The following is a 72,089-nucleotide window of genomic DNA, read 5'->3' as shown; positions in this document are numbered from 1 at the left end:
CCAATCTTGTTAGGTATACTAGGGCATTCGATACTTTAAAATTCTTCAATCTTTGAATTTCAAGTTTCGGTGTTACTATTCACCTCTATGGTTAACTAAAATGTTGACTTTTAGGTAGAAATTAGGTACATTAGTTTTGGCACTCCCAACATACCACATTTTGTGTTTAAAACTTGTTGGCATTGAGCGTTAATACCATTTCTAAGCATTAAACAAAAGGAGCAGATTTTTCAGATTTTGTACTATAACTTTACTATTCCATTTGGAACTGTTACAGTGGAAATTTAAAGAAATGGAAAACATGAAAGTTGTTCCTTATTTTTTCTAGTTGAATTTCCTTTTTTGAATCACTCCATTTGGAGTTTTGTAACTCCAGATATGGTCCAAAAACCACAGCTGGCTGGATTTCCATTCTGCAGAAATTACCATATCTACAGTAACATGAACAGTGACTGCCACTGCCATTTAGGTTAGGTTCTGGCCATAATTTGGGGTAGGTTTCTTCATGAAAGTTGTTTTTCTATGTCTTAACTTGTTGCTGTAAAAATTTCAGGTGAATTGACCAAATCTACAGTGAGTTATGTACAAATGAACAGTTACTGTTCATTTGGTCAATTCTGTAGGGGCTGTTGCAGTGTGTCCGGATTGGGGCCAAGTTTTGGTCCTCTTTCTTTGGTCTTTTGGGCATGGTTTCTTCAGAAAAAATGTGCCATTATAAGCCTAGTTTCATGTCCAATTGGCCAAAAATTAATTGGACCTACACAGCCAAAGTTATGGCTGTGCAAGTGGACTGAAATTTCAGTCACTCTGCTGCACTAAGAAGGCAGCCTACACATTCACTTGGCTATACTATTTTTCAGTCCAATTCATGGTCAACATACCTAAAATGGTCACTAATTGACCCTTATAATGTTCTTTCACAATTTCATAAGCTAAATCCAAGTTTCACTTCTCAAAACCCTAATGTCCCATTTAAATTACTCATAAACCTCAATTAGCACACTAATTCAACATCCATGCATATTCATACCTTAAACATCATTTCTATCCATTCTAAATTCATTAAAACAATCAACCACATCCTTCCTTAGGGCTGCCAAAAATTGAAGATGCCCTAACACATATAATTTACTTCAAATTCTTACAATTTCTTAACTTAAAATGATGCTCTAACAAGGATTAAAGGAGTGAGAGTGAAAGGATAGCACTAACCTCACTTTAACCTCTTGTAGGGCAGATTTCTTCAAGCTAAAACTTCACTTTCCTTCTTCTTCTTGGCTGCCAAAAGCTTCCCCAAGTGATATGGTCAAGGTTTGATGAAAGGGGTTAGGGTTTAGTGGTGTAACAAGGTAGGAATTTAAGCTTGCTTGATTGAACATCAATGGAGGGAGGAAGAAGAGAAACTCACGTTTTTGGCTGAAGAGAAGGCAGCTGGTTTTTGGTCTTCCTTGGTCTTTATTTAGCTCTTTTATTAGTTAGTCAAATGGTTACTTAATGGTGATTGGTTGGCAATTTTAAATGACATCATCAAGATGTCATAAATGAGCTTTTCTTTTATTTTTCTTTTCTTTTCATCACTACTCAATTTCAATTTAATTTCTAGTAATGTTTATTCATATTTTATGTTATATTAATTATTTACTCAACTGGACAAGTCGGCCAAAAATCACCTCTGAAGGCGAAATGACCAAAATGCCCTCCGTTTGGCTTAACGGGTCAAAATTGTCTGTACCGATTGAAAAATTTTTCTAGGTATTTTCTTGGCATTCTAATGCCATGGGAATCTCAATAACCCTTCTCTGGAGTCCCAAAAATTATTTTATAATTTTTCCCCCGGGTCTAGGGCTCCTCGTTGCGAGAACCGCAACTTCCCTCTGGTTACCCATCGCTAGGGCACCGGCTCGTTTAACTTGGTTGTCTTTTATTTCAAAAATTTTTACTAAATTTTTCTTATTAATATTTGAGTTAATTATGATTTCCGACTTTAGTTTAAATATTTTTCCGGACGTTCTAGCTGTCCGGACCGACACCGGTCACCGGAACAGTAGAATGTACGGAGTTGGTACAGGGAGGGTGTTACAATGTGTCCACAAAGCTTACTTCCATAATCTCTTATGGAAGGCTTGAATCCTTCCTTTTCTCAATGGATATAATCTTGGAGATCATATTAGTGAGAGTTCTTTCTCCTCCTTCAAAAACTCTATATAACAACACCACCAACCTTGCCTACCTGACGTGGTCTCACTAGGACCAATTAGTCTTCTGTTGGCTTTTTTCCTCCATACTTGACTTTATCTTACCTCAAATAGTTGGTCTCTCCACTGCCAAGCTGGAGTGGCTTAAACTTCAAACCATCTTTGGTCCAAGTTCTTGAACCTAGATATTATTATTGAGGAAACAACTTAAGCACCACAACAACGGTGCATATTCCATAAACACATATATGCAATGAGCCAAGGGTGTCTTTGAGTAGTTCTAGTGAACTATATCCTTAAAGGGCTGGGTGCAAATTATTGCCCTTTTATGAGAGATATTAAGGCTCAAAATGTCCCTGTCTCTTTTGATGACCTTTATGCATTATTATTAAGTGAAGAAACATAACAAAAATTTAATTCTTTGAATGTATACAATGTTGTTACACCCACAGCACAACTAATATCCCAAAATTCTTATTCTTTTAGAGGTCGTGGTGTTGTGCATGGTAGAGGTTGCTCTAGCAATAATTACTCTTATAGTTCTACCACTCAGAATCTCCCTACTCTTATTGCCATAATTGTTACTCTAACAGAGTACTAATGACACTAATTAGCATCCCATATCAAACTTTGCTTCATCCAACACCCCACCATCGCAATCATGGACATTAGATTTGGTGGTTGACTATCATTTCACATTCAATCCAAATAATGTGTCTCAATTATCATCTTACAAGGGCATTGACACCATTAACATCAGCAATGGTAAAAGCCTCCCTATATATCATATTGGTTAATCATTTATTTTTGTAAATAATATTCCTTTTATTCTTAATAATATCTTATGTTCTCCATTTGTACATTACAATTTACTTTGAGTGCATTCTTTTCTAAACAGAATAACATATCTATTGAGTTCTTTCCTGATATTTTTATTATTAAGGATATTCGCATGAGCCTTATTCTAAGATTGAGTGATAGTGTTCTCTACTCAATTCCTCTTCAACTTCATGCTTCAGTGTCTCCACAAGCTAATCTTGTTGAATTTTCCACCTAGCATGCTGGAGATGGTATTAAATTTTTCATTAAGGTTTAACCTCTAATAATCTTTTTGTTTGTATATAAAAAAATTAGTTGTAGATTTTTGTAATGCATATAGCATTAGCAAGATTCACAAACTGTCATTTTCATATCTAGTACTGATGTCTTTAAAACTTTGCAATTGATTTGTTCCAATGTCTAAAGCCCATCATCAATCCCTTTTCTTGATCTTTCAGATATTATGTTTTATTTTTTGACCATTTTAGCAAGTACACATGGACTTATTTCATCAAAAATAAGAATGATGTGTTGATTGTGTTCATTAAATTTAAACATCTTGTTGAGAAATATTTTGATTTACTAATAAAATGCTTTAAGGCAAATTGGGGAGGGGAGTTTCAAGCCTTAATTACATATCTTAGAGATAATTGTATTACCTAGCATAGTTTTTGCCCTCACACATCAGAATAGAATGGGTGTGTAGCGGAAACACCGATATATATTTGAAACTAGTAGTGCCTTATTACACCATGCTTCTATCGCTTTTCAATATTGGACATACACCTTTGACATGACAGTTTACACAATCAATCACCTACCATTAAATGACAAAGTCTTTATCACCTTATGAGATTTTGTTTAAAACTATACCTATTTATGCTAATTTGCATGTCTTTGGAACACTTTATTACCCTTAGCTACGTCCCTTTGCATCTAATAAATTGGGTCCTAGATAAACTAAGTGTGCTTTTCTTAGCTATAGTAAATTAAATAAAAGATATTACTTTTTGGATATTTCTACTAGTCAATCATATGTCTCATGGCATGTTAATTTTTATGAGCAGGTTTTCCACTTTCGTGGTGCAAGTGATATTGCCACTGAGTCTACATCTTCACTACATGGTATTATTGCCTTGGCACCAATTCCACCATCCAATGAAATTATAATACCCATGGAAAGCATCTGCAATTTCTTAATCCATCATGTCCACCTAGACCGAACTTGTCTCTGCCTACCTCATAAAGTGTGTCTCTAAACGACCTATGTACACCAAGAACTTTGTAATGTGTCACATCCTCAAGTCCATAGCCTACTCCACAAAGCCCAGCTCAACACAAAGTTAACCATAATCTTGCTTATCCTCCATTTTGATGGCTTGGATTAAACAATCAATCGCTTATCACTTATGGTGGATCTGTATGCAATTCTGCAACACCAACAAGCACCACAATGTGTATGTCCCATGATTACTCGTCCCAAATGGGTAATTTGAAACCCAAACTTTATGTCACTCTAGATATTTGATGCCTAGTTGTTACATAAAGGAAGTCTAACACCTTTAATGGACTGATGCAACGCATGCCGAGCTCAATGATCTTGTTGAAACAGGGGCAAAGAAATTAGTTTTAAGGGATGAAGTCATCTATAAATGGGTCTTTTAGGTTAAACATAAACTCGATGGTACAATAAGTTGTTACAAAGCTAGATTAGTAGCAAAGGGATTTCACTAACATCTTAGCATCAACTGCTATGACACGTGTTCACTAGTTGTGAAACTAGCCATAATTTGTGTCATTTTATCTATTTATGTATCAAATGGTAGGGATATTAAATAGTTTGAAGCCTCGAATGCTTTTTTGTATGGTGATTTAGATAAAACTATTAATACAGAGTAGCCTCTAAGATTTCTTGATTCTGACAAACCAAGTTATGTTTGCAAATTATGGCATTCTCTCTATGGGATAAAGTTTAATCTATGTCGATGACATAGTATTGATTGTCAATTATATATATATATATTATAATGGGTGATGAGATCTCTTCACATGTATTTATGTTAAAAGATCTTAGGCTATTGGACTATTTCCTAGGAATTGAAGTCCATTGTATGACAATGGGCCTCTATATTTCTTAGTCCAAATATATTTTTGAATTATTGGGGAAAGCTAACATGCACACTTATAACCCAATATCCATGCCAATTTCTTTAATGAAACAACTCGCCTTGCATGATGGCTTAGTTGCTAAAGATCTTTAGTTATATCACATTATTAGTTCCTGTCCCTTACTCACCCTGATGTCTCCTTTAATGTCTACCGAGTCTTATAGCTTGTTCACAATTTGCCCCAAGCTCACTAGATGGCAGTCAAAAGAATCCTTTGGAATCTTAAAGGTATCTCATGGCCTAATCATTTTGAAATCCTCTTCTTTTGTGCTATAACTATACACAAATATTGACTGGGCTACTTCCATTAATGATTGTAATTCGACGATGAGATTTTTTATATTTATGGGATCAAACCTCATTGCATGGACTGTGATGAAGCAAAATACAATTGCTTGATCTTCTGTAGAGGCTAAGTATCAAGCCTTAGCAGCCATAACCATTAATGCCATAGGGTTGCAATATCTTCGCTAAGATATCTTTATGCCAGCTACTGAACCTCCTACCATATGATGCAATAATATTGGGGTAGTCTAGCTCATTATTAATCTTGTGTTCTATAATTGAATGAAGCACATTGAGGTTGATTTTCATTTTGCGAGGGGCAAAGTTACCAAAAAAGAAGTCAAGGTTCGGTACATCTCCACATGAGATTAGATAGCTGATGTTTTCATCAAGCCACTGTCTCGAGCACATTATCTTCGTCTTCAAGATAAGCTTACAATTTAACCATCACATGGTTAGAATTATGGGGTGTGATAAGGATAACATATCTTTATGAAGCCATTATAACCAGTATTACTTATCTTAGAATACTGTTGTAACTAACTCAACCTCATCTCTTCTTAAATCATGTATGGTGTATAATAGCATTTGATGTCATCTAATATGATTAGACTTTATCCTCTTTATCAACATATAGGTCAACCAATTCTACCAAAAAAGGTCAAAAGAATTGCCTTTAAAATTTAAACTTTTCCTCCAATTAAAGAAAAATAAATTCATACAACCATGCCATAACCTTTAGCTAGATAATATTCTTAAAAAGAAAAAGAAATCTATAAGAATGGTTGAAGACTTTATTTGTTTCATTGATCAATATTACAATTTATGCAAAATAGAGTAGCTTAACTATATACAAAGGATGCTAAATTTTTTGCTATAATTGACCTAAATCATTGACTATTTAATTACAATTATTATTGCTAAATTTTTATAAAGATAGTTGACTAATTCTCTTCAATTTTGATTGTCACATGAGAAGAAAATCTTTTTCTAGGTGGGATACATTCAATGTACTACTTGGTTCATCCAGTGTGCCACTTTAGCTTCATCTGATGTGTCGCTTGGATCTTTACCATGTTGGTTCATTAAGTGTATCACTTGGATCTTTGGTTACCTTTAACTTGATGATGTGTGAGTTTGTGAAAAGGAGATGCTTATAATAAATATATGGGCTAAGATGGCAATTTTTTAATTCAAGTTGTGTTGTTGAAATTATGTGAATGTCCAATTTTCAAGGAGAGTCTACCAGATTTCCAGTAGACCAAGGAGAGTTTTTCTTTCAAATTTATTTTTTTAACATGTGTAATGATTTACAAATATGGCAACGAGTAGGCAAACTGCAGGTGATTTTCATAACATGAATACGGGAAATCCTTCAACATTTGATGATGTTGAGCCTTTGACACCACTGCAAATCCCTATTTTTGTGATCTTATGGACATGTTCATTGAGGCCATGAGTAATGCAATGAAGAAAATTTTGTATAATTGTGAGATATATTTAGAGTCATTAAAAATGGATAATCATATGTATAGCATGTTTATTGGAGAAAATAATTTTGAAGAGTAAAAATGTAACATCCTCCCGGTAGCAACTCCGTACATTCTACTATTCCGGTGACCGATGTCGGTCCGGACAGCTAGAACGTCCGGAAAAATATTTAAACTAAAGTCAGGAACCATAATTAACTCAAATATTAATAAGAAAAATTTAGTAAAAATTTTAGAAATAAAATACAACCAAGTCAAATGAGCCGGTGCCCAAGCGATGGGTAACCCAGAGGGAAGTTGCGGTTCTCGCAATGAGGAGCCCTAGACCTAGGGAAAAAATTATAAAATAATTTTTGGCACTCCAGAGAAGGGTCATTGAGGTTCCTATGGCATTAGAATGCCAAGAAAATATTTAGAAAAATTTTACAATCGGTACAGACAATTTTGACCCATTAAGCCAAACGGAGGGCATTTTGGTCATTTCGCCTTCAGAGATGATTTTTGGCCGACTTGTCCAGTCGAGTAAATAATTATTATGAACTAAAATATGAATTAATGTTGATGAAAAATTAATTTGAAGTTAGTAGAAGAGAAAAGAAAAGAAAATACAATAAAATGCCAATTATGACATATTATGAGGTCATTTAAAATTGTCCACCAATCACAATTAAGTAACCATCAAATTAACTAATAAAAAGAGTCAAAAGAGACTAAAGAATTAAAAAGAAAACAGCAGCCCTTCTTCTCCTTAGAAAAACGTTTTACACCCCCTCCCCTCTTCCTCCATTGAATCTCAACCAAAGCTCCATTTTCATCCTTATTTCACCACAAACTCTCCTAAGTCCCTTCACTAAAAACTTGTCTCTACCTCTTGGGAAGTGTTTGGCAGCCTAGAAAAGGAAGGAAAGTGAAGTTTTAGCTTGGAGAAATCTGCCCTACAAGAGGTTAAAGTGAGGTTAGTGCCTACTTATATATATACTTCTTTGATTCCACGTTAGAAGCTTGAAATAAGTGAGAAATTGTAAATTAAATGAATAAAAGTTAAGTGTATGCATCCCTTGAATTTTTGGCAGCCCTAGGAAGGAATGAGTTTGATTGTATTAATAGACTTAGAGTGAATTGGAGATTATGTTTAAAGTGTATACATATATATATACAAAGAATGAAAGAATTAACTAAAGAAATTGTGAAAACCATGACTTTGAGCTAGGGTTTAGGAGTGAAAATTTGACTTTGCTTATGAAATTGTTAAAGAACATTCTAATAGTCAATTAGTGACCATTTGAGGTAAGTTGACCATAATTAGGAGTGAATTATTGCATGGCAAAGTGGAATGGGCAGGCTGCCCCATGAGTGTAGCAGGGTGATTGAAATTTCAGTCCACTTGGACTGCCATATCTTGAGCTGTGTTGGTCCAATTGGTGTTTGGCCAATTGGACATGAAACTAGGCTTGTAATGGCACATTTTTGCTGAAGAAACCATGCCCAAAAGACCAAATCAAGAGGACCAAAAGTTGGCCCCATTCCGGATACCCTGCAACCAGCACCTGCAGAAATTACCAAATGAACAGTAACTGTTCATTTGGCCATAACTCACTGTAGATATGGTTAATTGATCTGAAATTTTTACAGAAACAAGATAGAATATAGACAAACAACTTTCATGAAGAACATTACCCCAAATTATGCCATTAACCCATTCAAATTATTGGGCAAAGTTGAGTTATCAAACCTGCAACTCTGCAGATTTTCATTTGAGCAGTAATGTTTGGAGGACTATAACTCTCTCTAGAAAACTCGGATTTAGGCGATTCTTGAACCGATGGAAACCTAAGGCATGGTAGAATATTTTATATGAAGAAAGTTAGACCAAATTATGAACTTAACTTGATCAAATTACTGACCAAAGTTGGATCAAAATCTGCCAGAACCCAAAATCTCAGCATAAACAGTGCACGTGAACAGTAAATTTATTTTGACCATAACTTGAGCTACAAAACTCCAAATGGAGTGATTCAAAAAAAGAAATTCAACTAGACAAAATAAGGAACAACTTTCATGTTTACCATTTCCTCAAATTTCCACTGTAACAGTCCCTAATGGAATAGTAAAGTTATGGTACAAATTCTGAAATTTCTGCCCCTTAGTGCTAAGCTTGGAAATGGATTTGGTGACTTATTCCAACAAGTTTTAAATGTAAAATGTGGTATGTTTGAAGTGCCAAAGTCGATGTACCTACTTTCTATGCAAAAGTCAACTTTTTTGTTGACCAATGAAATGAATAGTGACACCAAAAGTTGAAATTCAAAGATTGAAGAATTTTAAAGTATCAAATGCCCTAGTATACCTAACAAGATTGGTTTGGATAGTTTGGCATGCCAATAGGGTATTGTTTTAGCAGTACTGCGAAAGGAAAGGCTTTATGCCTGTATTCATGGCTTTATGCCCGTATTCATGGCTTTTATGCCCGTATTCATGGCTTTTATGCCGATTATGTGATATCATGGCTTTTTAGCCATACTGACTGCATACGTGGTTGACGTTCTGCGTCCCATGGTATGACGGCCCGAGGCACCGCGGTGTCCAGTGCCAATGACCGGTTATCCAGTCCAGTCGTCCAGTATAGGTTACTTGGGCAACCAAATGAATGGAAAAGTATAACTGTAATTGAACTAATTGTTAAAGAAAATACGAAAATTAAATATCAGGAATGATTATGATAGAATACAAAGAAACTCAAGATCATGAAGAAAATAATTAACAAAATGCATGAAGAAGTAAATATCATAAAACGTAATTAGCCCTCGACTAAACATTAAGTTGGTAATTATTCAGTTCTTATGAACACAATGGCTAAGAAATTATGATTTTTATTTGCATATTATATTTTCTTGTATTATTGGCACCACTAAGCTTTATGCTTAGCGTCGCTTTACCAACGCATAGGTGCGAAGATTTGGACAGAGGGCCCAGTAGACCACGCAGTTGGTAAGGCGGTTCACGATTCGCATAGTGTCCGTGTCACCTCACCTTCCACAGTGCATTGGTAGGACACTAGATTTCATTTTGATATTTTGTAACTAATTTCTATTTTCTCATATGTATTTGAACTTATGTAATAAATTACGATATTCATGTAAATAATGAAAATTGTATTTGTGAATGGAAGAGTGGATGTCTATTTATGACTTGTACATGATTAATAAATGAGATGAATGATTGAGAAACGAATGGTTGAAAAATATTGAGATTTTGATATGGGAGTTTGTGAATGGATGAATATGATTATTAGAAGTGTTTTTCACAGGTTCCGAAGAACTGTTTTCTCTATTTTTAGCCGGTACTCTACCGGATTTTCTATAAAATTCTTGGAACCTCAAATAAATTATAATTTCGATAAATGGCTTAAATAAATTATATTTCACAAGTTATATTCAAAAGGAAGAATAAAAAAATGAATTAAGATAAAATAGAGTGCTCGGCACACTGAGTGGCATAACTTGCTCGGCTACACTGTAGTCGGGTAAGGGGTGTCACAAAAAAAGTATTTAATTAAATTTAAATGAATTTTTTTTATTTAAATTTAATTTTGGCAATTTTTTTATTAAAAAACCTAATTGGACCTTATTGGGCTCTCCAAGGCCAATATGACCCATTAGGGAATTTTGATTAAATAAATAAAACCCCACAATTGTTTTTTATTTTTAAAGAAAAATAAAAATTAAATAGGAAGTTTCTCTCTTTAAAACTCCTTAAATCTTCTTATTTAGTTATTAAATTAACTTGCAACATAGATTTTTAATCTAAACCCTATAAATAACTCATAGAAAAGAAAAAAGTTGGAGAGAGGGAGGGGAGGAGAGAACAACACAACACAAGAAGAAAACTCTACTCCATTTCTCCAATTCAGTGAGTTTTCCTCATTTCCCTTTTTCTTTCTTATTCTTGTTTTCTTTCTTTTTCTTCAAGAAACCTTCAAGATTTCTTTAAAGTATATGTTCCAAATTATGAATATTCAAGGAATATGTCATACATCTATTCTTTCATATTTATGTGCCTCTAGATGATCTTATATGTTAATAACATTCATGTATATATGATAAATTTGAGGGTGATTACAACTCTGCACATATTTTTATTTCAGTCACTTTGTTTTTAATTAATTTTCATGCAGTTGTGTTTTTGTAAAAATTATATAAAAATTATAATCGTAATCTTCATGAAATTATGATAATTTTAGCCTAAAAAATCATTTAAAAAGCGATTAAATTGAGTAAGTTATGACTGTCCAAATTTAGGGTGTCAACAGATTACAATTTGCAGTGTAGCCAAATTTCATATCTCCCTTAATTCTTTATCTTTTTATGCGATTCTTAGGTCTTAAATTAAATTCAAGATCTTTTCTAACTTTTTCCATTAGTTTGACGGAAAAATATTATGTAGTTTGAGAGATATTATAGTTTTAAGAAAATATTGCAAATCTGTCACTGTTAAAATTTTTTATTTTTGTAAATTATTTTGTAATTATTCTGACTTGGTTATTAATTATATAATTTAATATGATGTTTCATCTTGCTGCTATAATTTTTCTGAAATTATTGTGGCTGTTGAGATATTTTTGGAAATTCAAACGCAAAGATATAATGAATCTGCTAGATCTAGAAATTTCATTTTGTTTATAATTTTTCTATGTTCAAGTTTTAAATTGTATCTTGGTTTAATGATGTATATGATGTGAAATAGTGTTATAAAGTGTTAGAATTAGGTTAGATGGACCTATGGCCATTGCATAGTTTTGGCCTATTAAAAGCATATATTGTAAGTGATTAAATTTTTAATTATAATTTTTATTTTATTTTAAATCAAAAATAAATTGGTAAGTTCCAAAAGGAGCAGTAATTGCGTGGAGCTTAACAGGAGTAAGGTAGGGATTAACTTGCCATACTAGAAGAGAAAGCCCTTCTTTAAAGGTAGTTTGCCCCAGTGACAACTGTAATAATTAAAAGGCAAGTTTCCTTAAACTTTCCTGAGATAATAATTTTATATGTAATATGTAGTAATAATAGAATTTACTTGGTAAAAAATAAAATCAATTTTATTTATATCTTTAACCCACTTGTATATGAAATTTAATTAAATAGATATTTGATAAATTAAAAATAAATCTTGTTTGTATAAAAAAACCAAATTTGGCATATAAATTAAATGTAATTAAATTTTGTAAGAAATAAAATAAATTAACATGTTAGAAACAAATATTTTTAGGATTTAATTACTTGAGCCTTTGTGTGTTTATTAGGATAAATTAAACAGGTACATAATTTATTTAGTTTAATTTTCTTTAGGATAACTTGGTAAATAAATAAAATATATTAATTAAAAACTTAGGATTGTTTGTAAATTGAATTTGTTTGTAAATTAAATTGACAATAATAGATTAATTTTAGTCATTCGGTAAATTTCACTTAATTTAATTTAGCAATCCCATAGACAGAGAGTACTTGTAACACCCTCCCGGTAGCAACTCCGTACATTCTACTGTTCCGGTGACCGGTGTCGGTCCGGACAGCTAGAACGTTCAGAAAAATATTTAAACTAAAGTGAGGAACCATAATTAACTCAAATATTAATAAGAAAAAAATTTAGGAAAAATTTTAAAAAATAAAATACAACCAAGTTAAATGAGCCGGTGCCCTAGCGATGGGTAACCTAGTGAGAAGTTGCGGTTCTCGCAACTAGGAGCCCTAGACCCGGGTAAAAATTCATAAAATAATTTTTGGGACTCCAAAGAAGGGTCATTGAGGTTCCTATGGCATTAGAATGCTAAGAAAATATTTAAAATTTTTTTTCAATCGGTACAGACAATTTTGACCCGTTAAGCCAAACGGAGGGCATTTTGGTCATTTCGCCTTCAGAGACGATTTTTGGCCGACTTGTCCAGTTAAGTAAATAATTATTATAAAATAAAATATGAATTAATGTTGATGAAAAAAATTAATGTAAAGCTAGTAGAAAAGAAAAGAAAAGAAAAATCCATAAAAAGCAAATTATGACATCATTATGATGTCAATTAAAAGTTCCCACCAATTGCATTTAAACAACTATTTAATTAACTAATAAAAGAGACAATAAAGACCAAAGAAATCAAAAAGCCAACAGCCACCTTCATCCTCCCCAAACCAGCCGAAACATTGCCCTAGCACCAAACCTCCATTAACACCTTCAACAAGCTTAATTTCTCTCCTCCTGTCACCATAAATCCTCCTATTCCTTTCACTAAAATTCATCCTTGCACCTTGCATAACCTTTTGGCAGCCAAGAAAAGGGAAGGAAGTGAAGTTTAAGCTTGGAAAATTCTGCCCTACAAGAGGTTAGTGCACATATATATCTAAAACTCTTTATTTCCATGTTAAAGACTTAAAAAGGAGTAAGAATTTGTAAGCCAAATGAATACAATTTATGTGTATGTTTACCATGAATTTCGGCAGCCCTAAGGAAGGGATAGGGTTGATTGTTTTGATGGACTTAAAGTGGACTAGAGATCATGTTTAAAGCATATATATATGTGGATAGTGAATTAGCTAGTTAATTAAGGCATTTTGTGTGAATCATAATGGGAAATTAGGGTTTTGGGAGTGAAAATTGGACTTGGCTTATGAAATGATTATTGAACATTCTAATGGTAAATTAGTGACCATTTGAGGTAAGTTAAGCATAATTTGAAGTGAACTAGAGTGTTACAAACCAAATTGGTAGGCTGCCTAGTGACAGCAGCTGGGAGGCAGTGAGTCCAGCCTGTTTGGACTGCCATATCTTGGGCTGTGTAGGTTCAATTGGTGTTTGGCCAATTGGAAATGAAATTAGACATATAATGGCACAATTTTGCTGAAGAAACCATTCCCAAAAGAACAAAGTAAGTGGACCAAAAGTTGGCCCCAATCCGGATACCCTGCAAGCAGATTCTGCAGAATGACCAAATGAACAGTTGGCCATAACTCACTGTAAAATGGTCCATTTGACCTGAAATTTTTACAGCAACAAGATAAGATATAGACAAAAAACTTTCATGAAGAAACCTACCCCAAATTATGACCAGAACCTGTCCAACAAGGCACTCACAGTCACTGTTCATTGTACTGTAGATTTGGTAAATTCTACAGTTTTCCAATCCGGCCAACTGTGGTTTTTGGACCATATCTGGAGCTACAAAACTCCAAATGGAGTGATTCAAAAAAAGAAATTCAACTAGACAAAATAAGGAACAACTTTCATGTTTACCATTTCCTCAAATTTCTACTGTAACAGTCCCTAATGGAACAGTAAATTTATGGTACAAAAACTGAAAATTCTGCCCTGTAGTGCTAAGTTTGGAAATGGATTTGGTGATTAATTCCAACAAGTTTTAAATGCAAAATGTGGTACATTGAGAGTGTTAAAACCAATATACCTATTTTCTATCCAAAAGTCAACATTTTTGTTGACTAATGAAGTGAATAGTAACACCAAAACTTGAAATTCACAAATTGAAGAATTTTAAAGTATCAAATGCCCTAGTATACCTAACAAAATTGGTTTGGATAGTTTGGCATGCCAATAGGGTTCAGTTAGCAGTACTGCACATGGCATTATGCCATTCTGTGATTTTATGGCTTTTAGCCATTTTGATATTGTGTTGAGACTTGGCCTCGTGCCTAATATTATTCTGACTTGTTAGCCGCTACATTACACCGGGAGATACATATGTGACCGATGGTGTGACGGCCCGAGGTACTTGATACCCAGTGCCAGTTTACCCGTTTATCCAGTCCAGTCGTCCAGTATAGGTTACTTGGGCAACCAAATGAATGAAAATGGACAAAGTTAAAGAAATAAATGAATATAACAAATACAAAACAAATAAGACATATACATTCAATACATATTTATTTTCTGCTATTTTCTTTTATTTTATTATTGCACCACTAAGCATCATTGCTTAGCGCGTTGCTTTTGCCACGCGTAGGTTCTGGAGATACTGATCGTGAGCCCAGTAGACCGCAGACTGGGTGAGTTCATCCTGCAGCTCTGCATAGTGTCCGTGTCACCTCACCCTCCACAGTGCATTGGTAGGACACTAGATTTCATTTTGATATTTTGTAACTAATTTTTATTTTCTCATATGTAATCGAACTTATGAAATGTATTTTGATGTTCATGTAAATAATGAGAATTGTGTTTGTGAATGGAAAAGTGAATGTTTATCTGTGATTTATACATGATTATCACATGAGACGAATGATTGAGAAATGAAATTGAAAAATGTTGAGATTTTGATATTGGAGTTTGGGATTGATTGAATATGAATATTGGAAGTGTTTTTCACAGGTTCCGAAGAACTATTTTCTCCATTTTTAGCCGGTACTCTGCCGGATTTTCTTTAAAATCTTCGGAACCTCAATAAATTATAATTTTGAAAAATGGCTCAAAGATATTATATTTCACAAGTTATATTCAAAAGCGTGATAAAAGTTAATTAAGGTATAATAGAGTGTGCCGGTACACCGTGTGGCATTGCTTACTCGGGTATACTGTACACGGGTAAGGGGTGTCACAGTACTTGTGCATGAAAATTATTTGTAAATACATTAACGAGGTTAGGCCATGCATAAAGGGTGCCTAACACCTTCCCCTTGCATAACCACTATCCCGAACCTAGACATTGGGCTATGGTGATGACTGTTGTGGAACCTCTACAGGCAGTAAGTTGCCATCTATGACCTTATCGAAAAATTGAGTGCATCATTTAAGTCCCTTCGATTGTCCCTTTGGAAATTGATGCCTGAATCAAATGTCCCTTGGAAGAAACAATGAATATATCCCAGTTATTACCCAATCTATCTATGCCTTTATGGTATAAATCCTTAGTATCGTGTTAGTGTTATAGGAAGATGGTACTTACAAATGGACTCGATTCTATTAAGATTGTATAAATTGCATGTCTAGGAAATACTATCTAAGGAGGTTGTACTTAAATGAGACTGATGTGACTCCACCATCTTTCCTGGGCATTACTTAGTGAACTTTATGCGATTCTAATAGATGATCTTTCACCTCACACCACAACCTTAGTTACATCTGTCACTATACTTTAGAGCTCCAATGGCTAGCCCATTGATTGTCACCTCTATCTCATATGGTCCCTAGCCATACTCTTTGGAGGGGACTAATTTTACAAGGCGACCATCGTTGCATCTGCATGGAGATCCATGAGTTTCTTTATTATATTTCCATTATTTAGGCAATGAATTTTTGATATCTATAACATCTAATATTAAAATATTTTCTTGGAGGTGAATCTTAGTGTGTAACTTTGAAAAATGAACTTTTGTAATTCTCTAGTAGTAGAGCTACTTTCACATATTTAACAAGGGACTCTACTTTTAAATATATAGTAGCGGAGCTGCTTTCAATAACTCTAGTAATGACTTTATCTTTAGCAGTTCAATTTTTTCTTTACCTTTACCTCCTCACTATTGTGTATATTTAAGGCATTACAAGACCTTCACATCTTTTAACACACTTAATATATTCATATGTCCATTTATACTTCATCACTCTATGAGAATGGAATAAGAGAAAAATAACATTTCCTTAACTACCAGAACAGAAACAATATTGTAATAATGTTTATTTTTGATACATGTAGCTTGAAGGGCCTTATATATACATATAAATACAAATACACACACACACCCACACACACACACACACACACACACACACACAAACACACACACACACACACACATACACACACACACACACACACACACATATATATATTGTCACACCCTACTTCTCCGTAAGATGTAACATGATCCCGTAGTACACCTAATGAATTACCGTACTTCGCTTATTGGTAACCCATTAAATATACTACAAGGGATTTTAAAACAATTTTCGTGAAATTAAATAGTGGTGGGAACGTTGAATATTTCTTAAAAAGGCTTTAAGTGAAATTTTGGTCATGGATAAAATCATCGATTAAAATCTGGAATTATAAAAATTTTTCAAAATTTCGATAGAGTGCCGGCCATATTTTGAGAAAACAGTTCTTCAAACCTGAAAAGGAAAACACTCCCAATATGTTTTCTCAAATACAACTCCAATAAACTTCATTTCATCTCACAATTCAATCTTAATAATCAAATCAATTAATTTTCAAACCAACCTCATCATAAAAGAAACATTTCATTGATTACAAGACTCAAAAATTAATATTATAAAATTATACAAGTAAATGAAATCTCAAATTTACATTACAATAATTTGTATTTAATTACATGCCAAAATATTTTACAAGAGTTTTTATACAACTGCTCAAAAAATTTACATACATATTATTACATGTATACATCAAACCTATGTACATGGGTATACCTATGATATACCTGGAGCTGATTTGAATGTGTCTTCAAGGTGCAGATACAGGAATTCTCACTCAGTTGCTCTATCCTTACTTTCACCTGCGATAGCATACAAAGCTATCGCTGAGTGGTGAACTCAGTGGTGCACAACTATAACTTAAAACATAGTACAATATACCTTAGCAAAATTACAGTAAATAATTTGGAAATCTGGATACTCATCAAATTTCAAAAATCAAAATATTCATTGCCAATAATATAAATCATTTGTATAAAATGACTTTGATCATGAAATTCAATTTATCAAATCACAACTAAACATTTAAGGTAATTCCAATAATTTATGGAAATAAAGATTAATTCTAATAAAATCAATTATGCATAAATCCCATTTGAAATTAAAATTCTTTACTATTCAAAAATCATTCTTTATCTCACTAACTATGCAAGACTAATCTGAAAGGGCCATCTCCGGGGCGATTCTAACTCCCTATGGTCGGGGAGGTCAAATCGGGATTCTAACTCCCTATGATCAGGGAGATCGAATCATCGTGCACAGTACACACCACAATAATGAAACTTTCAAAAGGGCCATGAAAAAAGACTTAGATCAAACCTCTAATAAGAGGAGAATCTAAGCCTGTGCACGTACCATGGTAATCAAAACAAAGCTAACTCCATTATCTCCTTAACAAATGAGAGAGATAGGTAATAACCTAGTCAAGCATCTATAGTGAGATATAAAACAATATCATGAATCTCTTTGTCCTTTTTATGAGCATAAATCATACACAATTCAATTCAATGTCAATTCCAATATCCCATAATTTTTATGCTCATCACAATTCAAAACATATTTTATCACAATTTTTCCAAAACTAATTTATTCAATCCACAACAATGCTCAATAATTGTTGAAATACCATTTTACAAAGCTAAATTCATACATACTATAACAATTTCAATAATCATTGAATTAAATCCAATACTTGATAAACATAATATATAAGGAAAATAACGTCATTTAATCATATGAAATATTCAAAACAAAATCAATTAAAAACTAGTTGTGCACAAACCTCTTATTTACTTCAATTCTTGTTTTTCCTTTGAAGATCCCTTTCTAGTCTCTTTTTTAATTGAAACACATAATTTACAGTGTTTCAGTACCATATCTCATAATTAATCAAACAATTTATTTCATGCCTAATGTTAACTGTTCTATTGGACTAAGTTACAGTGGAATTTGGAAAAATTCTCTTCATCAAATTGTTTCTTATTGTGTCTTCTTTAATTTCGTTTTTGAATCACTCCATTTTGAGTTATATAACTCAAGTTATGGTCAATTAACCATAACTCGGTCAAATCTGAACTTTGGTTTTCTTAATAGGCAGATTCGATACTGAATTTGACTAATTTATTTGGATAGTTTGTAGTAACATTTAGGCTTAGCATTCTTCATAGGATTTGTTGTCCTATGTCTTATAGTCATTTAGAATTTTATTGCAATTTTTCAAAATTTATAGAATTATTTATGGTCACATAATTAGCTTGAATTCAAATGTTCTATTTTAACATACTTCTATTTAGTTCAGTAGCTTTGACCTTAAATTCTGGTCTTATACATTTATAATTTGAGGAAGTTGCCTAAAACAAAGTTTTAGGTCTCTTTCTTAGCTTTCCAAATTAGTATGGCTCATTTAAATTAGACACTTCTGGTGGGAGATATGCTTATTTGAATTTTTTGGATTTTATGGTCAAATATGCCAATTCCAGATTTAGTGTGCCAACTTAATCAAGTTAATTGACTTAGTTTCCTTGATTTCTCGATTTTGGTCAAATTACCAATATTGTAGATCTATGTCTTATTGAAATGTTGGCACTGATTTCATGTCATTTGGAGTTCTATGGACCAAGTTATAGTCATTTTACTATTGATGGTCAAGTTGCACTTATATTGCAAAGTTTAGGTCATTTTTAGGTCAAAGTCAATTCGGCCAGTTTTTGTAACCCAAATTGGGCAATCAATTTGACTTGCTTAATGGCATTTTCGGGCTTGGTGGTCTTAACCAAACTTGTAGTCCTATGTCTAAGCTTTCTAACAGTATAAATTTTAGGTCATTTGGACCTATTTTGAGTGAGTTATGGCTAAAAGACTGACTACTGTCCATATGGTTAAAATCTAGGTTCATTTTATAGGCAATCCAGATTTGGTCAATTTTATGGTCACTTTCTGGACAAAATTTCAACAATGTTTCTACATAAAAGTTGGCACATTTTATGTCTAGTTTTATCTCTAATTGGCCTCATACCAATTGGGATCACAGATTTCCATTTAGAACCTAAAATGCATACTTTTTTCAATAAGCATAACCTACATTGTAACTTTGCACTTCTAATGGACATCATGTACTTTGCAATTTGGTCAATTGTCCAACAATAATTCAATACAACTAATATCTAGCCACAATATATTTGATCAAGTATCCAGCAATTCCATCAATGTCCAAATACAATTCAACTCAAGTAATTATCCATCAACTGAATGCAATTTAATCAAATGTCCAATAACAATTCAATTACTCAAACCTAATCTAACTAATAAAGATCAATAATATACATCCATTGCTCGTAAATTAACATTAAATATACATGATTTAAGGCCTTCCAAAGCACATCAAGGCTGCCCAATTTACACATATACTTCAATCTCCCATATTGACTTCCTAACCTCACTTTTAATGCACAATTCACACATACACCTGGTAATCAAGCTCTTAAGATAGAAGCTGTCTTTAGTTGGAGGCCACCGAGAAATATCACGAAGATTCGTAGTTTTCTGGGTTTAGCTGGATACTACCGTAGATTTGTAAAGGGATTCTCCATGCTGGCATCTCCATTGACAAAATTACTTTGAAAAGATGTGAAATTTCAGTGGACGGATAAATGCTAGCAGAGTTTTGATGAATTGAAGAGGTGTTTGACTGGGGCTCCAGTCCTGACTTTACCTACCCCGGGTAAAGAATACACAGTATATAGTGATGCTTCTCATAATGGGTTAGGCTGTGTACTAATACAAGATCGAAATGTTATTACATATGCATCACGCCAGTTGAAACCGTATGAGAGGAATTATCCGACACATGACTTGGAGCTTGCAGCTATAGTGTTCGCTCTTAAGATCTAGAGACATTATTTGTATGGGGAGAAATACTACATCTACACAGATCATAAGAGTTTGAAGTATTTAGGCACTCAGAAAGAGTTGAATTTGAGACAAAAGAGATGGTTAGAGTTGATAAAAGACTATGATTGTCTGATAGACTATCAGCCAGGGAAAGCTAATGTGGTGGCTGACGCCTTAAGTCGTAAGACTATGGCAAGTCTACGAGTTACTCCTTTGTCTATGGTACATGAGTTGAGATCATTACATGCAAGCTTAGAGATTAATAATGATGTTGCGGTCCTTAGGAGTATTGCGAACACAGTGGAAAAGAGAAAATCACAAAAAGAATTGTTAAGCTAGTCAAATAATTAGGTCAGTGATAAAGAAGAAATATTGAAGTATTTGCAAACTGAATCGAACTGGCGAGGGGCAATTTGGTCAATTGACCCCGAGTGTAACACCCCTATTTGTATAGCCTGGTATATTTTAATATTCCGGTGACCGGAGTCGGTTCGGACAATTAAGGGGATTAGAACCACACTTCAGACAACTAGAAAAGCCATAAATACAAATAATTAGTAATTGCCAATTAGTTAAGAATAAATAAGAAAAACAGAACATAAGAAGTTAAACGAGCCAAGAGTCACAGCGATGGGTGACCTTCTCGGGAACGAATGCGAAGTCGATTTAAACTCAAATTTTGAATTGTAAAATGTGACGCTGCAGTCCTTAGGACTATTACGAACATAGTGGAAAAGAGAAAATCATGAAAAAGAATTGTTAAGCCAGTCAAACAATTAGGTCAAGGAGCAGAAAGAAATATTAAATTATTTGCAAACCAGGTTGAACCAGCGAGGGGCAATTTGGTTAATTGACCCCAACAGCTGACTCCTGACCTAACTGTCAAATAAAATCGGAGAAAAGAAAATTTCGGAGTCAGGAATTAAATTAAAGAACTAATAGAAAAATGAATGAAAAAAAAAAGAAAATGAAAAGTGAAGGAAGATGACATCATGCATGACATCATGCATGATGCCATAAATGTTATAATTAAAAAATTTACTTAAATTGATTTATGGTCTTCCTAAGGCATAAAAAAAGAAAAGAAAAGAAAAGAAAAATTAAACAAAGGTCATCTTCTTCCCTAGTGTTGCCGCCCTCACTCTCTCTCTCCCTCTCCATTTTTAAACCTCCATTGAAGCTTGCACTCAAGCTTGAATTTCCTCACTTAACCTAAATATTTTCCATAAACACCCCATCAAAGCTTGTTACCTCAACCTAAGAAGAAGATTGAAAGAGCAAAGAAAAAGAAAAAAGAAGAGAATTGAAGAACTAGACATCAAAGATTGAGGTTAGTGATTTAAGTTGCAAAATTAGTTTATTAGTTGTGTTTATAGCCTAATTAACTTATAAATAAACTTAAAATGAAATGAAATAAATTGTTGAAGGACCAAGTTGAATTTTGGCCAGCATGTGTCTGGGGTATTATTGCATGGTTTGATTGAATTAGAAGGGAATATAAACATTAAGGAGTTGAATGACTATGGTTAAAGGCTTTGAATTAGCTAAATGCAAGAATTGGTGAACTAGGGTTTTGGACATTTAAGGTTTAGAGACAAAAATGTGAGAAATTGGTAAATGATATCTTTGACCTAGTTTGAAGTGAAAAATGGTCATTTGAGACCAAATGAAGTGTGTTAGAAGTGGTTGAACCAAAAACAAATTCGGATTCAATGTGGTCATGTTGCCGGCAGCAGGACCAAGGTCCCTTTGAGGGACCAAAACTAAAAATTTACAAGTCCAATTGGTGTGGGACCAATTGGGAATGAAAATAGACACAAAATGACACAATTTTCATTTAGGAATCATGCCCAAAAAGTGACCAAAACCTAATGAACAAATTGACCAAATCCGAAAATTCTCAGTTTGACCTGTACAAAAATGACCAAATGAACAGTGTGGCCATAACATGAGCTAGGCAGGTCTAAATGACCTGAAATTTTACCAGTGGATAGTTGAGATATATATCAACAACTTTCATGAAGAAACCAATCCAAATTATGCCATTAACCAAGTCATTTGGTCACCTAAAATTGGTGACCTAAAATTGCCAAAACCAGTTTGGTGCCCAGAAACTGGGTTAAGTCTAATCCAGCAGTCATAATTCAAATGGCTATAAATTGAGGTGCAAAACTCCAAATGGAGTGATTCAAAAAGGAGAATAAAGTTAATACATTAAGGGACAATTTCTATGAAGAAAGCATAGCCCAATTCTAACAGCAAAATGACCAATGGAGCAGTGTAACCTAAGACACCAAAACTGAAAATTTGAAATTTTGCCTAAAAGACTTAAGTTTTGAGAAAATGACCAAAACCAACAAGTTTGGTAACCAAAATATGGTATGTGGGTGAAGTTGGAGTTCTCATACCTATTAAGCCTTAGAAAGTCAACAAATTGAGTTGAATAGTATAGTGAATAGTAACCCCAAAACACAAATTTTAAAGAACATCAAGTTTAGCATATATAAGCAAGATAAAAGTGAATTTGAATTTATTTTTTGGATTTATGCTAAGTTATGGTACTGAAACACTGTGAAACTGTGTGTTTCAGCTGAAAAAGGCTCGGAAAGTCTAAAAGACTGAGTCAAGGCCTAGAGGCGACTCACGTCAGGTTTGTGCATAATAAACCTTATTTGAGCATTTTGTCATTGAAAAAAAAATTGACTTGGTATGATTTATGAAAATTTTGTGTTAATCATGATTTGTGTTGCCACTTTGTGAATGCAACTATGACTTTGGAAATCTATCGGATTTCTCATGAATTATTTGAATAAAATGTTTAAAATAGATTTTTTATTCACACTTAGCATGACAGTGCCTTATTATTCCTCCCCCATTTATGGGGTGAAATTGATTATTTTTCCTCCCTCTCTGGTTTACCAGTTGAGGTTGTAGATCGAATGAGTACTCATTAGCTAGCTAGCCACCTCCCTCATTGATTTCGATTAGTGGGGTTGTAGATTGCTTTGTCGTGGTATACAACACGGCATTGATCGGAAATTTTGTGTCATAGCTTAAGTTGTGTATGATTTGGCAACACTGTGTTTATTAAATTCTTTGACCAAATTGTGTTATTATGAGTTTGATAATTTGTGAAATGTGATTGAGAAATATTTAAATTGTGTTTTGTTAATGAATGATTTATGTATTATATTTTAAATTTTTAGTTTGCACCACTGAGTATTTTTATACTCAGCGATAGCTTATTTTGTTGTTGCAGATAAGAGCAAGGAGAAAGCAGCAGAGTGAGCTGCTATTGAAATTGAGGACTACACTGATCTTTTTGTACGGGTATTGTTTTATACCCTAGTAGTTATTTTGATGTAAATATTGTAATGTTTTATGTATCAATGTAAAGTTGAGCAGTTGTATAATAAATTGTAATAATATTATCTTTGGATTTTCTTTTTATAAATTAAGATTTGTATTTGTGAATTTCGTACTATATGCAATGTGGATGAAGTTATGAAATATTTTAAGTTAATAAATTTCTGGTTGAATTATGGAATGAATTGAATTGTGTTGACTTGAGATTATTTGGAGGTTGGGAGTTATGGAAAATTTATTGGAAGTGTTTTTCTCAAGTATTTGAAGAACTGTTTTCTCAAAATATAGGCGGCACTCTGCCGAAATTTTTATAAAATTTGCGAAAAAATAAAAATGGATAAAAATTTTTACTAGTTTTTAAGTTTTGAATAAATGATTTTAATTCCTACCAAAATGCTCACCACTTCCAAAATATAAGAAAATGGTTTTAAAATCCCTTGTAGTGTACTTAATGAATTATCGGTAGGTGAAGTTCGGTAGTTTATTAGGTAATTTACGGGATCATATTATGCCTTACAGAAGAGTAAGGTGTGACATGTTTTAGTGGTATTAGAGCATGGTTTTACAATAAATTTTGACCATGTATGTGAATATTTCTTTGATAAGTGCAATTGCTCAAGTGTCTTTAATTAATACATATGATATATTTACATCATGAATATGCACTAACGGAGGTCAACCTCCTTGTGTTTGATCTCAGGAAGTAGAAATTTTGGGAAAATGGAATGGAAAAAGGAGATCATTCCGTGGAACAATCTGTTGAGGTTGAGGTTCAAGGGGAAGCCCCAGCACTCCAGAACGTGAGTGGGTCAGCCACTCCAGCTCCTACTCCAGCACCGCAGTTTCCTGCTCAGTTTGCACAGTAGATGGCTGCGTTTTTCTAGCAAATGGTGGGAAATGTGCCACCCCAAGCTCAGATGCAAGCACCTGTAGCACAACTACATTCCTTGGCTCGACAATGTGAAAAATTGATGAAATTTGGGGCCATAGTGTTTAAGGGCACTGTGGATCCACTAGAGGCAGAACAATGGTTAGAGCAAATGGAACGGGTTTTCAGGAAGCTGTAGTGTGCAGAAGAGCTGAAGTTCGAGTATTCTGTTTCTTTGTTGCAAGGGGATGCGTATGAATGGTGGAAGACCATCCCCCACAGCCTGGTAGAACCTCCAGTCCTTACTTAGTCAGACTTTTTGAGGGAGTTTCGACAGAAGTGGGTCCCCGATGCATATGTGGATATGAAGTTACAAGAATTCCTGAGTTTGAAACAAGGGGACAGAACCATAGCAGAATATGAGATAGACTTTTCTCGACTGAGCCACTACGCTGGAAGCTTACTCTCCACTCCCAGAGATAGATGTAAGAGGTTTGAGGCTGGGTTAAGGCCAAATATGAGAATGCAAGTTGTGGGTTTTCGACATCAGAATTTCTCTGAGTTGATCTCACAGGCCCTGGAACTAGAAAGAATAGAATCAGAAGGGGTAGTGAAGAAGGGTACACAAGAGAAAGAGAAGATTGAAAAGACTACTGGACAAGCACCTGAGAGTGGTTAATGGAAGAGGAAACAGTTTGGGGGATCCAGCTCCCATAGATCTGGTAGAGGCAGATTCTCTGATCAAAGACCACCTCGGTCTGGTCAGCAAACCCAGCAAGCACCCCGAGGAGCTCTATCGATATGACAGTGTGAAACCTGTGGTAGAACACACGGTGGGGTTTGTTTTAAGGCCATCGGTGCATGTTTTGACTGTGGAGGGAGCAGACATTTCTCTAAGGATTGTACTAGTCCGTGCCGGTCTAGACCTTCTGCTACATCTGAAGGATCAGCCCAAGTCTTTGCACCTAGAGGGTCACAGCCAGCTGGTAGAGGTAGAGGTAGAGGTAGGGGTCCTGGTAACACTCCTGGAAGTCAAAGTACTATTAACCAGCCAGTATCCAGTGACACACCAGTTAGAGTGTATACCATGCATCAGAGGGAGGAGGCTGAAACATCAGACATAGTAGCTGTTATTTTTTCCATCCTTGACCAAGATGTATATGTGTTATTTGATCCTGGCTCCACACATTCGTATGTTAGTGCTAGTGTGATGTGTTCTACTGTTATTCAGTGTGTACCAATGGACTATGATGTGCTAGTAACTAGTCCATTAGGCCAGGAGGTTAGGGTAAATAAATTATATAGGGATTATCCTTTGGTGATCCAAGGACACACTTTTCTGTCTGATTTGATTGAAATGCCCTTCAGAGATTATGACATTATCTTGGGCATAGATTGGTTAGCCAGGCATCATGCAATGATTGACTGTAGACTGAAGATAGTCACTTTTGGTCTCCCTCAGTATGGTGATGTAGTAATACATGGGGAGAGGTAGTTATTGCCTTCAAACATCATTTCAGCTGCACTGGCCAGAAAAATGATTAGGAAGGGGTGTGAGGCGTACTTGGCACATGTGATAGACACCCAAGTGGGGAGTCCAGCAATGAGGGACATTCCTACTGTATGTGACTTTCTGGATGTATTTCCTAATGAATTGCCAGGATTACCTCCAGAAAGAGAAGTGCAGTTTGAAATTGATGTTATGCCTGGTGTGGACCCAATCTCTATAACATCATATAGAATGGCACCAGCAAAACTAAAAGAATTGAAAGTGCAGTTGCAAGAACTGCTTGACAAGGGCTTTATCCGCCCTAGTGTGTCACCTTGGGGAGCGCCAGTGTTGTTTGTAAAGAAGAAAGATGGCACTCTCTGGTTATGCATTGACTATCGACAGTTGAATAAGGTGACAATAAAGAATAGATACCCATTGCCCCGCATTGATGACTTATTTGATCAGTTGAGGGGTGCAGCTGTGTTCTCCAAAATTGACCTGAGATCAGGTTATTATCAGCTGAAAGTACAAGAGCAGAGTATTTCTAAAACTGCCTTTAGAACCCGCTATGGCCATTATGAGTTCTTGGTTATACCATTCGGGTTAACTAATGCTCCGGCTGCTTTTATGGATCTGATGAACACTATCTTCAGACCATACCTCGACCAGTTTGTTGTGGTATTCATAGATGATATATTGGTCTATTCGATGAATGCAGAAGAGCATGATAGACATCTGTGCATTGTACTATAAACTTTGAGGGAGAAACAGCTATACGCCAAATTGTCAAAATGTGAATTTTGGCTGAAGGAGATATCCTTTTTGCGGTAAATAGTATCAGCAGAGGGTATTAAGGTAGATCCTAGCAAGATAAAAGCTGTCCTTAATTAGAAGCCACCTAGAAATATCTCAGAGATTCACAGTTTTCTGGGGTTAGCTGGATACTACCGTCGATTTATGAAGGGATTCTCCATGTTGGCATCTCCATTGACCAAGTTGCTTAGGAAAGATGTAAAATTTCAGTGGACGGACAAATGCCAGCAGAGTTTCGATGAATTGAAGAAATGTTTGACTGAGGCTCCAGTCCTGACTTTACCTACACCGGGTAAAGAATATACAGTTTACAGCGATGCTTCTCACAATGGGTTAGGTTGTGTGTTGATGGAAGATCGAAATGTCATTGCCTATGCATCACACCAGCTGAAACCGCATGAGAGGAATTATCCGACACATGACTTGGAGCTTGGAGCTATTGTGTTTGCTCTTAAGATCTGGAGGCACTATTTGTATGGGGAGAAATGCTACATCTACACAGATCATAAGAGTTTGAAGTATTTGGGCACCCAGAAAGAGTTGAATTTGAGACAGAGGAGATGGTTAGAGTTGATAAAAGATTATGATTATTTGATAGACTATCAGCCAGGGAAAGCTAATGTTGTGGTTGATGCCTTAAGTCCCAAGACTATGGCAAGTCTACGGGTTACTCCTTTGTCTATGGTACATGAGTATAGATCATTACATGCTAGCTTAGAGATTAATGATGAGGGGCAGACAACAGTTGCATGGCATGTACAAACAGATTAAGTGATCGATCGTAATGACCGCCGTAATGATCGTAAGTATCGAGGTCGTTAGAAGAAGTCCAGCAGGGTAAGAAACTAGAATTCTCAATAAGAGATGATGGTCTATTGCTACACCAGGGCAGAATGTGTGTTCCTAATGATGTTGATTTGAGGCAGATCATTTTGAAGGAAACACATGAGTCTCCTTTTGCCATGCACCCTAGTGGTATAAAAATGTATAGAGGGCTAAAGGAGCATTACTGGTGGATGGGTATGAAGAGAGATGTAGCAGAGATTGTTTCCAAATGCCTAATTTGTCAGCAAGTGAAGGCAGAGCATCAAGTACTAACTGGGTTGTTACATCCACTACCAGTACCAGAATGGAAATGGGAGAGAATAACAATGGATTTTATGATGGGACTTTCGAGGACACAGAAGAGTCATGATGCAGTATGGGTCATTGTTGACAAACTGACCAAGTCTGCTCATTTTCTGCCAGTTTGGATGGACTACAGTTTAGAAAGATTGGCCAAGTTGTACATTGATGAGATTGTGAGACTGCATGGAGTGCCAATATCCATCGTATCAGACAGAGATCCTAGGTTCACTTCTAGATTCTGGGGTAGTCTTCAGAGAGCCCTAGGAACTAGATTGAACTTCAGTACGGCATTCCACCCACAGATAGATGGCCAATCTGAGAGGGTAATTCAGATATTAGAGGACATGCTACGGGCTTGTGTGACTGAATTTGAGGGCAGTTGGGATACACACTTACCTTTGATTGAGTTTGCTTACAACAACAGCTACTAATCAAGCATTGGGATGCCTCCATATGAAGCTTTGTATGGCAGAAAATGTAGAACCCCATTGTGTTGGGATGACGTGGGTGAAAGAAAAATAATTGGGTCCGAAATTATTCAGCAGACCGAGGAGAAGATCGGGTTGATCAGAGATCAACTTAAGATTGCATCAGACCGTCAGAAGTCCTATATTGATATGAAGAAAAGGGATATTGAGTATGCAGTGGGTGAGAAAGTATTCCTCAAGGTTTCCCCTTGGAAGAGAATTATGAGATTTGGCAAAAAGGGGAAACTCAGTCCTCGATTCATGGGGCCATATGAGGTTCTAGAAAGAGTGGGTCCTCTGGCATATCGATTGGCACTACCTCTAGAGTTGGAGAAGATACATAATGTCTTCCGTGTGTGTATGTTGAGGAGGTATCGATTAGACCCATCACATGTACTACCAGTAGAGGAAATTAAAGTGAATCCAGACCTCACATATGAGGAAGAACCCATAGATATTCTGGCTTATGAGGTGAAGCAGCTACGGAACAAGTAGATACCATTGGTAAAAGTGTTGTGGAACCATCATTCGGGCCAAGAAGCTACTTGGGAATGAGAGGAGGACGTGAGGAGACAACACCCATAGCTGTTCAGAGATTGATACCAGGTAAAATTTTAAGACGAAATTTATTTTAAGGGAGGGAGAATTGTAACACCCCTATTTGTATAGCCTGGTACATTTTACTATTCCGGTGACCGGAGTCGGTCTGGACAATTAAGGGGATTCGAACCACACTTAAGATAACTAGAGAAGCCATAAATACAAATAATTAATAATTGCCAATTAGTTAAGTATAAATAAGAAAAACAGAACATAAGAAGTTAAACGAGCAGAGAGTCACAACGATGGGTGACCTTCTCGGGAATGACTGCGAAGTTGATTTAAACTCAAATTTCAAACCATAAAATGTGACGCTGCGGTCCTTAGGACTATTACGAACATAGTGGAAAAGAGAAAATCACGAAAAAGAATTGTTAAGCCAGTCAAACAATTAGGTCAGGGAGCCAAAAGAAATATTGAATTATTTGCAAACCGGGTTGAACCGGCGAGGGGCAATTTGGTCAATTGACCTCGAGAGCTGACTCCTGACCTAACTGTCAAATAAAATCGGAGAAAAGAAAATTTCAGAGTCGGGAATTAAATTAAAGAACTAATATAAAAATAAATGAAAAAAAAAGAAAATGAAAAAGTGAAGGAAGATGACATCATGCATGACATCATGTATGATGCCATAAATGTTATAATTAAAAAATTTACTTAAATTGATTTATGGCCTTCCTAAGACATAAAAAAAGAAAAGAAAAGAAAAGAAAAAAAAAAAAAACAAAGGTCATCTTCTTCCCTAGTGTTGCCGCCCTCACTCTCTCTCTCCCTCTCCATTTTTAAACCTCCATTGAAGCTTGCACTCAAGCTTGAATTTCCTCACTTAACCTAAATATTTTCCATAAACACCCCATCAAAGTTTGTTACCTCAACCTAAGAAGAAGATTGAAAGAGCAAAGAAAAAGAAAAAAGAAGAGAATTAAAGAATTGGGCATCAAAGATTGAGGTTAGTGATTTAAGTTGCAAAATTAGTTTATTAGTTGTGTTTATAGCCTAATTAACTTAGAAATAAACTTAAAATGAAATGAAATAAATTGTTGAAGGACCAAGCTGAATTTTGACCAGCATGTGTATGGGGTATTATTGCATGGTTTGATTGAATTAGAAGGGAATATAAACATTAAGGAGTTGAATGACTATGGTTAAAGGCTTTGAATTAGCTAAATGCAAGAATTGGTGAACTAGGGTTTTGGACATTTAAGGTATAGAGACAAAAATGTGAGAAATTGGTAAATGATATCTTTGACCTAGTTTGAAGTGAAAAATGGTCATTTGAGACCAAATGAAGTGTGTTAGAAGTGGTTGAACCAAAAGCAAATTCGGATTCAACGTGGTCATGTTGCCGGCAGCAGGACCAAGGTCCCTTTGAGGGACTAAAACTGAAAATTTACAAGTCCAATTGGTGTGAGACCAATTGGGAATGAAAATAGACACAAAATGACACAATTTTCATTTAGGAATCATGCCCAAAAAGTGAACAAAACCTAATGAACAAATTGACCAAATCCGAAAATTCTCAGTCTGACCTGTACAAAAATGACCAAATGAACAGTGTTTGTTCATTTGGCCATAACATGAGCTAGGCAGGTCTAAATGACCTGAAATTTTTACCAGTGGATAGTTGAGATATATATCAACAGCTTTCAAGAAGAAACCAATCCAAATTATGCCATTAACCAAGTCATTTGGCCACCCAAAATTGGTGACCTAAAATTGCCAGAACCAGTTTGGTGCCCAGAAAACTGGGTTAAGTCTAATTCGGCAGTCATGATTCAAATGGCTATAGATTGAGCTAGAAAACTGCAAATGGAGTGATTGAAAAAGGAAAATAAAGTTAAGACATTAAGGGACAATTTCTATGAAGAAAGCACAGCCCAATTCTAACAGAAAAATGACCAATGGAACAGTGCAACCTAAGACACCAAAACTGAAAATTTGAAATTTTGCCTAAAAGACTTAAGTTTTGAGAAAATGACCAAACCAACAAGTTTGGTAACCAAAATGTGGTATGTGGGTGAAGTTGGAGTTCTCATGCCTATTAAGCCTTAGAAAGTCAACAAATTGACTTGAATAGTGTAGTGAATAGTAACTCTGAAACACAAAATTTAAAGAACGTCAAGTTTAGCATATATAAGCTAGATAAAAGTAAATTTGAATTTATTTTTGGATTGATGCTAAGTTATAGTACTGAAACACTGTGAAACTTTGTGTTTCAGCTGAAAAAGGCTCGGAAAGTCTAAAAGACTGAGTCAAGGCCTAGAGGCGACTCACGTCAGGTTTGTGCACAATAAACCTTATTTGAGCATTTTGTCATTGAAAAAAAAATTGATTTGGTATGATTTATGAAAATTTTGTGTTAATCATGAATTGTGTTGCCACTTTGTGAATGAAACTACAACTTTGAAAATCTATCGGATTTCTCATGAATTATTTGAATAAAATGTTTGAAATAGATTTTTTATTCACACTTAGCATGACAGTGCCTTATTATTCCTCCTCCATTTATAGGGTGAGATCAATTATTTTTCTTTCCTCTCTGGTTTACCAATTGAGGTTGTAGATCGAATGAGTACTCATTAGCTAGCTAGCCACCTCCCTCATTGATTTCGATTAGTGGGGTTGTAGATTGCTTTATCGTGGTGTACAACACGGCATTGATCGAAAATTTTGTGTCATGGCTTAAGTTGTGTATGATTTGGCTACACTATGTTTATTAAATTCTTTGACCAAATTGTATTATTATGACTTTGATAATTTGTGAAATGTGATTGAGAAAAATTTAAATTGTATTTTGTTAATGAATGATTTATGTATTGTATTTTAAATTTTTATTGTGCACCATTAAGTATTTTTTTACTCAGCGATAGCTTATTTTGCTATCACAGATAAGTGCAAAGAGAAAGCAGCAGAGTGAGCTGCTAGAGAAATTAAGGACTACACTGATCTTTTTGTATGGGTATTGTTTTATACCCTTGTAGTTATTTTGATGTAAATATTGTAATGTTTTATGTATCAATGTAAAGTTAAGCAGTTGTTTAATAAATTGTAATAATATTATCTTTGGATTTTCTTTTTGTAAATTAAGATTTGTATTTGTGAATTTCGTACTATATGCAATGTGGATGAAGTTATGAAATATTTTAAGTTGATAAATTTTTGGTTGAATTGTGGAATGAATTGAATTGTGTTGACTTGAGATTTTTTGGAGGTTGGGAGTTGTGAAAAATTTATTGGAAGTGTTTTTCTCAGGTATTTGAAGAACTGTTTTCTCAAAATACAGGTGGCACTCTGCCGAAATTTTTATAAAATTTGCGAAAAAATAAAAATGGAGAAAATTTTTTACTAGTTTTTAAGCTTTGAATAAATGTTTTTAATTCCTACCAAAATGCTCACCACTTCCAAAATGTAAGAAAATGGTTTTAAAATCCCTTGTAGTGTACTTAATGAATTATCGGTAGGTGAAGTTCGGTAGTTCATTAGGTAATCTATGGGATCATGTTATGCCTTACAGAGGGGTAAGGTGTGACACCGAGAGCTGACTCCTGACCTAACTATCAAATAAAATCAGAGAAAAGAAATTTTAGAATCGGGAATTAAATTAAAGAACTAATGGAAAAAAAAAAAAAAAAAGAGAAAAAGTGAAAAGTGGTGACATCATGCATGACATCATGCATGATGCAATAAAAACAATAATTAAAAAAATTAAATTTTGGATAATTATTGGTCTTACTAAAGGTTAAATATTTAGGAAAATAAAAGAAAAGGAAAAAAAAAAAAAAAAACAAAAAGAGACTTCATCATCTTCCAAGCCGTGTTGTCTCTCTCACTCACTCCCTCATCCATAATCCACCATTAAAGCTCATCTTTGAGCTTGCAATCTCAAAATTCCACCATAGAAAAATTACCTACCATAACTAAATTTTGTTTAGGCAACTTGAAAAGAAGTTTGAGCAAAGAAAGAAAGAAGAAAATAAGAGGTTTGAAGAGGAAAAATTTTCTGCACTAAGACTAATAAACTAAACTTAATTTTCTAGTTGAATTAATGGTGATTATAGTTGAATGAACTTAGGATTATGCTTTAAATGAAACAAAAACAATGGTTAGAGGACTAAATGTAAATTTAGCCAGTAGTAAGTTAAGGTTTAAAATGAGTAAATTTGATGTATTTAAAGGTTTGTTTAAGTTGAATGATGTATGTAAGCTATGGATTAGTGATTGGAATGTATTGAATTTGAAATGTATGAAAATTAGGGTTTGGCACCTAGGGTTTTGGGAGGAAAAATGTGAGAATTTGTTAAATGATGTGTTTAACCTTGTTGGAGTTGGAAAATGGTCATTTGTGACCAATTGTGGTATGTTGGAAGTGTTGGAATCAAATGGAAATTCGGATTGGTAATAGACATTCTGCAGGCAGCAGGACCAAGGTCCCTTTTAGGGACCAAAATTGAAAATTTATCAACCCAATTAGTGTGAGGCCAATTGGGAATGAAACTAGACACAAAATGACATATTTTTCATTTAGGAATCATGCCTAGAAAGTGAACAAAACCTATTGGACAAATTGACCAAATCCGGAAATGGGTGTTCTGCCTGTACAAAAAATGACTAAATGAACAGTATTTGTTCATATGGCCATAACTTGGGCTAGGCAGGTCTAAATGACCTGAAATTTTACCAGTTGAAAGATGAGATATAGACCAAAAACTTTCATGAATAACAAAAACCTAAATTATACCCTTAACCAAGTCATTTGGCCACCCAAATTTGGTGACCTAAAACTACCATAACTAGTTTGGTGCCCAAAAAATCTAGGTTAAGTCCAATCCGGTAGCCATGTTCAAATGGCTATAACATGAGTTACAAAACTCCAAATGGATTGATTCAAAAAGGAGAATAAAGTTAAGACAATAAGGAATAATTTCTATGAAGAAAACTTAGCCAAATTTTGACAGGAACAGTGCAACATAAGACACAAAAATTGAAAATTTAAAATTTTGCCTAAAAGACTTAAGTTTTGAGAAAAGAACCAAAACCAACAAATTAGGTAACTAAAATGTGATTTGTGGGTGAAGTTGGAGTTCCCATACCTATTAAGCCTTAGAAAGTCAACAAATTGACTTAAATAGTATTGTGAATAGTAACCCCGAAATACAAAATTTAATGAACATTAAGTTTAGCATATTAAAGCTAGGTAAAAGTGAATTTGAATTTATTTTTGGATTTATGATAAGTTATGATACTGAAACATTGTGAAATTGTGTGTTTCAGTGAAAAAGAATACCGAGAAAGAACCCAAGGGATCGAGTCAAGGTCAAGAAGCGACTCGTATAAGGTTTATGCACAACATATAATTTCTGTAAATTTTCTTCTGCACATTGTTTTGAATGAATTGAAATATTGAATTGTGACATCATTGTATTGAAATATTTATTATGCTTTTGTTTCAAATTGTTGAAAGTTTATTTGTATATATTTGAAATGGCATTAAGTGTTTAGTAAATTTTTAAGATAGTTTTGAAACCACAGTGTCATGACCACATATTTGAACACCTCACTAGCATGACTGGTAGGGGTAATTAGTTTTGAATTTTGATTCCTTCTCTAGCTGAAGTGTTGAGGTATGTGCCAGTAGAAGAAGAAAAAGAATGGATATCCATATATTTGGGCTATCTAGCCTTGTGTTGTTACTTCTCATAAGCCTCTGGCTATTGAGATTAATATGTTTCGAATGGCATGATATGATTGTGTGCTTTTATGTAAATTGTTTTGAGACTTTTGAAATAAAATTGTTTGAACTAAAATCTTGTAAATCATGTTTTGTATTTATATCGCATATTCAGTTAAATTTTTGAATAAGTATGATTTAAATTCTGCATAAAGATTATTTTTGTTATGTTGTGCACCACTGAGTCCTAGTACTCAGTGATGGCTGTTATTGCTGTCACAGATATAGAGACTAGAGGAGTAGCAGAGTGAGTTGCTAAGGATTGAGGAGCAACCTACCCTGAAGTTTTATCAGGTATATTTTATACCCTAATTGTAAAAATCATTTTGATGTATGTAAGTGTAAAATTGGTTATGAGCAGTTGTATAAAGCTTGCAATAAATTTTGGTTTGGATTTTTTTTATTAGTGTAAATTTTTGTAATGATGTATATAAATTATTTTATCCTTAATGAAATATGAATAGAAATATTTTGTTTTGATTTGAATGAAATTGATTAATAGCATTTTGATGAAGTGGTTGAGATAAAACTTTGGGAGTGCCTTTTACAGGTATTTGAAGAACTGTTTTCTCAAAATACAGACGGCACTCTGCCAAAATTTTTATAAAATTTACGGAAAAATAAAATGGGACAAAAATTTTAACTAGTTTTCAAACTCTAATTAAATATTTTAATACCTATTAGAAAATGCTCACCACTTATAAAAGTAAGAAAATTATTTTAAAATCCCTTGTAGGATACTTAATGAGTTATCGGTAGGTGAAGTTCAATAGTTCATTAGGCATTCTATGGGATCATGTTATGCCTTTCAGAGGGGTAAGGTGTGACAAGTCCCACCAGGGTGCATAGCAAAAGGAGACTCATGTGCTTCCTTCATAATGAGTTGTCACAATTCTACATCATTCGAAATGCACATTCTGCACTGGTGTAGTAGTAAGCCATCATCATTCACAGAAAATTCAAGTTTCTTGCCATCTTGAGCTTCGTCCATCAATTTCTGATATTTTTTATCATTCTAGGCTGTTATTTTAATCTAATCAATCAACACTGGTTGTACATGCCATGTAGCTACCACCTATCCTTCACCATTAACCTCCAAACTAGCATGCAGTGCTTTTAGTTCATGCACCATGGACAAAAGAGAAACTCTTAGACTAGCCATAGTTTTGTGACTTAAGGCATCAGCTACCACATTAGCTTTCCCTGGCTGATAGTCTATCAAATTATCATAGTCCTTTATTAGCTGTAACCATCTCCTCTATCTCAAATTTAGCTCTTTTTGTGTGCCCAAATACTTCAAGCTCTTATGATCTGTGTAGATATAACACTTTTCCCCATACAGATAATGTCTCTAGATCTTCAGAGCAAATGCAATAGCTGCTAGCTCTAATTCATGTGTAGGATAATTTCTCTTATGGGGTTTTAGCTGGCGTGATGCATAAACTATGACATTTCGATCTTGCATTAGTATACAGCCTAGCCCATTATGAGAAGCATCACTATAGACAGTGTATTCTTTACCCGGTGTAGGTAAAGTAAGGACTGGAGCTTTAGTCAAACATCTTTTTAATTCATCAAAACTCTGCTGACATTTATCAGTCCACTGAAATTTCTCATCTTTTTAAAGCAGTTTGGTCAGTGGAGATGCCAACATAGAAAATCCCTTCGCAAAATGGTGGTAGTAACCAGCTAAACCCAGAAAACTGTGAACTTCTGTAACATTCCTAGGTGTATGTCAATTAAGGATAGCTTCAATCTTACTAGGATCCACCTTAATGCCTTGAACTGACACAACGTGCCCCAAGAAAGAGATTTCCTTCACCCAAAATTCACACTTCGATAACTTGACATACAGCTGTTTCTCCCTTAGAACCTGTAGCACAATTCTCAGGTGCCTATCATATTCCTCTGCATCCTTCGAATACACTAAGATGTCATTGATAAACACAACCTGTCACACCCTACTCCCCTGTAAGATGCAATATGATCCCGTAGTACACCTAATGAATTACCGTACTTCGCCTACCGATAATCCATTAGATATACTACAAGGGATTTTAAAACAATTTTCGTGAAATTTAAATCATCGGTTAAAATCTGGTGTTATAAAATTATTTTTTTTTCAGAATTTTGGCAAAGTGCCGGCTGTATTTTGGAGAAAACAGTTCTTCAATCCTGCAAAAGAAAATGCTCCCAATATGTTTTCTCAAATACAACTTCAATAACTTCATTTCAATTCACAATTCAATTCTCAATAAACAATCAATTCATTTTCAAACTACTCTCATCATAAAGAAACATTTCATTGATTACAAGACTCAAAATTTATAATACAAAACTATTCAAGTAAATGAAATCTCAACTTTATATTTACAATAATTTACATTTAATTACATACCAAAATATTTTACAAGAGTTTTTATACAACTACTCAAATAATTTACATACATATTATTACATGCATACATCAAAACCTATGTACATGGGTATACCTATGATATACCTGGAGCTGATCTGAATATGTCTTCAAAGAAACTTATTCATCGCTTCTATGCTCTTTTACTTATGACAAGATACAAAGCTATCGCTGAGTGGTGAACTCAGTGGTGCACAACTATAATTTAAAACATAGTACAATATACATTGACAAAATTTACAGTAAATAATTTGGAAATCTGAATACTCATCAAATTCCAAAACTCAAAATATTCATTGCCAATAATGTAAATCATTTGTATAAATGACTTTGATCACAAAATTCAATTTATCAAATCATGACTAACCATTTAAGTAATTCCAACAAAATCAATTATACATAAAACCATAATTGAAATCACAATTCTTTACCATTCAAAAGCCATTCTATATCTCAAAAATCATTATGTATCTCAAAAATCAATCTTTATCTCACTAACTATGCAAAACTAATCCGAAAGGGCCATATTCGATGTGATTCTAACTCCCTATGGTCGAGGAGGTCAAATCAGATTCTAACTCCCTATGGTCGAGGAGGTTGAATCATCGTGCATAGTACCATCACAATAATGAATCTTCCGCAAGGGCCATAACGATAAAATAAACTTAGATCTAACCTCAAATCAGAGGAAAATCTAAGCCTGTGCACGTACCATGGTAATCAAAACACAACTAACTCCATTGTCTTCTCAACAAATGAGGGAGACGGGTAATAACCTAGTCAAGCATCTATAGTGAGATATAAAACAATATCACAATCCTTTTAGTGAGCATAAATCACAATATAATTCAATTCAAAGTCAAATCCAATATCTAATAATTTTTATGCTCATCACAATTCAAATCATAAATTTGCATTTTTCCATGAAAATTACCATCACAATTCAAAACATGTTCTATCACAATTTTCCAAAACATAATTTATTCAATCCATAATAATGCTTAATACTTGTGGAAATACCATTTCATAAAGCTAAATTCATACATACTATAACAATTTCAATAATCATTGAATTAAATCCAATGCTTATTAAACATAATACATAAGGAAAGTATGTCATTTAATCATATGAAATATTCAAACAAAATCAGTTAAAAACTAGTTGTACACAAACCTTTGATAACTGTCTCTTGGTCTTGACTCAGTGTTTCCTTTCCTCTCCCTGAGTCTTTGCTAACTGAGAAACACAATTTGAAGTGTTTCAGTACTTAATTATACTGTCTCTAACGATAATGTTTGATAAATAATTCACTGAATGCTATTATTTGCTTAATCAACTTAATATATCGACCCTCGATGCATTTTAGGTAATTTAGGTTTTAACGTTACTAATATTTCACATTCGATAGTCTTTTAGGGTTGGTACATGTTACCAAGTTCATTTCCATGTATACTGCATTTTCTTGCAATTTGCTGGATTCCGGGATACTACTTTGACCTAGCCAGACGACCTAGTTCCCTCGGTTTTCGGGTTTTGTTCAAAACTACAAACTTGTAGATCTATGTCTTATTGCACGCGGGGCAAAATTTCAGGTCATTCTGAGTTATGTAGACCAAGTTATGGTCATTTTACTATTGCTAGTCAAATTGCACCAAAATTGGTCATTTTAGGTCACTTTAGGTCATTTTAGGTTCGGCCAGTTTTTGGACCCGAATTTGTGCAAGCTTTTTTACTTGCTTATGGTCATTTCTGGGCTTTGGTGTCTTCATAAGACTTGTATATATGGGTCTTAGCTATTCATGGTTAAAATTTCAGGTCAATTGGACCTGTTTTGAGTGAGTTATGGCCTAAACACTAACTGCTACCCAAATGGTCAATTTTCAAGCCTCATTTGCACTTAATCCGGATTTGGTCATTTTTCAAGCTACCTTGCAAGCAGAATTTTGGCAAGATTCCTTCATGAAAGTTGGCACATTTTGTGCCTAGTTTCACCTCCAATTGGTCTCATACCAATTGGAGCCACACAATTAAAGTTCTAGGCCTAAAACTCAAACTGCCTTATTGAAATTCTTACATACACATCAAGCATCACTTTTAACACTCACCAAACTTAACATTTAAACCAATTCTGGTTGTACCACAACCTAAACATAATTTACAACATTTTATAGGTCATTTTGGTAGCTTACAATTATATTCAATGTGCACCAACAAGTGCAGAATTTGTCCAACTCAATTTACAACAATTCAATCACCAATTCATGCTCATTTACATGTCAAACTTCACACCATCATTCATGCACTCAAACTGCCATAACAACCAACACATTTTAACATCATTATTCCTTAAACCAAGCATGAATTCCAGCATTCTTCAAGAGCTAACAAACTGCCACAATGGTACACATTCCCATTCAACATCAAACCTCAAAATTTTCTACATAAATCAAACACCCATAATACCCTTACAAACTTTAACAAAGCAACAATCAAAAACTCAAACTTACCTATGGATGAGACTTCTCAAATCTTCACTAAACTTCTTGATTTTGGTATCAAACTCTTCCTTGTGATGTGGGGATAAACTTTAATGAAGCAACCTAGGTGTTTGGAGGTGAAATGAAGAGGATGATGAAGCTTGAACCAATTGCGGCAATGGAGGTTTTGAGAGAGTTCAATTCGGCATGGTGAGTCTCAAGGTTGAAGATGAAGTTTAGTGGAAGTAATCTGCCCATGTGATGTTAATTAATCCCCAAAGTGCTCCACTTACCCATTTTTAATGATTTAATAAGTGAAAAGTGTTAATTACCCAATTTGAACCCCATTTTTGCTATTTATATTAGGTACCCCTAATTTAATTTTTCATTATATTTTCCAAGTCTAATATCATGTATTTTCAATGAAAATTTAGGTCAAAAGACAACTCGGGGTGTCAAATGACCACAATGCCCCTGTTTGGGTTGCATTCCTGATTTTTCGGTAACACCGGGTTTTGTTTGTTTTTCGATTTCTCACTTTTTTTTGTACTAATTATTTAATTTTTATTTGATATTTTTAATGATATTTATACTTCAATTGATGTCTCTTTAAGTCTTAAAATTAATTTCCAGGGTTCCCCGCAGTCCAGGGAGTCAACGGTCCACGCCGTGACTTCCCCGTGCGGTCACCCATCGCTAGGGTTCCCGGCTCGCTTAACTTGGTTGCATTTCTTTACTATTAATTTTTCTTTGTTTTTCTTGTATTTTTTTTCTTCTATTTCATTATTTAATGTCTCCTCACTCATATCGAAGTAGTTCTAGGCATCCTAGCTGTTCGGACAACACTGATCACCGGAACAGTAGAACGCATTACCGAACATAGGGGTGTTACACAACCACAAATTGATCAAGGTAGGGCATGAAGATAGTGTTCATTAGGTCCATAAATGCAGCCGAAACATTGGTTAACCCGAATGGCATAACCAAAAATTCATACTAACCATATCGAGTTCTAAAAGCAGTTTTTGGAATGCTCTGCTCTTACATCCTCAACTGATAATATCTCGACCTCAAGTCAATTTTGGAGAGCACAGCTACACCATTTAATTGATTAAACAAATCATCTATGAGGGGCAACAGATATATGTTCTTTATCGTTACCTTATTCAGTTGTCTGTAATCAATACATAGATGGAGAGTACCATCTTTCTTCTTAACAAATAACACTGGCACTCCTCAAGGTGACACACTTGGGCGAATGAAGCCCTTATCAAGCAATTCTTGCAACTACACCTTTAACTCCTTCAACTCGGTAGGTGCCATTCTGTAAGGTGTAATAGAGATTGGGTCTACACCAAGCATAACCTCTATTTCAAACTGCACCTCTTTTTTCAAAAGTAATCCTGGCAACTTTTTAAGAAACACATCCGGAAAGTCACATACTGTAGGAATATCTCTCAATATTGGACTCCTTACTTGGGTGTCTATCACATGAGCTAGATAAGCTTCACACCCCTTTCTGATCATTTTTCTAGCAAGTGCAGCTGAAATGAGATTAGATGGTAGTAACTGCCTCTCCCTGTGTATTACCACATCATCATACTGAGGGAGAACAAAAGTGACTATCTTCAATTTACAGTCACTCATTGTGTGATGCCTGGCTAACCAATCCATACCCAAGATGATGTCATAATCTCTGAAGGGTATTTCAATTAAGTTGGATAAAAAGATGTGTCCTTGGATCATCAAAGGACAATCCTTATACATTCTATTGACCCTGAGCTCTTGTCCTAGCAGACTAGTTACTTGCACCTCAAAATCCATTTTCACATAAGGGACTGCAAGATTACCAATGATGCTAGCACTAACATAAGAATGGGTGGAACCCAGATCAAACAGTACAAACACATATTGATCAATAATAGAAAATGTACCGGCAACTATATCAGAAATTTCAGCCTCTCCTCGCTACCTCATGGTGTATACCCTCGCTGGTGCACCACTTTGCTCAGGCTGATTTACTGTGGTCTGACTGCCAAAAGTATTACCCTCGTCTCAGCCTCAGCCTCTGCTAATAGTCTGTGAACCTCTAGAGGCAAAACTCTGAACTGAACCTTCAGTTGTAGTAGGTGGCCCAGATCTGCGGGCACTAGTGCAGTCCTTGGCAAAATGTCCAGTCCCACCATAGGTATAACAGGCTTCGATGGCTTTATAACAAAACCCTCCGTGTATTCTTCCACAAGTTCCGTAAGTTCGGACTGGAGCTGCTTCTCTGGATGTCTCCTAGCTAGGTCGGGGTGGTCTTTGTCCTGAAGATCTGTGACACCCCTTACCCGTCTACAGTGTAGCCGAGCAAGTTATGCCACTCAGTGTCTCGGAACACCAATTCATGTTTCAATTTTAATTAATCTCTTTTAATTCATTTATTTATAATTTTTGATAAATCTAAATTTTTCCGCAAATTTTATAAAAAATCCGGCAGAGTGCCGGCTATAAATTGGAAAAACAGTTCTTCTGAACCTATTAAAAACACTCCCAATAATATCATCACATTATTCTCAATCAACCTCCAATATATTCTCAACAATTTCTCAATTCACTTCAGTATCTCAAAATTCAATTCAATTCAAAATACAGTCAACTCAATGAAAAATGCTCAATTTATTACTGAACATATTTCATAGATACTTACATCAAAAGCATAATTACATGAATTTATAATATACATTACAGAAGATTACAAAATACAAAATATCAAAATATCAAAATGTCAAAAGTGGCCTAATGTCCTACTAAATGCACTGCAATGTGAGGTGACTTCGAACTCTGAGTGCAGATATGAAGGCTCACCCTGTATGAGGCCTGCTGGACTCCCCAGCTATGTCTCTAGTACCTGCGCGTGGCAAAAGCGCGCTAAGCAATTCTGCTTAGTGGTGACAATATAAAATAAAATAAAATAAAATAAAATAAAATAAAAATAAAAATGCAGAATGTATGTTTACATTTCTGGGTAGACTTAATTTTTGATACTTATTGCAGTATTATTCAATTTAAGTTTGATAATATTTATTAACATTGCCCGAGTAACCTATACTAGTCGACTGGACTGGATAAATGGGTAAACTAGTACTAGATACTAAGTACCTCGGACCATCAAACTATTGGTCACATTGTGTCTCCCGGTGTGCAACAAAACAACTAATAAACTGTAATAATTATCGGGGATTAAACCCGCGTATAACAACTCAATATCATAGCCAAAGGCTATTATGTCACAGAATGGCATGGGAAGCCATGAAATATAGAATGGCATGAAGCCATATGCAATACTGCTAACAGAACCCTATTGGCATGCCAATCTATCCAAACCAATCACGTTAGGCCTACTAGGGCATTTAACACTTTTAATTTGTTTAATTCTTTGAAATTGAAATTTTTATGACTACTATTCATTTCATTAGTCAACCAAAATGTTGAATTTTGCATTAACAATAGGTAAATTAGTTTAAATATCATCAACATACCACATTTTGCATTTTAAACTTGTTGGTATTGGTTGCCAATTCCATCTCTAAGCTTAAAGTGAATTGGACAGAATTTTCAGTTTTCAAGCTTTGGGTTTACTGTTCCATTAGTTACCTTTGCAGTGGGAATTTGGAAAATTGATCAACATGAAAGTTGTTCCTTATTTTGTCTAGTTGAATTTCCTTTTTTAAATCACTCCATTTGGAGTTTTGTAACTCAAGTTATGGCCTAGAAACCATAACTGGCCGGATTGGATAGATTCCAAAATTCTGGGTAAAATTGTTTCTGCCAGATTTGGTAACTCAAGTTTAGTTGGCAATTTGACTAGGTTATGGTCATAATTTGGGTCAGGTTTCTTCATGAAAGTTGTTGGTCTATATCTCAAATTGTTGCTGGTAAAATTTCAGGTTAATTGGACCGTGCTAGATTGAGTTATGGCCAAATGACCAAATACTGTTCATTTGGTCATTTTGCCAAGGCAGATTGCAGGTCACCCGAATTAGGGCAAACTTTTGGTCAACTTAGTTTGTTTTCTGGGCAGGGTTTCTTCACCAAAGTTGTGCAATTATGTGTCTAGTTTCATGTCCAATTGGCCTTGCACCAATTGGACCTCTATAATTCAAGTTATTGCTGCCCAAACCTGCTGGACTCATGTCCAATTCTGCAGGTCACCAAGGGCAGCCACACTAATCTCAATTCCCACAACCCAATTCACTTCATTTTTGGTTCAAACCAAACCAAATGGTCACTAATTGACCATTAAAGCCTACTTCCATCATCACAAGATCAAAGTCTCATTCTTCAACCCAAACCCTAACTCAACATTTCAAAACCATGTATTATCATTGCGTTTATCAATTCACTTATAAGATACACATTAAGGGCAGCCATACTAGCATGTTAGCTCTCCAAAAATCATCACCATATTACCCTAACCATGGCTGCCAAAATTTAGGGTTAGCATACCAATGGTGTTTCATCAAATTTCTTTGTCATTTACACCCATTTATAGTTCTTAAACATGAAATTTAAGTGAAATTCAAGGTTTAGGTCACTAACCTCTAATGGAGTGAATTTCCCATTTGCTCAAAGTCTTGGTTTCCTTTTCTTTTTGCTCCCACAAGAATCACCAAGATGATAGAATCAATTTTTGTGTTGGTAATTAGGGTTTTTTTAGTGGGAGAAAGCTAAGAAAAATGGAGGTTGAAAGGTTGTTAATGGTGGAATGGGGTGAGGTGAGTGGGCGGCTTGAAGAAGAAGAGAGAGAGCTGTTTGGGTTTCTAGAATTCTGCCTCAATTATCCCTTTTTATTGAATTTTAATTATCTTGCTTAATTTTGATTGGCCATAGCATTTTTAATTACCTCATGCTTACATAAGCATGAGGTAATAAATCCCATTATTTCCATTTTCTTTTCTTTCATTGCTTATTCATTTTTAAGTAAATTTTCATTAAAATTTGTTCATATTTTATGTCATATAATTCACTTGCATAAATGGACAAGTTGGTCAAAAATCATCTCTGAAGACGAAATGACCAAAATGCCCTCCATTTGGCTTACCGGGCCAAAATTGTCTGTACCGATTGAAAATTTTTTCTAAGAATTTCCTTGGCATTCTAATGCTATAAGAACCTCAATGATCCTTCTCTGGAGTCCCAAGAATTATTTTATAATTTTTCCCCTGGGTCTAGGGTTCCTAGTTGCGAGAACCGCAACTTCTCACTAGGTTACCCATCGTTAGGGCACCGGCTCATTTAACTTGGTTGTATTTTATTTCTGAAATTTTTCCTAAATTTTTCTTATTAATATTTGAGTTAATTATGGTTCCTCACTTTAGTTTAAATATTTTTCTGGACGTTCTAGCTATCCGGACCGACACTGGTCATCGGAACAGTAAAATGTACGGTGTTTCTACAGGGAGGGTGTTACAACTCTTCCCCTCTAATTTAAATTTCATCCTCGAAATTTACCTGATGCAAATAGTTGAGGGAATTGTTGCCTCATCATCTCTTCACTTTCCCAAGTTGCCTCTTCAATGTTGTGGTGCCTCCAAAGCACTTTCACCAGTGGAATTTGTTTATTTCTCAGTTCCTTCACTTCTCGAGCTAGTATTCGTATAGGTTCCTCTTCATATGTCAAATCTGATTGTACTTCAATTTCTTCCATGGAGATGACATGTAAAGGATCTGAGCGGTATCTTCTGAGCATGGACACGTGGAACACATTGTGGATCTTGTCCAGCTCTGGTGGTAAAGCTAGCCTGTAGGCTACTGGTCCCACACGTTCAGTGACTTCATATGGGCCAATAAACCTAGGTCTCAACTTACCTTTTCTTCCAAACCTCAATATTTTCTTCCATGGTGAGACTTTGAGAAACACTTTATCACCAATTGCATATTCTATCTCTTTTCTCTTTAGGTCGGCATAAGACTTCTGTCTATCGGAGGCAATCTTTAGGTTAGCTTTGATTATTTTCACTTTTTCCTCAGTCTGTTTCACCAGGCCTGGTCCTACCAGCTTATCTTCGCCCAATTCAGTCCAACACACTGGGGTTCTACATTTCCTCCCATACAGTGCTTCATACGGAGCCATTTGAATGCTAGCTTTATAGCTATTGTTGTATGCGAATTCTGCCAGTGGGAGGTATCTATCCCAACTTCCCTCAAACTCAATGACACAACTCCTCAGCATATCCTCAAGGACCTGACATATATTTCATGTTATTATTATCATTTCAGTTCAATATTTGCATTAGTTCAATTGGTTTCAGTTGTTTACTTGGATTACTCTTTCTGATTGCCCATCCGTCTGAGGATGAAAAGCTGTGCTGAAGTGGAGTTGTGTACCCAAGGATTCATGCAACTTCTTCCAGAATCTTGATGTAAACCTTAGGTCTCGGTCAGATATGATAGAAAGTGGGATTCCATGTAGCCTAACTATCTCATTGATATACAATTCTGCTAGCTTCTCCAGTAAGTAGTCAATCCTAACTAGCAGAAAATGTGCTGACTTCGTCAATCTATCCACTATCACCCATACTGCATCATGCTTCCTTTGGGTGAGGGCTAGACCACTAACAAAATCCATAGTGACCCGGTCCCATTTCCATTCAGGTATGCTTATAGGCTATAGCAATCCTGATGGAACTTGATGTTCTGCTTTGACTTGTTGACATGTCAAACACTTAGTCACATAATCAGCTATATCCCTCTTCATACCAGGCCACCAATAATGAGGCTTCAAATCATTATATATTTTTGTGCTCCCCGGGTGCATAGCATATACACTAGTGTGTGCTTCTTTCAGAATATTAGTCCTCAGTTCCCCATCATCTGGTACACACACTCTTCCTCTGTAGTATAGACACCCATCTTTTTTCACCTCATATTCAATTTCCTTCCCCTCAGGAATTTTACCCACAATGGCCATTAGTTTTTCATCTGCCCTCTGCCCATCTTGTATCTGCTGTAGTAGGGTTGGGCTCACTTGCAACTCAGCCAAGATAGCTCCATCTTGAGCTAATGACAGATAGGCATTGAGTGATCTTAAAGCTGTGATGGACTTTCTGCTTAAGGCATCAGCAACTACATTTGCCTTCCTAGGATGATAATCTATCACACAATCATAGTCCTTTAGGAACTCAATCCATCGCCTCTGTCTAAGATTGAGCTCCTTCTGGGTTGGCAAATATTTTAGACTCTTGTGGTCTGTATAGATGTAGCATTTTTCACCATATAAATAATGCCTCCATATCTTCAGTGTGAAGATAATTGCTACTAACTCCAGGTCATGAGTAGGGTAGTTCTGTTCATGTGGCCTTAACTGCCTGGAAGCATAGGCGACCACTTTTCCCTCTTGCATCAATACACACCCTAGCCCATTATGTGAGGCATCACTGTAGACCATAAAGTCTTTCCCCGACACTGGCTGTGTTAACACTAGTGCTTCTGTCAACATAGCTTTTAGCCTCTCAAAACTGGCTTGGCACTTGTTGTTCCAGCCAAATTTCACATTCTTATGCAATAACTTGGTCATTGGAGCAGCTATAAGAGAAAACCCCTTCACAAATCTTCTGTAGTATCCAGCTAGCCCCAAGAAACTTTTGACCTCAGTTGTATTTCTAGGAGGCTTCCATTCCATCACTGCTTCTATCTTTTTGGGATCTAATCTAATCCCCTCAGCTGATACTATGTGTCCAAGGAAGGAGATTTCACTCATCTAGAAGTCACATTTGGACAGCTTAGCATACAACTTCTTTTCTCGCAGGGTTTGCAGAACAATCCTCAAATGTTCATCATGTTCTTCCCTGATCTTGGAATACACCAGAATATCATCAATAAAGACCACTACAAACCGATCTAAGTATGGATGGAAGATACGATTCATAAGGTCCATAAATGCTGCTGGTGCATATGTTAACCCAAACGGCATCACTAGAAATTCATAGTGCCCATATTGAGTTCTGAATGCAGTTTTTGACACATCTGCATCCTTTACCCTCAGCTGATGATACCCTGATCTGAGATCAATTTTTGAAAATACACCGGCTCCTTTCAACTGATCAAACAGATCGTCGATTCTGGGCAATGGATATTTATTCTTCATAGTTACTTTGTTCAACTGCCGGTAATCAATACACAATCTCAAGGTTCCATCCTTTTTCTTCACAAATAATACCGGAGCTCCCCATGGTGACACACTGGGGTGTATGAACCCCTTATCAAGCAACTCTTGCAACTAAATTTTCAACTCCCTCAATTCAGTGGGTGCCATCCTATAAGGAGCAATAGAAATGGGTGCTATACCCGGCATTACCTTAATAGCAAACTCGACTTCCCTTTCTGGTGGTAAACTAGGAAACTTCTCAGGAAACACATCTGGAAAGTCTCTCACTGTGGGTATATCACATAGGTTTGGCTTAGCTTGCCTAGTATTAACCACGTGTGCTAGGTAAGCTTCACAGCCTTTTCTCATCAATTTTCTTGCAACTGTGGCTGAGATAACATTGGACAGGAAATCTGATCTCATTACGCTCAGAAGTTTTCAGAGAAATCCTCTTCAAATTGCAATCAACTATTGCCTGATGACGTGATAACCAGTCCATACCCAAAATCACGTCAAACTCGTGGAAGGGCAACTTAATTAGGTCTGCCAAGAATTCATACCACTGAATCCTCAACGGGCACCCTTTATACACCTTATTCACTACCAAACTATGGCCTAGTGGATTTGTGACCAGAATGTCTTGATCACTCTCCTCTACTAGAATTCCCCTCTCTACAGGTAGTTTGATGCAAATGTAGGAATGAGTGGATTCTGGATCCACCAATGCATGTACAGAAGTGTTGTAGAGGGAAAACGTACCCCTGATGACATCCGGGGCATCTTGCTCCTCCTGAGCTCTGATGGCATAGGCCCTGGCTGGTATTCTAGTGTCTGGCCTCTCAGCTGACTCAGATGCAGGCCTCAGTGATGGACCAGCTGCCTCAGGTTTACCAGGTTTCCTACCCCTTTGTGGTACAGGAGCAGGTCTGTCAGTTTGTGTTGGAGCAACAGTAGTAGTCCTCTTCGGACAATTCTTGATCTGATGTTCTGTCGATCCACACTGTAAGCATGCACCAGTCACTCGCCAACAATCCCCCTTATGCCACTTCTGACAGTACTGACAAGCAGAAGATGCAGGGGCTGGTCCCCTAAACACCGTCCCTGGAGAGCTGCCCATTGATGGTGTGGGCTGGCCTCTCCTAGGTATAAACTGCAGTCTAGGCCCCTGAGACTAACCCTGACCCTATGGTGGTCCTGAACTCTGAGCAGGAGGACCCTTACTCTTCTTACTAGGAGCAGAAAATGCACTGGACTAACCAGGACCCCTCTTCTACTGTCTTTCCCTTCTATTTTGTTCATTGATTCTGACCCTTTCCACTTTTGATGCTGCATCTACCAGTTTAGCAAAATCCGTAATCTCCAGTGCTGTGATCATAACTTTGATATTGTTATTGAGCCCTTCCTCAAACCGTCTGCACCTCTCTGCCTCGGTAGGGACTATCTCCCTCCCATACCGGCTCAGTCTGACAAACTCATGCTCATACTCAGCCACTGACAACTGTCTCTGTCTCAAACTGATGAATTCCCTTCTTTGCTCTTCTAAATACACTTTGCTAATATATTTCTTCCTGAACTCTGTAAGGAAGAATTCCCAGGTGATCCGTTCTAGTTGCACCTCACTGGTTACTGTGTCCCACCACTGATATGCGTTATCCTGAAGTAGGGACACAGCACCCACCAGGTTTTGCTTGAGGGTGCAGTTTAGCTGTTTCAGTACTCTAGTGGTACTGTCCAACCAATTTTCTGTAGCCATGGGATCATCCTCCCTCTTTCCAAAGAAGTTTACAGCCCCATGTTTTCCTAATTTCTCCAGATGAGATTTTTGTGGTGCTGGTGGAGGTTGTGGCTGTGGTTGTGGTGGTGGAATTGCCCCCATCATTTGCTGGTAAAACTCGGTCATTTGCTGGAATAGAGCAAACTGAGGTTGAGCAGGTGCCTCAGCTGCTGGTGGAGTGGGTTCTCCCCTGCCCCCAGACTCAGCCCTTGGTGGAGCATGACTCTCCACCTCTTCATCAACTGCTCTTTGCGAAGTAGGATCCATAACCTATTCAAAATACGAAAACAAACAAATCTGCATCAGTGCCACCGCAACACTTACAAATGCAATGCAATGGTATGTACTCTATCTAGACCTAGAAACGCCTAAACCAGGCTCTGATACCACTAAATGTGACACCCGTTACCCATCTACAGTGTAGCCAAGCAAGTTATGCCACTCAGTGTCTCGGAACACCAATTCATGTTTCAATTTCAATTAATCTCTTTTAATTCATTTATTTATAATTTTTGATAAATCTAATTTTTTTTGCAAATTTTATAAAAAATCCGGCAGAGTGCTAACTATAAATTGGAAAAACAGTTCTTCTGAACCTATTAAAAACACACCCAATAATATCATCACATTATTCTCAATCAACCTCCAATATATTCTCAACAATTTCTCAATTCACTTCAGTATCTCAAAATTCAATTCAATTCAAAACACAGTCAACTCAATGAAAAATGCTCAATTTATTACTGAACATATTTCATAGATACTTACATCAAAAGCATAATTACATGAATTTATAATATATATTACAGAAGGTTACAAAATATAAAATATCAAAATATCAAAATATCAAAATGTCAAAAGTGGCCTAATGTCCTACCAAATGCACTGCAATGTGAGGTGACTCCGAACTCTGAGTGCAGATATGAAGGCTCACCTCAGATGAGGCCCGCTGACTCTACCTATGTTTCCAAGACTGCGTGTGGCAAAAGCGATGCGCTAAGCAATTCTGCTTAGTGGTGACAATATAAAATAAAATAAAATAAAATAAAATAAAAATAAAAATAAAAATAAAAATAAAAATAAAAATAAAAATGCAGAATGTATGTTTACATTTCTGGGTAGACTTAATTTCTGATACTTATCGCAGTATTATTCGATTTAAGTTTGATAATATTTATTAACATTGCCCGAGTAACCTATACTAGTCGACTGGACTGGATAAATGGGTAAACTGGTACTGGATACTAAGTACCTCGGACCATCACACCATCGGTCACATTGTGTCTCCCGGTGTGCAACAGAACAACTAATAAGCTGTAATAATTATCGGAGATTAAACCCGCGTATAACAACTCAATATCATAGCCAAAGGCTATTATGTCACAGAATGGCATGGGAAGCCATGAAATACAGAATGGCATGAAGCCATATGCAGTACTGCTAACAGAACCCTATTGGCATGCCAACCTATCCAAACCAATCACGTTAGGCCTACTAGGGCATTTAACACTTTTAATTTGTGTAATTCTTTGAAATTGAAATTTTTATGACTACTATTCATTTCATTAGTCAACCAAAATGTTGACTTTTGCATTGACAATAGGAAAATTAGTTTAAATATCATCAACATACCACATTTTGCATTTTAAACTTGTTGGTATTGGTTGCCAATACCATCTCTAAGCTTAAAGTGAATTGGACAGAATTTTCAGTTTTCGAGCTTTGGGTTTACTGTTCCATTAGTCACCTTTGCAGTGGGAATTTGGAAAAATGATCAACATGAAAGTTGTTCCTTATTTTGTCTAGTTGAATTTCACTTTTTAAATCACTCCATTTGGTGTTTTGTAGCTCAAGTTATGGCCTAAAAACCATAACTGGCCGGATTGGACAGATTCCAAAATTCTGGGTAAAATTGTTTCTGCCAGATTTGGTAACTCAAGTTTAGTTGGCAATTTGACTAGGTTATGGTCATAATTTGGGTCAGGTTTCTTCATGAAAGTTGTTGGTCTATATCTCAAATCTTTGCTTGTAAAATTTCAGGTCAATTGGACCTTGCTAGATTGAGTTATGGCCAAATGACCAAATACTGTTTATTTGGTCATTTTGCCCAGGCAGATTGCAGGTCACCCGAATTAGGGCAAACTTTTGGTCAACTTGGTTTGGTTTTCTGGGCAGGGTTTCTTCACCAAAGTTGTGCCATTATGTGTCTATTTTCATGTCCAATTGGTCTTGCACCAATTGGACCTCTATAATTCAAGTTATTGCTGCCCAAACCTGCTGGACTCATGTCCAATTCTGCAGGTCACCAAGGGCAGTCACACTAATCTCAATTCCCACAACCCAATTCACTTCATTTTTGGTTCAAACCAAACCAAGTGGTCACTAATTGACCATTAAAGCCTACTTCCATCATCACAAGATCAAAGTCTCATTCTTCAACTCAAACCCTAACTCAACATTTCAAAACCATGTATTATCATTGCATTTATCAATTCACTTATAAGATACACATTAAGGGCAGCCATACTAGCATGTTAGCTCTCCAAAAATCATCACCATATTACCCTAACCATGGCTGCCAAAATTTAGGGTTAGCATACCAATGGTGTTTCATCAAATTTCTTTGTCATTTACACCCATTTATAGTTTTTAAACATGAAATTTAAGTGAAATTCAAGGTTTAGGTCACCAACCTCTAATGGAGTGAATTTCCCACTTGCTCAAAGTCTTGGTTTTCTTTTCTTTTTGCTCCCGCAAGAATCACCAAGATGATAGAATGAATTTTTGTATTGGTAATTAGGGTTTTTTTAGTGGGAGAAAGCTAAGAAAAATGGAGGTTGAAAGCTTGTTAATGGGGGAATGGGGTGAGGTGAGTGGGAGGCTTGAAGAAGAAGAGAGAGAGCTATTTGGGTTTCTGGAATTCTACCTCAATTATCCCTTTTTATTGAATTTTAATTATCTTGCTTAATTTTGATTGGCCATAGCATTTTTAATTACCTCATGCTTACATAAGCATGAGGTAATAAATCCCATTATTTCCATTTTCTTTTCTTTCATTGCTTATTCATTTTTAAATAAATTTTCATTAATATTTGTTCATATTTTATATCATATAATTCACTTGCATAAATGGACAAGTTGGTCAAAAATCATCTCTGAAGACGAAATGACCAAAATGCCCTCCATTTGGCTTACCGGGCCAAAATTGTCTTTACCGATTGAAAAATTTTTCTAAGCATTTCCTTGGCATTCTAATGCCATAAGAACCTCAATGATCCTTCTCTGGAGTCCCAAGAATTAGTTTATAATTTTTCCCATGGGTCTAGGGCTCCTAATTGTGAGAACCGCAACTTCTCACTAGGTTACCCATCGTTAGGGCACCGGCTCATTTAACTTGGTTGTATTTTATTTCTAAAATTTTTCCTAAATTTTTCTTATTAATATTTAAGTTAATTATGGTTCCTCACTTTAGTTTAAATATTTTTCTGGACGTTCTAGCTGTCCGGACTGACACTGGTCACCAGAACAATAGAATGTACAGAGTTGCTACAGGGAGGGTGTTACTGAAGGAACGAAAGCGTGAAAAACACAAGTTTATACCATTGAATTCAAAAATTTTCACCTAGGGTCACATGCATCATGTAAGATTTATTTTTATCTATTTGATTTCAATGATAAACAACATATTAAAACTCTTTTAATATGTTTTTGGATCTGTATTTGCCATTTAAGATTTTAAAATTAATCAGATTAATTTTAGAACCCTAGATTAAATCAAGAACGATTACACTAACCTCTTGATGCACCGCAAATGGTTCGCGCTTTGAGATTCGTCTTCAGACACCGGATGTTGTCCTCTAGCTTGTCCACACCAAGAACACCTATGGCAGCCCTTGAACAGCTTCTAAAGCCTTTTCTATTAATTAGAAATTCAAGTTACGCTTTTAAGAGATTAGAGATGTAAACAGGACACTAGAAACAATTTCTAGTGTTCTTAATTCAAGAGATTGATGGCTAATCTCTTTGAATTGATGAGAGATGAAGAAGAATAGAGGGAGGGCTACAAAATGGCGTGACCAAGGAGTGTGGCTGCTGGTTGTATTTTATTTTCTTATAACAACAGTTAAATAGCTAGGTTAACACATTAAACCCTTGCCACATGTCACCCTTTGATTAGCTCTAGGTTTAAGTGATCCAATCACATTGTGCCAAGTGTCAAACCTATATGTAATCTTGATTTTAATCATCTTACATGATTAAAAAACATTTGGCAAGCTTATGTGTTATGACATGTGTCACCATCTCATGGTGCCAAGTGTCACCTGCAAAATGACCAAAATGCCCCTGTGTCTTAATTTTGAGTTCTCAACCCAAAATAATTATTTTCTTCTTCTAATTAATTTATATCAAATATAAATTAATTAATTAATTTCTCATTAATTAAATTCATATTTAAACACTTTAAATATAAATTTAACTTATATTATACATCCAATAATCTAGATTTGGTTTCAAGTCATGCTAGGGACTTTGCAAACTAATTGTAAACCAAACCTATTTAATTAATCAATTAAACTCTTTAATTAATTAATTAAATCATATTTAATTAGGTGATAACTTGTGTATGTGTGTGACTTACTAGGCTCATCACTAATTGGCAATGAGACATGATATCAACTCTTAATATCATCAGAACTCTTTCTTACCATAAATGATTTCTCTAAATCATTTTATGAACTTCATAGACCATGGTTAACACCTAGCATAGCATGCCATGGCCACCCAATTAGTAATAAGATTTACCTTAAATGAACCTATAATCATATGTTACCATGCACTAGAATCTCTCTGTTACAAAATCCCAACTCAAGCTGGAGTCATGGTTTATGTCAAACTCCATTTGCTATGAATATTATGTTCTCTTTTAATTCCAGTTCTTGATTAAAAGATTTTCTCATCGAAACTCTTTTCTCAATAAATCTATCTGTCCTGACTAGGAACTTGAAACATCAAGAACAATTAAATGAACATAGGATTTTATCTATATTTACTTAGAGGACCAGATTCCATCTTGATCAATACCTACCTCCATATATAACTAGTAGGAGCCAACACATGCCCATATACCCATACACAGTATAAGTATGAAAGCAGTATCAAACTCAAACTACCTATATACAAGATAACTGTGCTATCTCAGGTCTAAAGATTATATGCACTGATATGATTTATGATAAAACATTGACAAGAGTAAACTCCATGTGCTTGTCATAAGTGTCACTGGTTTGGCCTACTTATCATTTATAAGTGCCTATCATGTTTGTTATATGGCATGAGACTCACCATTCCATCTTATTTATATCTCATATAAATAACTTGGGAACAAACATGAATACAATCTTTCTGGATAAGTCATGTCCTTATTATGAAGTATCCTCGATTGTGAACCTATTTATGATACTTCGTGCTAGAAATATTATCACTCATATTCTTAACAACTTAAGAATAATATTTCTAACAAAATATCAATGGACCTTTTCTATTACACATAAATATATTATGTAAACGAAAAAGTGGAAATGCCTTTTATTAATAAAATTATGTACAAGATACATACTAAATGATATGCTCTAGGGCATACTACTAACAATCTCCCACTAGCACTAAAGCCATTCATTACAATATCTTAGACCTATCTTCTTAAGATGTCGGTCTAACTGAGTCTGTGACATAGGCTTAGTGAATGGATCAGCTGGATTTTCAGCTAATGTTATTTTCTGCATGGCTACATCGCCTCGCCCAACTATTTCTCTGATAATGTGGTAGCGCCTTTCTATGTGTTTGGATTTCTAGTGAGACCTTGGTTCCTTAGCTCAGATGATCGCTCCATTATTGTCACAAGGTAGTGGAACCGCGACTCAATGGAAGGAACTACTGTAAGTTCATCACGAACTTCTTTATCCAAACGACTTCCTTTGCGAGATCTAATGCAGAATATACTCACCTCTGAGTGGAATCGCACTGCGTGCTCGCTTGGAACTCTTCCAACCGACACCTCCATTACAAATGAACACATATCCAGAGGTAGACTTTTTATCATCGATATCCGATTGGAAATCGAATCGTGATAACCATCCAATTGCAAGTCTCCACCTCCATAAATCAAGAATAAATCCTTAGTTCTTCTCAAGTACTTAAGAATATTCTTGACAGCTATCCAGTGTTCCAAACTTGGATTGGATTGATACCTGCTAGTCAAACTAACAGCATATGCGATATCCGGCCTAGTACACAACATTGCATACATTAAACTTCCAATAGCCGAAGCATATGGAATCCTGGCCATCTTATCTCTTTCTTCAGGTATCTTTGGAGACATCTCTTTAGAAAGATGGATACCATGTCTCACTGGTAACAATCCTCTCTTGGAATCAAGCATGTTAAACCTCTTTAACACCTTTTCCAAGTATAGACTTTGGGATAAACCAATTATTCTTTTCGCTCTATCTCTATAGATGCGAATTCCAAGAATATAGGTTGCCTCCCCTAAGTCTTTCATGGAGAATGTATTTGACAACCATACCTTTATAGTCGTCAACATACCTGTGTCATTACCCATCAACAGTATGTCATCCACATATAAGACAAGGAAAGTGATAGCACTGTCACTAACCTTCTTATATACACATGGCTCATCCTCATTTTTGATAAAACCAAAGGATTTAATGATTTCATCAAAATGGATGTTCCAACTCCTCGAAGCTTGTTTCAACCCATAAATGGATCGCTTTAGCTTGCATACCTTGGAACCATCTTGGGATTCAAATCCCCTAGGTTGTTCCATGAAAATGTTTTCTTCAATGTATCCATTGAGAAAAGTTGTTTTGACATCCATCTGCCAAATCTCATAATCATAGTATGCAGCTATTGCTAATAAAATCCTAATTGATTTATGCATGGCAACAGGCAAGAAAGTATCCTCATAGTCGATTCCTTGCCTTTGGCGAAACCCTTTCGCTACTAACCTTGCCTTATAGGTCTATACCTTTCCATCAGAACCAATTTTCTTCTTGAAAACCCATTTGTTCCCTATAGGTATAATACCTTCAGGTGGGTCAACAAGATCCCAAACTTGATTCTTATACATGGAATCAATCTCGGATTTCATAGCATCAATCCATTTTGAAGAGTCTATATCTGATATAGCTTCTTCATAGGTAAGTGGATCATCTCCATGATCTACTTTTTCATGAGTAGACAACTCTTGTTCTTCTTCATGAAGAAAACCATATCTCACTGGTAAGTGAGATACCCTGGTTGTTCTACGAGGAACAGCTGTAGATGTTTCATCAACGGGTATTGGTTGACTAGATGGATCTATATCCATCTGATCTGTTGGTTGGTCAGAATTCTCCAATTCTAACTCTATTTGCCTTCCTTTGCCTCCTTGAAAAAATTGTTGTTCAAGAAATGTGGCATCTCTACTTATCACAACCTTTTGTGAAGTAGGCAAATAAAAATAATATCCAAAACTATCTTTTGGATATCCAACAAATTGACCTTTTTCTGATATGGTCTCTAATTTATCAGTGTTCAGCTTTTTGATAAAAGCTGGACAACCCCAAATCTTAACATGCTTAAGACTTGGTTTTCTTCCATGCCATATCTTATAAGGTGTGGAAGAAACTGATTTTGATGGAATCCTATTCAGAATATACAAAGCTGATTCTAATGCAAATCCCCAAAAGAAGATTGGCATATCAGTATAGCTCATCATACTACGTACCATATCCAATAGGGTGCGATTTCTCCTTTCAGATACACCATTCAGCTGTGGCGTTCCTGGAGGAGTCAGCTGAGAAACAATGCCATGCTCTCTCAAGTATTCATCAAATTCAGTACTCAAATATTCACCTCCACGATCTGATCGAAGAGCTTTAATATTCTTTCTTGTTTGATTTTCTACTTCAGATTTAAATTCTTTGAACTTTTTAAAAGATTCATGTTTGTATTTCATCAAATACAAATACCCAAACCTTGATTTATCATCAGTAAAGGTAATAAGATAATGAAAACCCCCTCTAGCCATTTCTATAAATGGACCACATACATCACTATGTATTAGCTCCAAAATATTTTCAGCTCTTAGCCCTTGTCCAACAAAGGGTGATCTAGTCATTTTACCCTGAAGGCAAGATTCACAAGTTGGAGTAGGCTCAGATCCCAATGTGGATAGAATCCCCATTTTCTCCAATTTTGCAATCCTATCTTCTGCAATATGACATAATCTTAAGTGCCAAATATATTTTGTGTGACACCCCTTACCCGTGTACAGTATACCCGAGTAAGTAATGCCACACGGTGTACCGGCACACTCTAATATTTCTCAATTAATTTATACAATGCTTTTGCATATAATTTATGAAATACAATTTATTTAAACCATTTATCAAAAGTATTATTCATTTAAGGTTCCGAAAATTTTAAAGAAAATCCGGCGGAGTACCGGCTAAGAATGGAGAAAACCGTTCTTCGGAACCTGTTAAAAACACTTCCAATGTTTTTATTCCATCATCTCAACAATATTTCTCAATTTCAATTCTCAATAATCTTTTCATTTCTCAAACATCCATTTCTCATATACAAGCGATAAATACATGCTCAAATTTTGCATTCATAGACATAACTTTCATTATTTACATGAACATCAAAATATATTACATGAGTTCAAATACATATTAGAAAGTGAAAATCTGCTACAAAATATCAAAATGACAAAATGACACCTAGTGCCCTACCAATGCACTGCAGGTAGTGAGGTGACACGGACACTGAGCAGAACTGCCGGATGGACTCACCCAGTCTGTGGTCTACTGGGCTCACGATCAGGATCTCCAGTACCTACGCGTGGCAAAAGCAACGCGCTAAGCAATAATGCTTAGTGGTGCAATAATATAATAAAAGAAAATAGCAAGAATTTAAATGTGTAGTGAATGTACATGTTTCATTGGCTTAGTATTTGTATATTATTTACTTTGTCCACTTTTATTCATTTGGTTGCCCCAAGTAACCTACACTAGACGACTGGACTGGATAACGGGTAAACTGGCACTGGGTACCTAGTACCTCGGGCCGTCACACCATCGGTCACATATGTATCTCCCGGTGTGCAACAAAACAACAACAAGTCAGAATAATATCGAGCACAAGGCCAAGTCTCAATACAAAGTCGAATGGCTAAAAGCCATGAAATCAGAATGGCATTTTTGCCATGTGCAAGATCGCTAACTGAACCCTATTGGCATGCCAAACTATCCAAACCAATCTTGTTAGGTATACTAGGGCATTTGAAACTTTTAAATTCTTCAATTTGTGAATTTCAACTTTTTTGGTGTCACTATTCATCATTTGGTCAACAAAAATGTTGACTTTTAGAATAAAAATGTGTACATTGACTTTGGCACTCCCAACATACCACATTTGGTGTTTAAAACTTGTTGGCATTAGGTGTTAATACCATTTCAAAGTGTAAACCCACACAAGCAGAATTTTCAGTTTTGGTGAGTCAATTTCACTGTTCCATTGGACACTGTTACTGTTGGAATTTGAAGAAATGTAAAACATAAAAGTTGTTCCTTATTTTGTCTAGTTGAATTTCCTTTTTTGAATTACTCCATTTGGAGTTTTGTAGCTCCAGAAATGGCCCAAAAACCCAAGCTGTCCGGATATGCATTCTGCAGAAAATTACCATATCTACTGATTGCATGAGCAGTGTTGGAACCACTTGTTTGGATGGGTTCTGGCCATAATTTGGGGTAGGTTCCTTCATGAAAGTTGTTTGTCTATGTCTTAACTTGTTGCTGTAAACATTTCAGGCCAATTGACCAAATCTACAGTGAGTTATGGCCAAATGAACAGTTACTGTTCATTTGGTCAATTCTGCAGAGGCAGTTTCAGGGTTCCGGATTGGGGCCAAGTTTTGGTCCTCTTGCTTTGGTCTTTTGGGCATGGTTTCTTCAGGAAAAATGTGCCATTATAAGCCTAGTTTCATGTCCAATTGGCCAAACATCAATTGGACTAACACAGCCCAAGTTATGGCAGTGCAAAGGGACTGAATTTTCAGTCCCTATGCTGCTGTCCTAGGGTAGTTTATACCTTGACTTTGCCCTACCATTTTTCAATCCCATTTATGGTCAACATATCCAAAATGATCACTTATTGACCATTAGAGTGTTCTTTAATAGGTTGGTCAGCCAAGTAAATTTTTCATGCCTCAAAACCCTAATGTCCAATGCCATTTTACCCATAAACCTCAATTAACACCCTAATTCAACATCTATATAGATATATAACTTAAGCATAATCTCAAATACATGCTAAGTCCATTAAAAACATTCAAAACCATTCCTCTATTAGGGCTACCGAATTCTTTGGTGGAGATACACAAGAATTTGTTTCATTATTTCACAATATCTAATTCATTACAAGCCTAAATCATGGAATAAATGAGTTTTAACTACACATATATGCACTAACCTTGTTGTATGCCAATCCAAGCTTGAGAAAGCTTCACTTTCTTTCTTCTTCTTGGCTGCCAAAAGACTATGCAAGGTACTAGAACAAATTTTAGTGAAAGGAAACTAGGGTTTTAGGGTGAAATGAAGGAGGGAATTAAGCTTTGATCAAGTTGTCAATGGTGGCTTGGTTACCCAAGGGTTTCGGCTGGTTTGGGATAAGGAAGAAGGCAGCTGCATTTTTGTTTCTTTTGGTCTTCATTTGTCTTTTTATTTGTTAGTCAAAGGATAGCTCAATTGTGATTGGTTGGTGAGTAAGTGAGTGACATCATGTGATGTCATTTTTGCATTATTTTGCATTTTCTTTTCTTTTCTTTCACTACTCATTTCAAATTTCATTTCTAGTAATGTTTATTCATATTTTATGTTATATTAATTATTTACTCAACTGGACAAGTCGGCCAAAAATCACCTCTGAAGGCGAAATGACCAAAATGCCCTCCGTTTGGCTTAACGGGTCAAAATCGTCTGTACCGATTGAAAAATTTTTCTAGGTATTTTCTTGGCATTCTAATGCCATGGGAACCTCAATTACCCTTCTCTGGAGTCCCAAAAATTATTTTATAATTTTTCCCCCGGGTCTAGGGCTCCTCGTTATAGAACCGCAACTTCCTCCTGCTACCCATCGCTTGGGCACCATTGCTTGACTTTGTTGTATTTTATTTCTAAAATTTTTACTAAGTGTTTCTTATTAATATTTGAGTTAATTATGGTCCCTCACTTAAGTTTAAATATTTTTCCGGACGTTCTAGCTGTCCGGACCGACACCGGTCACCTGAACAGTAGAATGTACGGAGTGATTACCGGGAGGGTGTTACAACTCTTCCCCTCCAATTTAAATTTCGTCCTCGAAATTTACCTAATGCAAACAGTTGAGGGAACTGTTGCCTCATCGTTTCTTCACTTTCCCAAGTTGCCTCCTCGGTGTTGTGGTGCCTCCAAAGCACTTTCACCAATGGAATCTGCTTGTTCCTTAATTCTTTTACTTCCCGAGCCAGGATTCGTAGAGGTTCTTCTTCATATGTCAAATCCGGCTGTATTTCAATTTCTTCTCTGGAGATAACATGTGAAGGATCTGAGCGGTATCTTCTGAGCATGGATACATGGAACACATTGTGGATTTTGTCCAGCTCTGGTGGTAAAGCTAGCCTATAGGCCACTGGACCCACACGTTCAATAACTTCATATGGGCCAATGAACCTAGGGCTTAACTTACCTTTCCTTCCAAACCTCAACACTTTCTTCCATGGTGACACCTTGAGGAACACTTTGTCGCCAACCCCATATTCTATTTCTTTTCTCTTCAGGTCGGCATAAGATTTCTCTCTGTCTGAGGCAACTTTGAGATTGGCTTTGATTGATTTTACCTTTTCCTCAGCCTGTTTCACCAGGTCTGGCCCTACCAGTTTGTCTTCGCCCAATTCAGTCCAGCACAATGGAGTTCTACATTTTCTTCAATACAGTGCTTCATATGGGGCCATTTGAATGCTAGCTTGGTAGCTATTATTGTATGCAAATTCTGCCAGTGGGAGGTATCTAACCCAACTTCCCTCAAACTCAATAACACAACTCCTCAGCATATCCTCAAGGACCTGACATGTATTTCATGTTATTGTTATCATTTTAGTTCAATATTTGTACTAATTCAATTGGTTCAATTGTTTACCTGGATTACTCTTTCTGATTGCCCATCCGTCTGAGGATGGAAAGCCGTGCTGAAATGGAGTTGTGTACCCAAGGATTCATGCAACTTCTTCCAGAATCTCGATGTAAACCTTGGGTCTCGATCAGATATGATGGAAAGTGGGATTCCATGCAGTCTAACTATCTCACTGATATACAATTCTGCTAACTTCTCCAGTGAGTAGTCAGTCTAATCGCGAGAAAGTGTGCTGACTTTATCAATCTATCCACTATTACCCATGCTGCATCATGCTTCTTCCGGGTGAGAGGTAGCCCACTTACAAAATCCATGGTGACCCGATCCCATTTCCATTCAGGTATGCGTATAGGCTGTAGCAAACCCGATGGAACTTGATGTTCTGCCTTGACTTGCTGACATGTCAAGCATTTAGTCACATAGTCAGCTATGTCTCTCTTCATACCAGGCCACCAATATTGAAGCTTCAGGTCATGATACATCTTTGTACTTCCTGGGTGCATAGCATATACACTGGTGTGTGCCTCTTTTAGAATACTGGCCTTCAATTCCCCATCATCTGGTACACACAGTCTTCCCTTGTAATATAGACACCCATCTGACTTCACCTCATAATCAGTTGCTTTTCCTTCTGGGATTTTGCTCATAATGGCCATTAATTTTCCATCTGCCATTTGCCCATCCAAAATCTGCTTGTGAGTTTGGCCTCACTTGCAACTCAGCCAAAATAGCTCCATCTCGAATCAAAGTTAGACGGGCATTCAATGATCTCAAAGCTGTGATGGACTTTCTGCTCAAAGCATCAGCAACTACATTTGTCTTCCCAGGATGGTAGTCAATTATACAGTCATAATCCTTCAGGAACTCAATCCATCGCCTCTGTTTAAGGTTGAGCTCCTTCTGGGTTGGCAAGTATTTTAGGCTTTTGTGGTCCGTGTAAATATAGCACTTTTCACCATACAAGTAATGCCTCCATATCTTCAGTGCGAAGATAATTGCTGCAAGCTCCAAATCATGGGTAGGGTAATTCTGTTCATGTGGCCTTAGCTGCCTGGAAGCATAGGCAATCACTTTCCCCTCTTGCATCAACACACACCCTAACCCATTATGAGAGGCATTACTGTAGACCACAAAGTCCTTTCCTGACACTGGCTGTGTTAACACTGGTGCCTCTGTCAACATAGCCTTCAACTTCTCAAAACTGGTCTGACACTTGTCATTCCAGTCAAATTTGACATTTTTGTGTAACAACTTGGTCATTAGAGCAGCTATTAAGGAAAATCCCTTCACAAATCTCCTGTAATACCCGGCTAACCCCAAGAAACTTCTGACCTCAGTTGTGTTTCTGGGAGGCTTCCATTCCATCACTGCTTCTATTTTCTTGGGATCCACCCTAATCCCATCAGCTGACACTATGTGTCCAAGGAATGCAATCTCACTCAGCCAAAAGTCACAGTTGGATAACTTAGCATACAGCTTCTTTTCCCGCATGGTTTGCAGAACAATCCTCAAATGTTCATCATGTTCTTTCCTGGTCTTGAAATACACCAGAATATCATCAATAAAGACCACTACGAACCGATCCAGGTATGGATGGAAGATACGGTTCATAAGGTCCATGAATGCCGCTGGTGCATTTGTTAGGCCAAAGGGCATCACTAAGAACTCATAATGCCCATACCGGGTCCTGAATGCAGTCTTGGGCACATCTACATCCTTCACCCTCAACTGATGATACCCTGATCTGAGATCAATCTTGGAAAATACTCCTGCCCCCTTGAACTGATCAAACAGATCATCAATTCTAGGCAACGGATATTTGTTCTTCACAGTCACTTTATTCAACTGCCGGTAATCAATACAAAGCCTCAAAGTCCCATCCTTCTTTTTCACAAACAACACTGGAGCTCCCCATGGTGACACACTGGGGCGTATAAACCCGTTATCCAGCAACTCTTGCAACTGAGTTTTCAACTCCCTCAATTCAGTGGGTGCCATCCTATAAGGAGCAATGGAAATGGGTCTTTGTACAGTTGTCTCGATAGCAAATTCAACTTCCCTTTCTGGTGGCAAACCAGGCAACTCTTCAGGAAATACCTCTGGGAAGTCTCTCACTGTGGTTATATCAATCAGGTTTGGCTTAGCCTGCCTAGTATCCACCACATGTCCTAGGTAGGCTTCACAGCCTTTTCTCATCATTCTTCTTGCAACTGTGGCTGAGATGACATTGGACAGAAAATCTGACCTTTCCCCCACAACTATAATCTCATCACCCTCTGGAGTTTTCAGAGAAATCCTCTTCAATATGCAATCAACTATTGCCTGATGACGTGACAACCAATCCATTCCCAAAATCACGTCAAACTCGTGGAAGGGCAACTCAATCAGGTCTGCCAAGAATTCATACCCTTGAATCCTTAACGGGCAACCTTTGTATACCTTGTTCACCACTACACTGTGGCCCAATGGATTAGTGACCAGAATGTCTTGGTCACTCTCCCCTACTAGTATCCCCCTTTCTACGGGTAGGTTGATGAAAATATAGGAATGAGTGGATCCTGGATCCACCAATGCATGCACAGGAGTATTGTAGAGGGAGAACGTACCCCTGATGACGTCCGGGGCATCTTGCTCCTCCTGAGCTCTCAGGGCATAATTTCTGGCAGGTGATTTGTTATCTGGTCTCTCTGCTGGCTCAGATGCTGGCCTCTGTGATGGTCCAACAGCTTCTGACTTGCCAGATTTTCTACCTCTCTGTGGTGCAGGAGCAGGTCTGTCTGCTTGTGTTGGAGCAGTTGTAGTAGTTCTGCGTGGACAGTTTCTCAGCTGATGCTCTGTCGACCCACATCTCAAACAGGCACCAGTTACTCTCCAACACTCCCCCTTGTGCCATTTAAGGCAGTGTGGACATGCAGAAGATGTTGGGGCTGGTCCCCTGAACCCCATCCCTGGAGAGCTGCCCACTGATGGTGTGGACTGACCTCTCCTAGGGGTGAACTGTGGCCTGGGCCCCTGGGACTCACCCTGACCCTGTGGCTGACCCAAACTCTGTGCAGGAGGACCCTTGAACTTCTTCCTTGATGCAGGAGCTGAACTCGACTGGCCCGGTCCCCTCTTCTGCTGTCTCTCTCTTCTAGTCCACTCACTAATTCTTACTTTTTCCACCTTTATTGCAGCTTCCACTAACTTGGTAAATTCTGTGATTCCCAAGGCAGTGAGCTGGATCTTGATGTTGTCATTTAGTCCCTCTTCAAATCTCTTGCATCTTTCAGCTTCATTTGGGACTATCTCCCTTCCATAGCGGCTTAATCTTACGAATTCTTTCTCATACTCAGCCACTGACAATTGTCTCTGCCTCAGGTTAATAAATTCTCTTCTTCTCTCTTCCAGGTATACAGTACCCACATATTTCTTCTTAAATTCTGAAAGAAAGAAGTCCCAAGTTACAGTTTCTATTTGCACTTCACTGGACACAGTGTCCCACCATTCATAGGCATCGTCTTGTAACAAGGATACAGCAGCTTCCAGGTTTTGCTCTGGAGTGCAGTGGAGTTGTTTTAGGACTCTGCTTGTTCTGTTCAACCAATTCTCGGCTGCAACAGAGTCATCTTCTCTCTTGCCATAGAAATCCACTGCCCCAAATTTTCTTAACCTTTCCAGGTGTGATTTCTGCTGTGGAGCTGGTGGTGGTGCTGGCATTACCCCAGCCATCTGTCTAAAGAAGTCGACCATTTGTTGGAACATGGCCTGTGGAGGCTGAGCAGGCTCTGCCTGAGCTGGTGGAGCAGATTCTCTCATGCCCCCAGTCTCAGCTGCTGCAGGTGGAGCATGACTCTCCACTTCCTCCTCAACGGCTCTCTGAGATGAAGGGTCCATATCCTATTCAAAATAAGAAAGATAAACAGATCTGCGTTAGTGTCACCTCGACTCTTACAAATGCAATGCATGGTATGGACTCAATCGAGGCCCAGAAACGCCTAAACCGTGCTCTGATACCACTAAATGTGACACCCCTTACCCGTGTACTATATACCCGAGTAAGTAATGCCACACGGTGTACCGGTACACTCTAATATTTCTCAATTAATTTATACAATGCTTTTGCATATAATTTATGAAATACAATTTATTTAAACCATTTATCAAAAGTATTATTCATTTAAGGTTCCGAAAATTTTAAAGAAAATCCGGCGGAGTACCGGCTAAGAATGGAGAAAACCGTTCTTCGGAACCTGTTAAAAACACTTCCAATGTTTTTATTCCATCATCTCAACAATATTTCTCAATTTCAATTCTCAATAATCTTTTCATTTCTCAAACATCCATTTCTCATATACAAGCGATAAATACATGCTCAAATTTTGCATTCATAGACATAACTTTCATTATTTACATGAACATCAAAATATATTACATGAGTTCAAATACATATTAGAAAGTGAAAATCTGCTACAAAATATCAAAATGACAAAATGACACCTAGTGCCCTACCAATGCACTGCAGGTAGTGAGGTGACACGGACATCGAGCGAATCCGGATGGACTCACCCAGTCTGTGGTCTACTGGGCTCACGATCAGGATCTCCAGTACCTACGCGTGGCAAAAGCAACGCGCTAAGCAATAATGCTTAGTGGTGCAATAATATAATAAAAGAAAATAGCAAGAATTTAAATGTGTAGTGAATGTACATGTTTCATTGGCTTAGTATTTGTATATTATTTACTTTGTCCACTTTTATTCATTTGGTTGCCCCAAGTAACCTACACTAGGCATCGGATGGATAACGGGTAACCGCCTTTGGGTACCTAGTACCTCGGCCGTCACACCATCGGTCACATATGTATCTCCGGTGTAATGAGCGGCTAACAAGTCAGTAAATAATATCAGGCACAAGGCCAAGTCTCAATACAAAGTCAGAATGGCTAAAAGCCATGAAATCACAGAATGGCATTTTTGCCATGTGCAGTACTGCTAACTGAACCCTATTGGCATGCCAAACTATCCAAACCAATCTTGTTAGGTATACTAGGGCATTTGAAACTTTTAAATTCTTCAATTTGTGAATTTCAACTTTTTTGGTGTCACTATTCATCATTTGGTCAACAAAAATGTTGACTTTTAGAATAAAAATGTATACATTGACTTTGGCACTCCCAACATACCACATTTGGTGTTTAAAACTTGTTGGCATTAAGTGTTAATACCATTTCAAAGTGTAAACCCACACAAGCAGAATTTTCAGTTTTGGTGAGTCAACTTCACTATTCCATTGGACACTGTTACTGTTGGAATTTGAAGAAATGTAAAACATAAAAGTTGTTCCTTATTTTGTCTAGTTGAATTTCCTTTTTTGAATCACTCCATTTGGAGTTTTGTAGCTCCAGATATGGCCCAAAAACCCAAGCTGTCCGGATATGCATTCTGCAGAAAATTACCATATCTACAGTGCATGAACAATGACTGGAACCACTTGTTTGGATGGGTTCTGGCCATAATTTGGGGTAGGTTACTTCATTAAAGTTGTTTGTCTATGTCTTAACTTGTTGCTGTAAAAATTTCAGGCCAATTGACCAAATCTACAGTGAGTTATGGCCAAATGAAACTGTTCATTTGGTCAATTCTCTGGCGATTTCGTGGTTCTGGATTGGGGCCAAGTTTTGGTCCTCTTGATTTGGTCTTTTGGGCATGGTTTCTTCAGCAAAAATGTGCCATTATAAGCCTAGTTTCATGTCCAATTGGCCAAACATCCATTGGACTAACACAGCCCAAGTTATGGCAGTGCAAAGGGACTGAATTTTCAGTCCCTATGCTGCTGTCCTAGGGCAGTTTATACCTTGACTTTGCCCTACCATTTTTCAGTCCCATTTATGGTCAACATATCCAAAATGATCACTTACTGACCATTAGAGTGTTCTTTAATAGGTTGGTCAGCCAAGTAAATTTTTCATGCCTCAAAACCCTAATGTCCAATGCCATTTTACCCATAAACCTCAATTAACACCCTAATTCAACATCTATATAGATATATAACTTAAGCATAATCTCAAATACATGCTAAGTCCATTAAAAACATTCAAAACCATTCCTCTATTAGGACTGCCGAATTCTTTGGTGGAGATACACAAGAATTTGTTTCATTATTTCACAATATCTAATTCATTACAAGCCTAAATCTTGGAATAAATGAGTTTTAACTACACATATATGCACTAACCTTGTTGTATGCCAATCCAAGCTTGAGAAAGCTTCACTTTCTTTCTTCTTCTTGGCTGCCAAAAGACTATGCAAGGTACTAGAACAAATTTTAGTGAAAGGAAACTAGGGTTTTAGGGTGAAATGAAGGAGGGAATTAAGCTTTGATCAAGTTGTCAATGGTGGCTTGGTTACCCAAGGGTTTCGGCTGGTTTGGGATAAGGAAGAAGGCAGCTGCATTTTTGTTTCTTTTGGTCTTCATTTGTCTTTTTATTTGTTAGTCAAAGGATAGCTCAATTGTGATTGGTTGGTGAGTAAGTGAGTGACATCATGTGATGTCATTTTTGCATTATTTTGCATTTTCTTTTCTTTTCTTTCACTACTCATTTCAAATTTCATTTCTAGTAATGTTTATTCATATTTTATGTTATATTAATTATTTACTCAACTGGACAAGTCGGCCAAAAATCACCTCGGAAGGCGAAATGACCAAAATGCCCTCCGTTTGGCTTAACGGGTCAAAATCGTCTGTATCGATTGAAAAATTTTTCTAGGTATTTTCTTGGCATTCTAATGCCATGGGAACCTCAATTACCCTTCTCTGGAGTCCCAAAAATTATTTTATAATTTTTCCCCCGGGTCTAGGGCTCCTCGTTGCGAGAACCGCAACTTCCCTCCGGTTACCCATCGCTTGGGCACCGGCTCGTTTGACTTTGTTGTATTTTATTTCTAAAATTTTTACTAAGTGTTTCTTATTAATATTTGAGTTAATTATGGTCCCTCACTTAAGTTTAAATATTTTTCCGGATGTTCTAGCTGTCCGGACCGACACCGGTCACCTGAACAGTAGAATGTACGGAGTGATTACCGGGAGGGTGTTACATTTTGAACTTGAGTTGGTTTTCACCATGGCATTGCATTCTTTTAGATCACTTGCATTCAATTTGTGTTTGTCATTATTATCCAAATAATAAAGACCATCATTCATATAACCCGAACCAACATATTTATTTCCAAAATAAATATTGCAAACATCATCAGTGAACTGAAATTCATAGCCATTTCTAGTCAAACTAGATATAGAAATGATGTTCTTAAAAGCATCAGGTACATATAAAATATTATCCAAACACAAAACATGTCCAAACATGTAAAAAGATTTAGATCCTATGGCTAAAGCTTCAACAGTTGAGCCATTGCCAATCCGAACTCTAATATCTTGAGAACGCAAGTTGCTTTCTTGCTAGTTCTGTATATCATTAGAAATGTGAGAACTGGCACCAGTATCTAAAACCCCAGCTGTAGATGAACTATGAGTATCATCAGAATCTAAATAACAAGATATGGACATACCTTCCGAAGGTGTATCCTTCTTGTCCTTCAGAGAAGCAAGATACTCTGGGCAGTTCCTTTTCCAGTGCCCATCCTTTTGGCAATGGAAACACTTTCCTTTGCCTCCATCAGCTTTAGTCTTCCTTTTCTGTTTAGCTATTTTCTTGGAAGGACCAGGAATTTGAGGTTTCTTTTTCTTATTGCCCTTCTTCTTGTTGGACTTTCCAGCAGAAGAAGATGCAACCAAAGCTACCTCTTTCCCTTTATTGCCTGGCATATTCTTTTGGGCAATAACCAGCATGTTGAGTAAACCAGCTAAGGTGCATTCCTGTTTAGTCATATGGAAATTTGTCACAAAATTCATGTTGAATTCAAGACTTAGGAAGGGACTGAAGGATCAAATCCGTCTGTAGTTGGAAATCCATGTTGAATTCAAGATGTTCCAACTGCTCAATCAGCCGAATCATCTTGTGGACATGATCCCCAACATTCTGTCCCTCAGATATCCTCATACGGAATAGCTGTCTAGATATGTCATACCTAGCATTCCTGCTGTGCTCACCATATAACTCTTGTAGGTGAAGGAGGATCTCACTCGCACTCTGCATGTTCTCATGTTGCTTCTGTAACTCATTACTCATGGAAGCAAGCATGTAACACTTAGCTCTCATATCATGCTCCTTCCACTTGTCCAAAGTATCATGTTCCTCTTGTGTGGCCTCTGGAGGTAAGGGACCAGGAACATTTGAATCTAGAACATATCCTATATGTTCAAGGTTCAGGACAAGCTTCAAATTTCTTAGCCAATCACACAGATTTGGTCCTGTCAACCTATTATGATCAAGTATACTTGCAAGGATATTGGATGGTGGTGGTTGTTTTGTGCTCTTTTTTATCAGAAAATTAACTGCAGAAATAACCAGATTAATTAGTAAATGTATCATGTAATTAACCAAAATGATTATGGTCTTTTAATCAAATTGGTCCTCCCACTAACTTAGCGAATCCTACACTTCCAAAGTAGGAAACGAAAATCCTAGTTGGATGGATTTCTAGTGGGTGATTGAATTCTTATAATTCTATTGATCATCCTCAGGTACATCCATTATTGGAATTACAAGAAACTATAAGTGAGCAACTCCTTGCCCATCACATCTCATGTGAGGTTCAATCCTTTACCTAGCCCCTAATGCTCAAAATCTCAGGTACATCCATTATTGACTTATCTTGCATTAGTTAAGTTGATCCCATTGAGCCAGTAATTATGTAAATAATTTTAATGTCCTCAAGTACATCCAATATTGGCCACCAAACCATTTACATATTTACAACATCTCATGCTTAACAATTATTCTTAAGAAAATCTCTTAAATTAATTGCATCTCATGCAACTATTTAAAATTTCTTAAAATAATTGTCCCAATGGAGGGCCTATGTTATAATTACTTTAATTATAGCATATCTAACTTAATCATTTGTTTGGAAGATTTTATGGTCATTCTAATTACTATTAAGGTCTCACTTTGCACATTATCCATTTAGCATGCATATATCATATAATTGCATACATTTCCATACATCTCATGCATTCATGGATAAGCAGTAAATATGGTATGATCATGGACTTTCTAAAGGATTCAATTCTAAGCCACCAAGAATTGAATCACGGCATTCCTAGGTGCATTTCATTCATTCATTTTACAAGAGTTGCTGAAGGAGTACATAATCAGCACTTGATCTTGAATTCCTCCCACTGGTCCTACCAATGCTCTTGACCTCCTTGAACTTCTTGCAATCCAATATTACATAGTAATCCTTGGCATACCAAGGCGAATATACAAGAACTTAAATAAATGAAATTACAACCCAAAAATTATTATAAACTTAATAATACATGCCCAAAATAAATTAAAATAAATTAATTAATTTACAATCCCAAAGAAACATAAAAGAAATAAATCCAATCACATTGGTCTTTTATAGTCCATGATCATCCATCATGCATATCACTATTTAACAATTAAATAAAACATACATACTTAAATTAAATTGAATATCTCATATTCAACTTAAAAATCCAGATTTGAATATGATTCAAATAAATTTAAAAATTCAGATTTGAATCTCATTCAAATTTAAAAATTCATATTTGAATCACATTCAAACAACTTCAAAAATTCAGATTTGAATCACATTCAAACATTTAAAAAAAAAAACAGATTTGAATCACATTCAAACATTTTTTAAAAAATCAGATCTGAATTTTATTCAATCAATTTTAAAAAATCAGATTTAAATATGATTCAAACAACTTTAAAAATTCAGATTTGAATCACATTCAAACAACTTTTAAAATTCAGATTTGAATCACATTCAAACAATTTTTAAAATTCTGATTTGAATCATAATTTAATTGTGTGATTAAAAATCCTAATTAAACATTTTAATTAGTCATATGATGAACCTTTCATCATGCAACAATTGCAGAATTTAATAACAACCATGCGCACCATGATCTT

This window comes from Hevea brasiliensis, chromosome 11 (genome assembly GCF_030052815.1).
Source record: "Hevea brasiliensis isolate MT/VB/25A 57/8 chromosome 11, ASM3005281v1, whole genome shotgun sequence".
NCBI classification, from domain to species: domain Eukaryota; kingdom Viridiplantae; phylum Streptophyta; class Magnoliopsida; order Malpighiales; family Euphorbiaceae; genus Hevea; species Hevea brasiliensis.
The sequence above is the reverse complement of the archived record's forward strand: the minus strand, read 5'-3'. Positions refer to the sequence as shown.